Here is a 72089-nt window from a genome sequence, read left to right as displayed (position 1 = left end):
CCCACTACCAGGACATTTGTGTTATCCTGGACAGACACCCCTTCCTGTTACTTTTAGAAACTGTTTTAAAAAAGACTACAGGGGTGACTGTGTCCTCCGGAAAAATCTATGGTGTGGTCGAATCTTATCTATGTGATTTAATAGGCAATACCTATGATACCGAAAAACTGGATTAAATGACCACCGAAGGAGTGTCCGATGAACATCTGCTTCTGATACATGAAGCCATACAAATGTGGCGTCCTACATTGTCATTTGGCAAACCAAAGCCTGGTGGTGGTGGGTGGCGTTTATAATGGGGGTGTTGTTTTCTTATGCCTATGATGCGGATAGCAAGATTGTATCAGATAGACTATCCGTTTTGATGTATGCTGCCATAGAAAATGATACGTATGTCCAACATAATGATTATATCAAATGTACGTATAAGGGTTGGAATGATCTGGTCATGAAATTCTTGTATGATAAACCTACTGATCAAATGTTAGCTGAAGTATTTACCCATTTCCCCGATGGTGACTGTTTTACCGTCGGACATGTCATGTGTATATGTGCTTTTGTATCGGATGTCTTGAAGTTGAATAATGCCTCAAACGCCGAGGGTATTAGAACTGCTAGAATGATGGCTTGTAAAATGGTGCAGAAAAATAAAACTGCATGTAAACTTTATCTGAGAATTGTTTTGAGCGGACAGACATTTTAAATAAAAGGATGGATAACTCTGAGCAGTGTTTCAGTATTCGTTTTTGTTGCAGACATACGACATGGATAAACGGCTGCATAAGACTTATTATGATCCCTCCGGACCAGGGGGTTACGGCGGCATCAATAAACTAAGAACGGCCCTCGAGCAAAGTGAGGGTGCAGTACCTCCACTAAAATATATCAAGAAATGGCTGCTGAAGCAGGATCCCTACACCCTGCATGTACCGGCACCGATACATTTCCGCAGAAATAGAGTATTGGTTAGTGGAATAGATAGACAGTTCCAGGCTGATTTAGTGGATATGGCAGAGTATGCATCCGAAAATGATGGTGTGCATTTTCTGTTGACATGCATCGATGTATTCTCAAAACATGCATGGGTTCGTCCGTTACCATCCAAGAGGGCTATCGACGTCGCTAAAGCTTTTGATGATATTCTCGGTGAAGGGCGTACCCCCGATAAACTGCAGACTGACGCCGGCAAAGAATTTTATAACAAGATCTTTCAGCGTTTGATGGAGCGGTACAACGTCAAACATTTCTCTACATCTAACGAGACCAAGGCCAGTATAATGGAACGCTTCAACAGGACTGAAAACCCGCATGTGGAGATATTTAACAGCTGCCAACTCCAAACGATATGTGGATAAGCTACAGGATATGGTCCATGCTTATAACCATTCATATCATAGATCGATAAAAATGACCCCGGCCAGCGTTGATAAAGATAATGAGAAAACAGTGTTTAATACGCTATACAAAACCACTCAAGAGCCGATGGTGGTGTTTAGATACGATGTTGGTGACACGGTTAGAATTTCAAAAGTCAGAGCTACATTTCGAAAGGGGTATGAGCAGACATTTACGGATGAATATTTTGTAATATCGCAGCGCATAGCAAGGTGTCCTCCAGTCTTTAAGCTGCAAGACTATGCAGGTGCCCCTGTCCATGGAACATTTTATGAGAAAGAGCTACAAAAAGTTATAGTGTCTAAAAACAAGGTGTATAAAATAGAAAAGATTATAGATAGAAAAAGGGAGGGGTCTAAGAATCTGCTATATGTCAAATGGCTGGGCTGGCCGGAGGCATTCAATTCATGGATAGCTGAAAAGACACTAGTCGATGCATAAAGAGACATACAAGAGACATACATTCCATTATAACCAGAGTGTACGATGGATAAGGAGGTGTCTGGAGGGTTCTATGTGACTCTAGCGAGTAATGCATCGGCAGGGATCTACCCACAAAATAAGATATGGAATTTTAGAACTAAATTAGCAAAATCTATACACACCAAGCAGCCCTATGAAGTAGGCCTAATTGAAGCTCAGTACCCATGCAGCTGGCATAGTTTTCCTACCGAGGACGCTACAATGACCATTCACGATGGTAAAACGGGTCATAGGACATCATGTCTATTAGTTGGTGGGCTTTATGAGAGTATCGGATCGTTATTACTACAAATCAACAAGACTTGGGCCAAATATGACCCTAGCGGTAGAGTTATACTACATCATGAAGGTATTAGAAACCGCGTTTATGTAGAAGGAGACGCTCACCTATCTATCGTCTTTAGAGGAAAACTGGCCGCTATGCTGGGTTTCGACGCAGGGGTCAAGCTATCAGCCCATAAATCGTATGCATCATACGCCCCCCATCCCACCGATATTCACGGCGGGTGTTGCAACATGTTCATATATAGCGACATCGTTGACCATCAGCTGGTCGGAGATAGTTATGTCCCCCTGCTAAGGAGTATTAATATAACCGACACCAGCAGGAGACACTGCATTCACATGTTCGACAAGCCGCATTACGTACACGTAGCCCGAGACCCTCTTGGAGATATTGAAATCGATCTAAAGTCTGACCAGAATACAAATATAAAATTCACATACGGCAAAGTGATACTCAAGCTGCATTTTAGACCTGTAAAACAGTAGAATCCGTAGTACCGTCTATAGCAGTCACTCAAGTAGCGGCCCGCGGGCCTTTTGTGGCCCGCGGGGTGTCTATTAATGGCCCTCGAGCTGTTTTGAAAAGTTTTTTTAATTATTAAAAAAAAATAAATAATAATAATCGTGCTGGGCGCTCTTATTTTGAAACCGCGCGCCGCGATCTCAATACGAGGCTGGGGGTTGCAACGATAAACAGATAGCACTCCAGCCCACAGACCGCTCCAGCCCTCCCAAACTCGAGGCAGACAGTCCATCTCAGCAGCAGTCAAGGCCGATTTAGGGTCGTTTTAGACGCAGAGACGTAAGCACGTAATTTACACAAGGACCTTGTTTTAGACAAGTTTTGATTCACGGTTCCTTTAAGGTTCCTTAAGGATTGCGCGTGTTGCAAGGGGATTCTCCGCCAGAACAGTAGGGGGAGCAACGAACGAATCTGTGGGCGTGGAAGTGGAAAACGCTGGCTTGTTTATATTTATAATTATCATAATTCGTTCTTGTGTTTTCTTCTTCTCCTTCTTCAAAATTCTTCATTTGCTTCTGTCACGGCCTTTTAAAAATGGCGCTATTATGCTGTAAAACCGGAAATGTGAGACTCCTGAAAGGATGTGGTTAGCTGGCCAATCACAGTCTTTGCGAGCTGCGTAGGGCCGTAGTGTTTTAGTCGCATAGTCAGGAATTTTGGGCGACGCACTTAAGCACGTAAGGGGGGATATTTTACCGCGCAAGGGGGGGTTATGTATCTTACGTGCTTACGCGTAACGTCTAAAACAGAGCATATAACGGCCTCAGTCACACGTATACCGACCGGCCCCTTGAGTCACTGGTCTATAGGGATGAGGGGGTATAGACCGCCTTACGACGAGAACAAATATGTTCAGTATTATTTAAACCAAGCAGGGAGTGGGCTACCTGGCTATGAGGGTAGCAGCACACAATATGGAGCTGGCATCGGAGGGATGTTCCGTAGCCTCTTTAGAATGGCTATTCCGTTATTTAGGCGAGGGGTTAGCATAGCAAAGCCTCATCTGAAGACTGCTGCTAAACATATTATAGGCGACGTTATGACCAACATAGCCCATGCTGCATCTACGCCCAAACAGCAGGGGGCAGGCATGAGGGTATATGCCCGAAGAGCAACAAAGTATCCTCCTATAGGATGTGGGCGTACCCGTGCACCGGCACGACGTCGTAAACAGAATAAAAGATTGGCATCTATCAAAAAGAGATCCAAACCTAAAAGGAGCAGGAAGGTGGCATCCCGTCGTTTTAGAGGGGCAGCTAACGATATATTCATCTAGTATAGCAGGAGGGTTGAATAACAATGGCGTTGCTACATAACATGTCAGACGAATGCATTAAGAGCGAGCTGGATCTCTTCTCCCTGCCGATGACGCAGACATCGATAGAAAAAAGTACATATATTGAAATACCCCCGCTATCGGCGCTAACAGATGGTGGACCCATAGAGTTCTTTGTATCGGCCAGTAGCGAAGACTATATAGATCTAAACAACACGTATTTACATCTGAGGATCAAGATTACTAATCCTGATGGAACAGACTTGGCTCCGGCGGCACCCTTGGGACTGATTAACTATCCAGGATGCACGTTATTCTCCCAAGTAGATATTACTCTGGGTGATAGGCTTATCACCCAGTCGTCAAACACCTATCCATACAGAGGCATAATAGAATGCCTGCTAAACTATGGAAACGGAACATTAGACACCCAATTTGGCTGTGGTCTATTCCAGAAAGACACACATGGACATATGGACGAGATTCTTCCTGGAGGTCTCAATCTAGGCTTAACGACTAGGAGTGAATATACAGGGCGAAGTCGTATAGTGGAGCTGATATCCCCTATACACGTCGATATGTTTTTTCAGGAGAAACTGTTGATTAACGGAGTTGATCTCCGCAGGAGATTCATTAGAGCAAAAAATGATTTCTGTCTCATGTCCGATGGGGCTGTGGAATACCGGGTCTCTATAGCGTCTGCAAATGTTTTCATTAAAAAGGTATCGGTAGCACCAGGCGTCAAGCTGGCACATGCCCGTGCGCTAAACCAAGCTAACGTTAAATACCCTGTTGATAGGGTATGTCTAAAGAATGTATCCATCGCTGCGGGCAGCCGTATATGCACACAGGATAATCTATTTCTAGGCCAAATACCCAAGATGGTTATTATAGGCTTTGTGAATAACGAAGCATTCACAGGGAGCTATGCCAGGAATCCTTTCAGATTCCAGCATTTCGGCATTGAGTTCTTATCCCTATATTGCGACGGTCAGGCATATCCCTCTAAACCCTTTCAGCCTGACTTTAGAAATGGTCTCTATACACGAGAATATTTCCAGCTCATTCAGGCTACAGGTCGACAGCTCAAAGATAGAGAAATAGCCATTAATCATAAGGAATTCGGGGGCGGGTATGCATTATTTTGTTTCAACCTTGAGGCAGATGAGGGCTGTGGACAACATGTATCGCTAGTCAGAACAGGGAATGTGAGGCTAGAGGCACGGTTCAGAGCAGCATTGGCTACAACGGTCAATTTGATATGTTATGCAGTTTATGATTCTGTTATAGAAATATCAAATAGACGACAGGTGCTGTTGGACTATTACTGAAAAAGGTGGTGCGATATGAATACTATAGAGCTAACAGCCGTGTGTCAGAAAATGGCACATAAGGCATATTTTCTCGGCGCGTTACCGTGTAATCACCTACCCCGGGAAATTCATCAGAGGCCTGCTATGATGGTGGTCAACACCGAACCTTCACATATGGCCGGTGCGCATTGGCTAGCCATCTATATTACTGATGAGAGACAGGGTTACTTTTTCGACTCCTACGGCAACCCGCCCTCATACTGAGTTTCCTGAGACCATACAGCGTTTTCTCGATCAGCACTGTATAGATGTTGATCATTCTACACAACAGGTCCAGGATCCGTCAAGTACAGCATGTGGGCATCATTGTGTTTTTTTCTTGTTTAATATGCAAAAAGGGGTATCCTATCAAAAGTTTTTGAAAATGTATGGGGATAATTTACCCCGTAATGATGAAAAGGTTTATGACTTTGTTAACCGTGTACAACCTAATGTCTGTAATGAGCATGATATGATGTGTGTGCAGTCATGTGTATGCGGATGTAACATGCAGCATGTGTTGTTGTTGTTATGATTGTTTTCTGTATTGATAATAAAAGTACAATAATTTGATTACATTTTAGTAGTACTGTTTTCTTTTATTTTTACGGATAAAACATACATTTAGATACATAATTTAAAATGGCAACCACTCGGCCACATGCATTCCAGGGGAAGTAATAGATGACAAGGGCTGCTTGCGTTTCCTCCTTTTATCGGATGAGCCAGGGGCGGAGGCCATCGCATTGGCGTCCGTAGTGCCGGGGCTATGCTTATACATGTCTACAGTTTGCCTGAGTTGTTTATTAGGGATAGCCGATAGGGGTATATTATTACTGGCTAAAGATTTCAGAAATACATTCCAGCCCTGTGGTCTGACAGATTCGACAACATGGTAAGGGGCGGTAACATTCTTTAACAAATCAAACATATGGGACCCCTTAATAGTTTCGCCATGTTATATGATCTCCCCCTTGTCCGACCATGAAACATTTTTAGATTTCTTTAAAGAGTCCAGGATATGTCGGGTATTGCTCTTGCTTCTGACGGGTATATGTTTCATTATATCCTTATAGATATGATCGCCGGTGCCGTCATCGTCATCAGCACTATGTTGTGCCGCCATAGGCGTATGAACAGGGTCCCCCTCAGCAAGCGACAGAGTTAATTCTCCATGCTCGCGCTGCCCTTGCTTTACCATGGATAGATAACGCTGCAGGACAGCGCCGTACCTGGCCGCTTTTTCATATAGGTCTGTATCGGGAGTGTTCAACACCAGCGCAATGGCTTTATCCAGCTCATTTTCAGCAGTCTGTCTAACAGAATCCCTGGGCGGGGTATGTTTTAAGGCATCGAGTTGATGCTGAGGAACTAGATACATCTTCTTCATCTTCATCTCCTTCATCTCCTCGTATGATCCATTATAATCACCCTCCTCTTGAGAACAGGCTTGTAAACAACGGTATGGCCACAGACAGCAGGGGTAGTAGAAATCCACCAGTCTGATTGATTAGTCTTTTCTTTCTAGATATTAGTACATTTTTATTGGCGAGTATTCTGAGGTCCTTCTTTCGTCTACGCAATTTCGTATGCTGGCGTGGAGTCAGAGGTATTTTGCCTTGTAAAATGTTCAAGGCTATTTCGCACAGCGAGTTGATAAAGTCGGTGTTGGCTGTCCTGAGGATAACTTTACGTTGGACTGGAGGTGCGCTATATAGTTGCTTAAGACGCTCACGATTTCTACTTATACGTGAGGACATGGTCTTTTGGGCTAATCACTTTGGCTCTCTGAGTGTATACAACATGCCGGTCTGACAATATATCTGTTCTAAGTCTCATGTTGTCTGGGGTCATGGCTTTAAAGTCTACAAGTAGATAGCCGTAAGGCATGTCGGTAGCATCGTTAAAGACTTCTAGAAAATATTTTGTCTTGCATGGAAACATCTGTTTGGCTATCAACATAATCTGATATTTGTCACGAGGGTTCTTAAACAAAACCATGTAATTGGTATTTAGACTAATTGTACGGCTGGTTTTACCCTGCATAAATAAATTCTGGACCAGATACATACAACTGAGATTACGATGGTGTACATATTTGGTAAAAACGTACTGAACCTCTATATTATTGCATGCATCGTTCATCAAGTCGTCAATAATGAGCAGATTTCTAGTATGGACTGGTAAGATTGCATCATCACATAGAGATTTGGGGATCCCTTCTACAAAGTGAATGTTCCTTATTTTAAGTAAATCATCATATATGGGCTGCCAGCATGAATAAACATATACTATATTCTCAATCTTTTCTGAGAATAACCGATCCATATTTTCAATGACTGTTTTGACAAAGTAGGTTTTGCCGCTGTTTGAAGGTCCCGATACTACCATGCTGAACGGGTGTTGAAGTCTAGGGTCGAACGTTGTGTGTACAGCAGCCATCTCTGCGGTCTGTGTGCATCCCCTCTGATGGACGGATGTATTGTGACCATAGAACCGTGAAACATTTGACAGTTAACATTCTTTATTAACACCGACATGATTATTAGCACAGTCATTCATCATTAATACATGATGCATAAAAAAATGATTAAAATAAAAAAAAAGATGAAAGAAGAGAACATGGATCATTTGAAAACAATAAAAAACAAAATAATAGCATGATTATAACATAGTATGATTTGATTTTCTTAACACAATATGCATACCCCCCTCAAAAATATAAAATGAATAAAAACATGGATCATTTGAAAACGATATGTAAAAAGAAGAAGAAGAAAAAACATGGATCATGTGAAAAAGAGAAAAACAATAAACAAAATGGTTAATAACCGTAAGGAAGCGTGGTGTAGTCGGGGAAGACCCTGCGTTTGTTGTAAACCACCCTAAGCCGTTTAACTACAGTAGCGTTTTTAAGCAGAAACCTAGTCTTATCTCGCTGGATGGTATCTACAGTGGTGGTGATGTCGAGGGTTTGAGGCCGATGGTTGACAAAATCATCCAATAGACATTTCAGGGTCTGCTGGGTGACCACTTTAGCATTTGCTGCATTTAAAGTCACCCCTTTGCTTTTGACGACAGACTTGTGGTCACGGGTGTGGTATGCATAGCTTTTAGGACCTGTTGAGACATATTCGCTAATGTAATCCTCCTGTTCGGTACCATACAGATCACCATCATTTATCTCGTCGGTCAAGTCGCTCAGATAAGGGCCTAAAGGGGGTACCCAATCACCCTCCTTAGAAACAAAAATGATGCTGTCTGTGTCGCAGTAGAGGACACGTTCCTGTAGTTTGTCTAGAAGATCGTAGAGCATGAGCCTGGCATGGGCGGTAGTCACAGCCCCCACAATCACGTTGACATCCCGCGCCCTCGCGAGACGTGCATCTACATGTTTCAATTGTACAAGGGCTACATCATCAGAGATAAAGCAAAAGTGACTAATGTGATAGCTATCGCTAAACATGAGCTGAGTGAACCTTTCAGGGTCAGAAATTAGCTCACAAGTGGGTAGGTCTGGGCGTAGTGAAAAGCGACCCCACAGACTGTTTAGAATCAACTTGTTGCAATTACGCATGGCCTTGTTCACACACATGTTGTCGTGATCCAACTGTATACCCTCCTTTGCCAGATAGTTTTGCACATACGCTCGCTGTTTCTCCGCAGTGTCCACTGTGCTGGGGTATCCTGAAGCCTCCTGTTTACGCTTGAGAAACGTTTTGACATACCCTTTAAACCAGTGGTTTTCAAACTGTGGGGCGCGCCCCCCCTGGGGGGCGCCAGAGTTCTTCAGGGGGGGGCGCGACGTGAGAAAAAAATAAACCCGAAAAAAACCCTGAAAGACGATGATTCAAATCATCAGTCGTACTTCAACTGTAGAAGTAACATAACTAAATCAATTTTCAACCGTTTATCTTCGTGCAAACCATTTAACAAATCAACACACTTGTATCTTCAATAATATCTAAACAGAATTTCGATATCATTTAAAATGTCTTCAGAATCACACTTTTAGTTTCATACCGCTTCGTTTTCAGCTGTTTTCATTGAAGACGTCAGCCCATTCTGATACACCTACTTCTAGACATCGTAACTCATTCCTTTTTCAACCGTTTACCATCGTTCAAACCATTAAACAAATCTACACACTTGTATCTTCAATACTATCTAAACAGAATTTTGATAGCATTTATACTTTTTTCAGAATCACAGTTTTAGTTTCAAACCGGCGTCGTTTTCAGTTGCTTATAATAATTTAGGTCACCATAGCAACGCCGGTAAACAAACCCCGCCGAATAGTCGAATCTCTTGACTGAAAAGGCAGATCTGATTAGACTCAGAAAATTCAGAGTCGGGGACCCTGAATGAATCTGTAAACTGGCAGTTTACACAGATTAAGATGTTCAAATGTATTTAAAAAAGGTTAAGCTAAAACATGCTTGGATACAGTTGTTAAATTGTGTTGTTTAAAAACGCAAAAAGATGTTATAATGTTTCAGAAATATGTTTAAAAAATATGTTAAAAAATTTGTTTCAAATGTTTCAAAAATATGTTCCAAATGTTTTAAAATTATGATCGGAGATGTTTGAAATGTGTAAAATAATTAAAATAGCTTTCAAAACACAGGTATTTAGAAAAAAAAATTGGGGGGGGGGCTCAGCTGAATTTTTTTCTCTGAGGGGGGCCTCACTCTCTCACACTTTGAAAACCCCTGCTTTAAACAGAGTCTCTGACCGTTTGGGGTAGTGCCACACCTCATGCATTTGGATTAACTCGTAACCCATTTCGACTGCTTTTTGTAGCTCAAAAGTCACCCATGTGCCTGTCAGAGCCCGTTCATCGTTGCAGTGATGACACGCGTCTGTCTGATTGAGCTCAGTGGCACATGTACCACAGAGGGGGAACATCAGCTTCCCATGACACCTGTAGGGGAGCACAGGATGGTAAAGACCTCTGGGGGGCAACACGGTGCATTTGATGATGCCGAAATACCCATCCAAAGGACCAAAATTCCTGAAAATGATCTGGGGGTGCCCTATAGGATAAGGACAGCGAGCCTGTACTGTGGGGTAGAGAGAGGTAAAGTCATAGTAGCGTATTTTCTCACCGGACTCGGCCTTGTGATACATTTTGATGGCATTGGTGCGACCCCCATAGAGAGAGTCGCGAGGATCAATCCTAGGTTGTATCTTCAGAGTAGCCAAGAATGCCTGCACTGCAGCATTGGTCTTTTTCAGACGGTGCCACTCACACTCCCACATGACCACAACTCTTAAACCATGATCTCTTTCGAGAGCCTTGACTTTGAGGTGAAACTGCACCCACAATTCGCCATAGGTCTTCTTGAGGACAGGGTTCTGGTGGCCAGCGTTGTAGCACTGTTCACACCCATGATAAAAGCATCCTGCAAATTCATAGGCTGTGTTTATAGATGGTGCATGTCCGTCTAGGAAGAATGGTCCATATTTAGCCTCTCCATGGTTGAGAGCATGCCGAATCTCCATGTTATTGGAGTGGGATAGATATTCAAGCCACTGGATGGATGCGCATGAGAACGACTTTTGCTTTTTCTGATAGACCCCCTCGTAGGTCAGTGCCAGTACGTTTTTCTTCAAGAACGACTTTTTGAAGGTGGCCATGCACGCCGAAGCCAGAGTGGCATAGGACAAGGGGTCTATAGTGGCACACTCTATGAAATTTTCCCTGTAGATCCCACACGCCGTGTATAGGATCCTCACGTCGTTGACACAGGAGACGCAGCTGTTTCTGAAAGTCAAATTTTTTGTGTCGTACAGATCTGTACCAAATAGCGAAATCTGTCTTTTGATCGCTAGTCATGGAATCATATCCATAATATGAGATCTCAGGGTAGGCACCGACATAAGACTCGTTGGCCCGTGTGTTGAATTTATGCGGAAAATTACCTTTTGCCATATCGTCAAAATCCAACGCCGCCGGTGCATTAGCCAATCGCATGGGCAAGAAGCTAAATTAGTCGACCCATCTCTGATGGTAGGCGTCATCACGCATCAAAATGACTCTGCTACCCTTCATGACTAAAGTGGGTTTAATACCCTGCTTGGTCATGTAATCCAGGACGATATAGTTATCAAAGCCCGACGCGTTGTGTGCAACAAATGTATACAACGAATACTCCCCTCTTCTGTAGCGTTTCACAAACTTGCTAACACAACCTAGACCTGTAGCATACCATTCTATGCCTTCAGACGTTGTAGCAGCCACACAGTTTGCTTCGTGACGACCATCATGCATGCGCGTTTCGAAATCATAGTATATGTATTTATTAGGCGGAGCGTCGTCATCAGAGTCATCCGATGGACCCCAGCGACCACCCCTGCGTTTCTTTTTCTTTTTCTTTTTGTATGGCTGGATATAGCAATCATGTATTCCATCATCGGGCCTCGGCTCCCCACAGTTACGACACTTTGCCTCGCTGCATACGTGACCATTATCGACACCTTCCTCCTCCTCCTCCTCCTCCTCATCCTCCTCCCCCACCCCCTTCTTCTTCTTCTTCGGTATGATATACTGTCTACAACAACGATCGCAGTATTTGAGCTTTTCACAAGGTATCATGTCATGTTTGGCAGAATGCTTCTTGTGTGTGTTGTAGCAGACCTGCGAGCGGCATATACGACTACAGTCCTTGCACTTTATCGTGCGACCTGATAGTCTATCGCACACTGTCAGACACACATTGCAATGGATCGGGCATTTGTGGAATAGAATTCCCTCATGGGCCTTGTAACAATATTCACACACATATCCCGTACCAAAGAATGCCGTTCTGTTCTCTATGCAATGATAATGGTTATCATGGAGGTATAGCCATACTGTTTTTGGATGTTGGCCCGTATGTGTCTGGAACATCTCCAGCTTCCTGAATGCATCATTATGATGAAATATCAGGATTTTAACATCTAGATCTCTCTCAAATTTGGAAACATCCGAGAAACCCACAGAGTGATCTGGGGCAAACCCCAGATCACTGTGTAATTTGCGAGCCGCCTCCAAATTAGTCTCTTCGGCCGCTGTGTCACCCCCGGTTACCCCCTCATGCAGAAAATGTGTCATGCATAGTGAGAAACACAAATTGTCGTGAGTATTACTCGGTGTGTAGAGACTTAGCTTCTTCTTGTGTATGATTTCATCATAGGGAATGTTTTTTAACTTCAAACGTGCCCCACCCCGTTTGTTGTGGACCCCTGTGACCACCAACTCTAGCACATCATCCGTCAGACCTGTGTCGTTGCTCTGTATGACTTGGCTAATATGCTCCATAAACAAATCCGCATTGTAATCGTCACCCGTTACGAGCACAGCCTGTACATCAGAGGCCAATGAAGGGCCTCTCAGCACCACGTTTAAGACACTACCATCGGCTGCACTTTGCGAACAGCTTGTTATGACACCCGACAGCCTCTCCCTGATCAAATCAGGGACCTCCTGTAAATTTGCAAGGGATATACTTCTCAGATCAATGGACTGTCTAACCTCAAATTCACATAGACATAGTCATAATATCATCATAATACACTCATATGAATACTTACAGTCAGTCGGCATAGTAGTGCAGGACGGATCGATGTTTTTTTTTCTTCCAGCTGCTACGACGCGTTTACTATCTTAGAATAGTGTGTCTAACGTCCGGGGTCAGAGGCCGTACTCTTCCGTATCAATGGGGCCCGTATATTTATGCATGATAGCACCCCCCTCTGTAGACATTCGCACCTAGGCCCCCCGACGTCATAGACTCCTGACCAATAGGTACTGATCACACACATACTGGGATACCGCAGGCCTACGCCCACTCATCGCATCATAGACAGACAATCTCCTAATGGTAAAATAAAGTTAAACCAAATACACTATATTAGATGAAAATTACTAAAATATCTTAATAGTATCATGATATCGCCTAATATATTGTCAAGGTGGACCACAGGCCGTATCTTCACTATGTTAGTACTATGCCCCGTTGGTGAACCCTCCTTTTAATCCTAATATACCTATAAATATTTATATATATATATATCTATATCATATCCCATATACGGATATGTTATCGGTACCCCCAGTACTATATATAAAAGCAGCCGTCGCCCCCTTTTTAAACTATGTTTATGACCCATCATAAAACATAAACAGGAAGTGGTACCTGTGAATAGGGATCCCCCTTCACCCCCACCCCCTCCCAAACCGGAAGTGAGTTCAGATAGGAATGGCACCAAACAGTACGTATGATCAACTACTCCCACTGTTCTGACTGAGGGCCATCTTTTCAGCCTATGTGAGAGGTGGTGGTGGTGGACCGCCACCTGTTTGGCGGGCCTCAGCCTTTTTTCTGTTGGCTATAATGGAGGTCAAATTTAAATACATACAGAAAACACAACTTTGGAGACTTGTATGTATAAAAGGCATTTAGGTGTTGCTTTCATAGAGACAATATTAAATACTGGCAGTGTTGGGATTTCTAATTTTTTTGCAGATTTCCCTAATTACTTAAATATATCCATCACATGTTGAATGTAGCCACTAAATGCTGTTTAATGAGGGCAGGCTAAACAACATCACAATTGCTTGTACTTTATTATACCTTACCTGTTTGAACTACATTTTTATATTTCATCTTTAGCTGCTGCCAAGTCCATTTGGTGCCTGTTGGGTTGCACCTGTGCTCACAGACACACATATGGAATATAATTGTTGAATAAGTGGAACATTCAAGACAAAACATTTCTTTTTTTTCTCAAATGAATACTCACGCATTGACTCGGTCAGCAATTTTCTGCCACGCAAGATCCCGCGCTTTTGCTGCGGCCACAGTATTGCTTTTTAAAAATATATGCTCACTTTCTGCATACGCAGTCATTAATATTTCCAACTCCACTGGGGAGAACTAGGAGGATCGAGGCTGTTTACCACTTGTTGCCATGGTGAATCATGTTATCTGTGTTCCATTGATGAAGGCTTTTTATATCCTCATGCACGAGCTTCACTCAGGGTTAACTTGACTCTGAGTTGATTGAACTAAGTGTTATCACCTGTTCTGAAACCGAAAACTTAGAGTTTGACAGCTCAGAGTTGCTCAACCTAGAGTTAAGGTTTTAACTCAGAGTTTGTTGAACCTGCTTTGTGAAACGGGCCCCCGGTTGAACGATCTATTCTTGTCCTTTCCCTCTTGAATAATGATTAAATCCGTCGGGCGATGTGGTCCCAAACGTTTTATCTCCAACTTCTGTTCAAGTGCTAAATCTCACATGAGACAGATACTCAACACGATTCATCATTTAATGAATGAAACGTCCATTTGTTGTTATTTACTGTAACAGTAACTGTAACAGTAACTACGTTAGCCAGCTAGCAAGATCTGATCGGCTCCCGCCGTAAACCCCGCCCTTTCTACAAATCAGCCAATGAGAAGAGCTTTGGGGCACTAAACTTCTGGCCCCACCGCCGAAACAGAAGCGGGCGCTGCGCACGCGCTTGCTCGCGCAACAGCACCAGTTTTCTACACTGCAGCAGACGGGGCCATCTCGGCTGTGCCCCACCGAGCGGAACAGACGAGACGGAGCAACGAACTATTTCACTACAACAATTGCGTTCATCAAATTAAAACTGCGGACATGTAATTAATTATTAACAATTAAAGTATTATTAACTTATGCTCAATGACATTTTTGAAAAAAAAAAGAAAAGTATAATCGTGCCCTGCACGGCAGCATTCTCTGGTGGGGCCGTGCCCCACTGGCCCCTAATGCAAAGACGCCACTGGTGTTTAGTCTAAAACATTATATGGTGGAGGTCTTCACTTCGCCGCCCGAACTGGAGAGAGCCCACCGGTCCCCGACCTTCAAATCCGGACAAGGAAAACCTCTGCGCACATTCCTGGTTTGTTTCTCCCGATTCCAACAGAAGGAGGCTGCGCTGCGCTGGGCAAGGAATCACGAGCTGCGGTACGGAGGAACTGTGATAAGGATGTTTCAAGATCACAGCGCAGCTCTCGCTAAAAAGCGCGCTACATTTAACGGGATAAAGCAAGCCCTTTACCAAAAGAACGTCCGGTTCCACCTGATCTACCCCGCCAGGCTACGCGTGACACACGGGGACGACGTGCTCACCTTCGACTCACCTGATGAAGCTCAGAGGTTCTACGATCAGACGATTGGTAAAGAGTAATAATGCGGCAGTGTTTGCCTTCACTGTTTGGCCTGGAAACGGACGGTAAATAACGCATACTCTACTGTGTACGTGCATAACTGCCTTTGCAACTATTCTGACATACGCCCTGGATTTTAAGGTACTGTGCTTTCACCCACGCTACGTTTGGGATAACATGTTTAGAAGGAGGGAAAAAAAAAAAAAAAAGTGGCCCGGATCTTGTGTTACTGTGTGCTTACGTTCATGTTATGTATGGGCTAATATATACTTAGGGGGAACAAAAGAGAAGGGGACACATAGCTTTCCCATTACATGGATGTGCATATATATATATATATATATATATTTTTTTTTTAAAACGTCTAACTATTATTTTATAATATTTTTGTCCCCTTAGCCCTGCTTTTGCCTTCATGGCCTTTGTGTTAAGGTTGTTAATATAATATACATTACTGGGAGCCTTCTTAGCTAGAAGCAAGAAGATGATGTTCTACCGGAAGTTTTTGGAAATAGTGTTATGCCTGCAGCTTGCCTCGGGGAGAGGAACAAGTATAGGCTTAGTGTTAGTTATGTCTATGTCTGGGGTATGGGACAGGGTTATGGGATGGTGCACCACTAGATTTATTTATTATTTTTATTATTTTTATCCCACTCTTTCTTAGTGAGGTCATTCATGAAGCTGTACACTTTTTTTGTTGCGAACATTTATTTGCTTTAAGGTGCGGCCACACCAGACGCGTATCTCGCGTAATTTTTACGCGAGATACGCGCGTAGAATGTTGCTTGACCATTTTGTGTCAAAAATGGTCACATACGCGCAATACGCGCCATACGCGCATACGTCACTCGCCTAGATGAGTCCATGTCCATGCAAGTGAACGGAGCGTTCCCTCTTTGTCAAAACTATCAAACCAAACATCCTTCACATTCACCGAGCGAACATTACGAAAGTAAAATGCACATTTCTCGCTAAAAATGTTTCCATAAACGCATTTAATGGCGTAACTATGTTACTATTTCCACCCAGAATAAAGAAAGTTGTCGGCCGTGGCTGTGTGTGTGTGCGTGTCTTGCCCCAGGATGAGGCTCCCCACGGTAAAGGCTCCAACACTTGGGTGTGTGTGTGTGTGTGTGTGTGTGTGTGTGTGTGTGTGTGTGTGTGTGTGTTGCCCCAGGATAAGCTGCGCTGGAGTCCGAGGTAGGAAACCCAAAACCCGCCGTGTTTGGGTGATAGAGTTTAGATCGGGTTAGATTAAATAATCTCGGATATAAATAACAATAATCGGGTTAAATAACTTTACATGGTGTGTCTGGTGTGTTTCCAGCATTCGTAGTGTTGATCAGCAGATATATAGTCCGCCAAGACGTTGAGGTTGCTTAGTAACCAGAGACTCTGTCCATGCAAGTGAACGGAGCGTTCCCTCTTCGTCATAACTATCAAACCAAACATCCTTCACATTCACCGAGCGAACATTATGAAAGTAAAATGCACATTTCTCGCTAGAAATGTTTCCATAAAAGCATTTAATGGCGTAACTATGTTACTATTTCAACACAGAATAAAGAAAGATGTCGGCCGTATGCTTCTGTCCAAGCTCACTACTCTCTGCCAGTGACGTCGGGTCAAGCTCAACGCTGATTGGGCAACGCGGCTAATCGTCAGACGCGTATCTCGCGTACTTCGCGTAAAAAGTTCAATTTTTTGAACTCTTGAAATGTACGCGATATACGCGCGTATAGCGTGTATTGCGCGTAAATATACGCGCCACATACGCGCTATACTCGCTTAAAATGTTGCTTATACGCGTAATACGTGTATTAAATCAATGGTTCCCTATGGAAAAAATGGCGATTTTAGGCGCGAAGTACGCGAGATACGCGTCTGGTGTGGCCGCACCTTTACAGTTATTATTGCAATTCTATCCTTTTTCTGATTAACCATGGAACAAAGAACTAATGTAAGAAAGACTGATGTAAGATTTATTAGCTGGAACGTAAAAGGCTTGAATGGACCTGTAAAAAGAGCTAGAATATTCAATCACCTTAAATATTTAAAATGTGAAATTGCATTTCTTCAAGAAACTCATTTGTTGTTAAAAGATCAAATTAGACTCAGAAAAGCTTGGGTGGGACATATGTTCCACTCAAGTTTTAATTCCAAAACACGTGGGACAGCTATATTGATACATAAAAAAATTCAGTTCAGTGCTACCACTGTTATTTCTGACCCACAGGGGCGCTTTGTCATAGTTTCTGGGCTACTTTTCCACAAACATGTCGTTTTGGTTAATATATATGCCCCAAACTGGGATGATGATAAATTCATGGGCAAAGTTTTCTCATTAATACCAGACATAAACTCACAACAATTAATTTTAGGGGGTGATCTGAATTGCACAATTAACCCAATCTTGGACCGCTCTAATCCTAAATCTACAGTCCCTTCAAAAATGTCCAAATCTTTAGCTTTTTTTATGGATCAAATAGGAGGTGTTGACCCCTGGCGCTCTCTTTTTCCACTTGGTCAATCCTTCTCCTTCTTTTCCCCAGTCCACCACTCATACAGCAGAATAGACAATTTTTTTATTGATAGAAACCTTCTTCCCTTTGTCACAAATGCAGATTATTCAACCATAGTTGAATCTGATCACGCCCCAGTTTTACTAGACCTTGTGTTTCCTCTTAACAACTCGGAACGCCCTCCTTGGAAACTAGACAAAACCTTACTGGCTGACAGTTCATTCTGTGATTTGATAAACAAAGAAATTGATAACTTTATAGAATCCAATAAAAAAGATAACATTTCCTCCTCATTGCTGTGGACACTGAAGGCTGTGATCAGAGGTGTGATTATATCATACTCAGCAAGAATCAATAAGATGCGTAGACTTGAATAAAACCAGCTTATTAAATCAATAAGCACAGTAGACTCTCTGTACTCTACGTCTCCATCCCCTGAACTCTATAAAAAAAAGCTTGACCTTCAAACTCAATACAACCTGTTGTCAACCGGTAAAACAGAAAATATGTTGTTAAAATCACGTGGATATGCCTATGAGCATGGAGAAAAAGCTGGCCGTCTTTTAGCACACCAACTTAAGTCCCAATCTGTTTCTCAACAAATCTCACAAATAAGGAAACCAAATGGTGATTTAACTATTGACCCGGGAGAAATTAATGAAACATTCACCTCATTTTATTCTAACCTGTATACATCAGAGGCGACCAGTGATAGAACTGATATGGATCATTTCTTTTGCGATCTCGAGGCTCCTCCCATAAAGGTAACGGATAAGACAAAGACCGAACTCCCATTGCAACTGTCTTATTCATGCAATAATGGCAATGCAAAGTGGTAAGACACCTGGCCCCGACGGCTATCCAATAGAATTTTTTAAGACTTTTTCTAAGAAACTATCCCCAATTCTTCTTGAAATGTTTATGGATTCTATATCCCGTGGGTCATTACCACAAACACTCACTGAGGCATCGATTATTCTCCTGCTTAAGCCAGGTAAAGAGAATACAGAATGCGGTTCATATCGACCCATCTCCCTCCTAAACAGTGACGTGAAGATCCTAGCTAAAACTCTTGCCCTACGCCTAGAAACCACAATGACTGATGTGATCTCTGCTGACCAAACCGGTTTCATTTTGGGTCGACACTCATTTACAAATATCAGACGGCTTTTGAATATTATTCACTCCCCTGCGTCCAATGAGGTACCTGAGGTGGTCATCTCGCTGGACGCAGAGAAAGCTTTTGACAGGGTTGAGTGGGAATATTTATTCACGTGTTTAAGGAAATTTGGGTATGGTCCAAATTTTATCTCATGGATTAAACTTCTTTACAGCTCACCCAAGGCCTCTGTGGTTACAAACGGCAGGCAATCACAGTACTTCACCCTGTCGAGAGCGACCCGTCAGGGATGTCCAATTAGTCCACTGTTATTTGCCTTGGCCATAGAGCCCTTATCCATCTCACTCAAATCATTGCCATCAATAAGTGGAATTTTTAGAGGAGGAGAAGAGCATAGACTAAGCTTATATGCCGATGACTTACTATTATTTGTCTCGGACCCTATTCTTAGTGTACCTCATATCCTCCATGCTCTGTTAAGATTTGGTAAATTCTCCGGGTATAAACTGAACTTTAGTAAAAGTGAATGCTACCCTGTTAACAACTTGGCTCTTCAAATTCAGGAGAATGTTCTACAGTTTAAAACATCTAGAAACGGCTTTAAATATCTGGGCATTAACATAACTAGAGATATGAAAAACCTCTATCGGGAAAATTTTGCTCCTCTACTTGATAAAGTCAAATCAGATCTAAAGAAATGGAGAACACTCCACTTGTCCTTGGCAGGTAAAGTGAATTGCATCAAGATGAGTGTGCTCCCCAAATTCCTCTACCTGTTTCAATGTATCCCACTTTACCTTCCTAGGTCTTTCTTTAAAGGTATTGATAGCGCCTTTATTTATTTTATTTGGAATGGCAAGAACCCTAGGGTACGTTTAGAACTTCTACAGAGGCCTAAATTACAGGGAGGCCTAGCTCTTCCGAATCTGTTCTACTACTACTGGGCTGCAAATGTTCAAAAAATAATGTTTTGGCTTCATACTCCAGATACAGACTGGTGCCACTATGAGGCTACATCATGCATCTCAACATCTCTCACGGCTCTGGTCACTTCCAGTCTCCCCGTTTCTATGTCCCAGTTCACAAACAACCCAATTGTCATCAACACTTTGAAGATCTGGTTTCAATTGAGACGGTACTTTGGTCTCAAACAATTGCATATAGGGCTTAGCTTAAGCCCTATATGCAATAACCACCTCTTCCCCCCAGCTAAAATAGACGCTACATTCTCTTTTTGGCGAAGACAAGGCATTTCTAAATTTAAAGATATGTACATAAATTGTGTATTTGCCAGCTTTAACGACTTATCACAAAAATTTGGCCTTCCTCGATCTAGCCTATTTCGATATTTTCAAGCACGCCACTTCCTTATGAGCCATGACCCCAACTTTCCAATTCTCTCTTCAATGTCTGGCTTAGATGATATGCTAGAATCCCCGTTTAATTCAAAAAGGCTCATTTCTAGAATATATGATTGTATAGCTTCTCTTAAAACCATAACCATCGCAAAGATAAGGGCGGACTGGGCAGATGAATTGGGGGAAGACATGGAAGATGACATGTGGAACTGTGCTTTACAAAGAGTGAATGACAGCACTTCTTGTGCAAAATTAAATATAATACAATTTAAAGTTCTACACCGGACTCACTTTTCCAAAGCAAGATTAGCTCAAATATATCCTAATTCAGATGCTAGTTGTAACAGATGCCATCACACCCCTGCCAACTTAACCCATATGTTTTGGTCATGCCCTGCTCTGGTCACTTACTGGTCTATGATCTTTAAAACAATATCTGAGGCGCTCAATACTGATTTCCAACCGAATGCAGCAGTAGCTATATTTGGTATCACAGACCGAAGACACTCTATAGTAAGGAAAAGTTATAAAAACATTTTGGCCTTTGTGACTCTGCTTGCACGCAGAAGAATATTATTGCATTGGAAATCAAAAAACCCTCCCAAAGCGTCTTTGTGGATGTGTGACCTGATGCACTTTATACAATTAGAGAAAATTAAATACTCACTTAGGGGGTCAAGGGACAAATTCTACTCCACCTGGGATCCGGTTTTGAAATACATAGGGAAACTCAAAAATATACCTGATACCCCATAGCAATATTTCTTGCACTAGGACCCTATAACAAGTAGCGTACAGCTTTTTTTATTATTATTATTATTTTTTTTTTTTTTCTACCTATCTTCTTTTTTTTTTTTTTTTCTACCTACTATCTACTTTTTTTTTTTTTTTTTTTGCTATTCTAGGTGTGTGTACTACATGTTCAAGTGGGTGGGGTGGGTGGGATGTTGTTTGTATGTGTATGTAAAAAAAAAAAACTATGGATATGTCTGTTAAAATGTATGCTCAGTGTATTCTGTGTTCATATACATTTCCAAATAAAAAAATTATCAAAAAAAATAAAACATTATATGATAATAATGCGATGTCTCTTTTTTCTTGGGATTTATCTTTGACAACCTACCTACACTGTGCTATATGCACTTCACTTCTAAATAAAGAGAATTTGAGTTGTCCCTTGTGTCATTCCAAGCATTTGATCAAGCAGTTTTTCAAGTTTGGGCAAGAGCTGAGAAAACCAAAACCTAACATAACTTGACAGTGGCGCTATAACGAGGCCTGGAAGTTCAGCATTTCAACAGTCTGCCATTACCACTAGGAAGGTGCAATATGCATGAAACTTGTTATCCATGCACCATTTGTCAAGATGAACAACTTTCAAATCAAAACCCATACGGTCAGACCATTTGGACTTCATTCATCAACTTCAACTTGACCAAACATTTGGTCAAGGCCAAACAAGTTGAAGTTAATGAATGAAGTCCAAATGGTGCAGTTTGGTGTGGGTGTTTGAAACACCCACACATAAACTGCTTTGATGCCGAAAGTGGTAAAAGCTGCGAACTCGTCACGCATGACCGTTGGACTATATTGTGTTAAATTCATATTGTGGCAGACACCAGGGAGGAGTGAGGGGAGTGGTAGGTCTGGCAACCTGCTGTCTCAGAGAGAGAGAGAGAGAGAGAGAGAGAGAGAGAGAGAGAGAGAGAATTTGAACTGCTCTGTGTGGTGTCATTTTATCTAGTTAACTTGGTGGCGTGGAAACCCCACACCCACAGGCCCGCTGCAATATGAATAAAGTGAAACATATGAATACCGCCGATGTTGGAACACCTCTAACATTGAGTCAAAAACACATAGGCTCAGCTGTGAATATGGATATAAAGAGGTGATTCCATAGTATACCCATGCCAAATTTCAAGTCTATATCTGAAATAGAAATTTCATGCATTTGTCAGAAAGTTGCCTTTCTGAACTGGGGGAGGGAGGCCTCTCTCTAATGCAGGCTAGATCTTACAGCGTTACACATGTATCCACTGTCAAACTGTCTGTTTGACTCGTTATGCTTTAGAAACATTGTTGGTGATTGTTTTGATATGTTAACTTCCGGTAAACCCGTTTTTCTGGCACACCAAGGACATATTTCCATACCGACCAGGCTCACCAGACCTCCACGTACGGATGACTTTACTTTCTCAAAATAAACTCTAATCTGCCCTCGGCAGTCAGTAGTAGTGTTATTCTGCCTGACTCATGAGTTCTATGGTTAAAATCCAAACTCATCGAAGTTTTCTATGAGACATGGCATGATATCAAATAATGTTTACCATGTATTTATTAGGCCCCCACCGTACTCATACCATCATATATTTATTAGCCCCCCACCATACTCATACCATCATGTATTTATTAGGCCCCCACCATACTCATACCATCATGTATTTATTAGCCCCCCACCATACTCATACCATCTTGTATTTATGAGCCCCCCACCGTACTCATACGGGCATGCAGTACGACCCTGTCATGGTTGCTTGCAACTATATTTATTATTGAAATAATAATAATGCATTTATTTCCTTTCTAGAGACAAAGAAAAATAAATATTATCGTAATAATCAGACAAAAAAATTGGAAGGTGAGTTTAATGTTTTGAGTGTGATTTGTTCCGATGGCTACGCTCTGTTCGGTCCCAATGCATTACCCAAAGTGCTGTGGGTACGCATGCACAGTTCAATAACGCTACAGTTGGCTCAGAGTCTAAAGCGTGTATATGTTGACCGGAATATCTAACAACTTCAACCTTATCGTTGCTGTTCTGTTTCCTGGGTGATCCGTGGTCTTTCTGAAATAGTTTTAAAGGTTAGACTGTGTGTGTGTCTGTGTGTGTGTGTGTACTATGTGCAAGGGGTGAATTGGGACCGAGTCTCCTGACCTCAGAGGTTCAGAGGACCTCCTAGCATCGTAGTGCCAGAGTCTGGGGTCATGGGTTCAAGCTCCCTCTGTCATGGTGGCGGTTGTCATTCGGTTCACCGGTGTTCCTTGTTTGTTGTAGGTTTGTTTCTGATTGCCTGTTTAAATGAAGTAAAAATTCTTTGCACTGACTGTTCTGAGTCTGATCTCTGCGTTTGGCTTCACCTCCCTGCACAAGCTGTGACACACTCACTGTTTGAAGACGCCCTCCCCCAAATATATACATAAATATTATGGCGCGTTACCCCCAGCGGGTGCGGGTTGGTTCGATGTGCAAAGGTGTGAAAATAACTAAAGTGGGCGGGGTCCAGACTGAGCCATGATGAGCCGTCCTCATCTCGCAGTACTCCTCCGTTGGGGTACAGAGACGTCCGAAAGGGTGCCAACGCCTTCGAGATACACGCGCCGTTCGTTGATTGGTCGACAGAATCGTCACTTCCGTGCGACGGGGATAAAAACAAACACAGTACCCGCAAGGAATTTGTGGACAACGGCGAAGACTTTTATCTACGTTCCATTCATATGCAAAAGAAAGACAAACCAGCACATTCACTACTGGTTAAAGCGTTAACATTATTAAAACACATCACATCAGTCAAGCCAGACAGAGATAAAATCCAACAGATACTTCATCTAGTCTTTTGATACCATCTTGAACTCACATTCTCCACATTTCTTAACAAAGGAATGATGCACCTACATCTGCTAATAAATAAGTTTATTGATTATATACCAAAGTAAATATATCCTTTATGCTATGCTGGGAATAAATGTGGCCTTTCATGAAGCCCATAATGACAAAATGCAGAACCAGCTAGCAGACAAAACAGACACTCTGAGCTACTTCATTTAGAACCTTCACTCCTCAGGACGTCTTCAGAATCTGCCGCTTTATTCCCCAGGGAGGCCAAGTTGGGTGCAGCGAGCTTGATTCTCTCTTGTGGAACTATAGAAGTGCAACTTGTTCACTCCTTCTGTCTGACCTGCGGAAATAGAAATATACAGTATATAAGAAGGTTAATTAAAGTGGCGTAAAATATCTACAGCTGATTTCACTCATTCACAGTGAGTGTGAATTTTATTTTCCCAAACGGGAGCTGAAAACTCTTAATGTTTCAAGTCGTTTTTAAATGGTAAAAAGTTAAATGAAAAAGGCGATTACTAATGAAGATTTTATAAATACAAATGTATATATATGGCTTGATAAGGAGCTGATTATAGGCTGGACACTGACCTGTGAAACAGATGAAGTTAAGATGTTCTTCACAGGAGCACTGCCTCCATGTGGAAGGTTCCACGCTGGACACGCCCCCACAGGGGGAGGAATGGTATGAGCCTTCGTCTCATTGGCTGAAGTCCATCGGGTCACCGGACATCCAAAACCAGGTGCTTCCTGAAAGGGACCTAACAACATTTAAGATTGACCAGGGTGAAAGGAAGAATAATGTGGCTGAATATTCAGCTTTTGGTAGTTTCATGGTGTTTCATCAGACAAAGTGATGGACAGACAGATGATCATAATAACTTGATTGCTTGATAGACACTAGGGGGCTGACTATGGTACCACGTCGACTCAACGCAAGGACCATGCAGTCGCTTCGATGCAGTTGTGAACCGGTTTTGGTTCTGCATCGGGTTTTAGTGAGCGGACAAATCGCAGCAATTGCTGCTGCGTCTTCTCGACGCAAGGTTCAAATCTTTGGGAGGGGAATGTCAGGCTCATTGTGGTTGATAGACAGAGGGTCCACAAGGACATACTGGGTCAGTACCCAGTATGTCCTTGTGGACCAGCAACCGCCTTGCGTTGCATCAACTTGGAACCATAATCAGCCCTTAAGGCCTGGCCAGTACCTGCGCAGGCCCACCCAGAGGTGGCTGGTTAGTGGGAAGGGGGCGCGAGCCACCAGCTCATCAACCATCTCATCAACCATCTCCTGGTCTTCTGGGCCCCTGAGGCTCAGCAGGTCCCAGTGAGAGTCTCTGCAGTAGAGCAGGGCGTCTGACCAGCACAGCCGCGTCCCCACCAGAGTGATGTTCCTCCCAGTCTCCTGAATGCTCACGGAAGGTGCAGCAGGCTCTGGGGAAACAAATGAGTGTGTTGCTCAAAAGCATCTGAGCAACGCAATTCATCCCTACCCATTATTTTCCTGTTGAGACACTTTTCAATTTCAGAAAAGCATCATTAGTGGCACTTAATAAATCGCAATTCAATGTTTTTAAACACTGTCTTGTTCTTGAAGAAAGTAGTTCAAAACGGTTCGCTTTTAACTCACTTTATTTGTTGAAGTATTTCGGTATGGTAACTATGAAGCAAAAGGGAGGGAATTGTATCTAACACGCGTGGAGAAAAATACCGTAGAGCTACTTCAAGCCCCGGGGCTGGGCCCCGAGACTCTCCACGGGTCTGCCTCTGTTTCTGACCTGATCCTGGCTCTGCGTTAGTATCGAGTAGGCGTGGCCTATGTGAAGTAGGCGTGGCCTATGTGACGTCTTAGCTGCGGCTTCCCTGTCCGTCTTAAAGATGCTGCCTTCTGTGGCTGGGGTAGATATTACAGCTTGTATGTTTGATCCTGCTCCCTTGTGGCTGTGTGTATGTAGTAATTACAACTTATGTGCTTAATTTACGTAACTACACATTCATTTTAAGAGTAAAGAGACATCTTCAGAAACTTCACCTTGATGGGAACCCTCACATTCTGTTCTCAGCAAGCTTGAACTCAACTGATTTGAAGGATTTTAAGGTGTCTTGAACCATACAGAAACAACGTACCTTGATATCTCATACCAGTCAATCTAGTGAGGTTATTAACAAGTATACTGTATTAAAGCATTCAGAGCACTGAATATTAATTTTAACAACTGCAGTCAACCAATCATGTGAGGTAAATTGTACTGCATCAAAACATTCAAAGAATTGAACATGAATATTTAAATACTGGAGTCAAACAATCCTGTTATAAGTAATCATGCGCAGCAAAGAGAGAAATCATGTGTACTGCGATAACACTGTAATCAAACTATCATGAGTAAGAACAAGTGTATCATAGAAAAACAACGTATTCAGTATTAAAAAATACTGCAGTAAGTGCCATAAGGTCAGAATATAAACTATGTTTAGGTTTGAAGGAGAATGTACTCAGGCACACATTGAAAATTAGGCCTATCATGCTTAGTGGGAGGGGTGTGATGTCTGGGTCGATTGAGGTTAGCTTTAGCCTCAGACTTGGTTCAGTATCCAACCTGCTTCCAGCACACAAGTTGAGGGGGGATGGCATCCCCCTTTGGAATTAAAATGATCAAAATCATCCAATTCAATTTTATTTGTATAGCCCTTAATCACCATTACAGTCTCAAAGGGCTTAACAGGCCAAATATTTGTGACACCCCCCTTTACCCATGCCCCCACACGGGCAAGAAAAAACTCCCTTGAATCAGCAAGGAAGAAATCTTGAGAAGAAATGCAGTGTAGGGGATCCCTTCTTCCAGGGATGGTCAGGAGTGCAATGGGTGCCACAATTGGCATACAGGTAAATACATGTACATCATATTAAAATGGTGATAGGGTTTTGGCCGGTTATCCATGAGGAGAGTCCAGGCATCCAGTCCAGCACCCGCAGCACGCTACAACAGACAGAATAGTGAATTAGAACGGAAAAGTACATAGTGGGAATGTATAATGTAATAAGAAAAGCACAAGCAAACAGAGTAGTCTTCACTACGCATCTGTTGTTTTCACACTCCAAATGTAAGATTGTAGAGGTGCGTTTTGAGCTTCCCTTTGAATAGCTCCACAGAGTCAGCTTCCCTGATCGCTGATGGCAGCCTATTCCATAAAAAGGGGGCTCGATAGGCAAACGCTCTCTGTCCAGCCGATTTCTTTTTAACCTTCGGCAATGAAAGAAGGCCGGCTCCCGAAGACCGGAGAGACCGAGAAGGACTATAAGGAATAATCAGGTCCTTCAGGTACAATGGAGATAGTCCATGCAAGGCTTTATAGGTTAGCAATAGCACCTTAAAGTCTGATCTGAAAGTTATTGGTAGCCAATGTAAAGAGGCGAGAATAGGTGTAATATGATCAAACTTTCTCGTTCTGGTCAGCAATCTAGCTGCCGCATTGTGTACCAGCTGTAGACTCTTTGTAGTAGAGTTCGGTAATCCCGAGAACAGTGCGTTGCAATAGTCCAGTCTTGACGAGACAAACGCATGAATCAGTGTCTCTGCATCCACTACAGATAACATTGATCTGATTCTTGCAATGTTTCTCAAATGGAAAAAGGCAATTCTAGTTATACTTCTTATATGCTGATCAAAGCATAGTTGAGGGTCAAACAAGACACCAAGATTTCTGACGGATGCACTCTGTGGGATGGCGAAGCCATCCAACCACAGAGAGACATCCTCAAACTTTTCCCGGTCCCGCTTCGAGCCGATAATCATCAGCTCTGTCTTCCCAGTATTAAGCTGTAGGAAGTTTTGTGACATCCAGCCCTTCACAGCAGCTAAACAGGACTCAACCTTTTGAATCTGGACAGAATCCCCGGAATCTACAGGAATGTAGAGCTGGGTGTCATCCGCATAGCAATGGAAACTAATTCCGAAGCCGCGGATAACGTCACAGAGGGGAAGCATATAAATTGCAAAAAGCAATGGACCAAGAACCGACCCTTGTGGTACGCCAAAGCGCAATTTACAATGCTTCGATTCTGCACCCTCATGAAGCACAAATTGGGTTCTATCTGTGAGGTACGATTCAAGCCAACCAAGAGCCGTTCCCCCTTCTGAAACAGCCATCCCCCCTTCCCATCCCCTGTTATTTTATCAATTAATGTGGAAATATTACCGCTATTTCATTATAGCGGTTTCCTTTTTCAATTCGGCGCAAGCAACGTTACTTTTCCCAGGGACGGATTTGACAGCGATACTGCATTCTCGGGCAGTATGCTATTGCGCAAGCACGCAATCGTACTTGCGCAATAGTGCCTTCCCGAGCTCTCATTCCACACCGTACGAAACTGACACTGGTAGCGTGAAGCAGTCTCTGCATCTCAGACATCGCTTCCGCAGGCAACTCTGTCCCCGTTTCTCCCTTTCATTCCAACCCGTGAGCAACGCTAGTCTCCCTTCTCTTCCGAATGCATTTTTTAAAAAAAATAATAAGAATCAGTTTTTAAAATCCTTAAATGTGATGCATGCCTCCGAATCGTGTGATGCGTCCGATCAGCTGCGTTTTTGGGGATAAATTAAGAGCGATGACATGACAGTAGTCATCGCTCTTATTTGCGACCAAGAGAAGCCTGGTCGCAAATGGAATGAGAAAGCGCACAGCCTTGTCTGAAAGCGCAGGATATTCGCTGCGTCGCTGCATCCAAAAGTCCAGAAATGTCTGGCCTCTGAAAGCAGACTTTCAACGTCTCGTCACAGGACGATTTTGCAAAAATGTTGCTTCCCCTACTCGTCGTCACAGCAGTTAGTCAATGCAGGTTTAAGATGATTGCATATGATGGGTACATGGCCTAGGGATGGGCACGAGTAAACTCGAGTGATCGAAGGAAATCCTCGAGGATCAATCGAGATCGAGTACTCGTTTAATCAAATCTATTTTTAGAATGCAACGCATCTGCAGCAGGAATAGGCCTGATGATGAACGGCAATATTACCAACCAAACATGTAATGCTTATTCTCCATCAAAACAGTCAGCGTTATCAGAGTATTCATTATTTATTTTTGCAAACGTTCAAAACACATTTTCCTTACAAAAATAAATAGGCCTATGCGTCTCACAATTTAAATCACGTCGAACCAAGGCCTGTAACAGTTTAAAAAAAACTAAAACGAAACAAGTAGCCTAACCATTGCAAATAATTTAAAGCTGCAAATAAAACGGCAGCAAATGGACTATGGATTACGCGTTGTGATCTTCTCTACACGGCCGGGATTACGGCTGCGTCTTGCGGCGGTTAAAATAGCCGACACACTTGGTTGCTGCGGGTCTGCTTTCCCGAACTCACCGTTGTGTTTCAGGAGCATATGTTGCCGCCTAGTAGTTGTAGGCCTAGTAGCTACTCTGGTAGCTCGATTTCGCTTGGCATTTTTTACATTTCACCTTATGATCTCCTATTTCTTTAAAGTAGGCCTATTTCAATTCTTCGCTGCGCTTTGCTTTAACCGCCATCTCTTAACTTTTTGAATTCTGGCGTGCCTGCACACGGCACGGAACGCGCCACACAGAAATGGATACATTTAATTTGCTTTGTGCCCACGGCATGCGTTAGTGGCGCCGCACAGAAAATTGATACATTTGCTTCAGAAAACTTTGTTTTTTTATGTGTATGCAAACTCGAGTTTGCCTGTCCACCAACCGAGTTCATTTGTAACGAGTAGTACTCGAGTTATCGATTCCCCACGCCCATCCCTGATTTTTTTTTTAACGGTTGCTTCAACTTCAAAAAACGCTTCAAAAAATCGTTCATACTCGGCGTACCACTAGAGGGCGCTCGCGTACCGTACCACAGATTGAGAACGGCTGATGTAGATCATTCGGGCCCAACCATTGACTTTAGGTCGACCAATAAATGGTCATCAAGAGCTTGCGCTGAGCACCCCAGATGCAAACAATAGAAAATAGATAAATACAAATGCAGTGCTTGAGCAAAGAGTGCAAGCAAACCCTTTATCCTCAAGTAGTCCTGCAAGAAGGCCATGGCCAGTGGGATCAGTGGAAAGAAGAAGTCAGCAACACTGCTTTGCTCCCTTTGTGTTTATTCAGCAAACACAAAGCAACTCAAAATATGAATTTTAAACCATTCAGTGCAAAAATTTGACTGCATTTCAGGAATAAATCCCACGTACTACCAGCTGTACCCTTATGTTCCACCAGTGGAATGCGTTCCACAGGTTGAAAACAATGTATGCAGATTGTGCTTTGGTGGATGCTTTTACTCAAAGTGACTTACAATGCTGTTTGTGCCTACATTTTCATACTAGGTAGTCAGACACAAACCCCTAACCCTGGCAGTGTTAATGCCATGCTCTACCAGTGGAGCTGCACAGGACCAGCATTTGACCATTGACCAAAGATGTTTTACCAACAGTGGTTCTAGTACACCCATCCCCCTTTGATGAAATGTAATGATAGACTGGGTTCCTACCTCCGTACACTTTGACTTCACACAACTGCAAATAGCCTGAGGAGGACTTGTAGAAGTTGATGAACCTGCCTTCCATTCCCCAACACTTGACAGTCTGAGTCAAGCAGCCTGGGTCATCGTTGATTATGGCACACCTGAGGGAAAGAGATAGAAGAAGCAGTAGTCTGGTGACGGTAGGCATCAGAGACTATACTTGAGCAGAGCACTGGTTTTGTTCCCTGATTTACAGGGAATATAATATTCTATGCTATTCAGGAATTGTACATCTTATCGAAAGACATTTAAAAGCATGTCAAGGTCATTATTGATCTACCCAGGACGTTGTGGCTGGGTCAAACTGTATTGAGTGATAGTAGGGTAGGTGACACCAATTATTCACCTTGGATTGTCGTTGCCGTTGTTTGCCCGTGAATTCCCGATGAGTATTTCAATGCCGTTCAGCCACTCCCTGAATTCATTCCTATTAGTGACATGGATCTCTGAAACCCGGTACACACCAGGCAGCCCCAGCCTCCACCATTGTTTGGCCAGTGAGTGAGTATGGCTGCAGCTGCCGTGGTCCCACTGAGGGCTGCTGTTCCCATCGATGGCGCGTTCAGCCACTGCGCCATGGAAGGTTGTAGACTGAATAGCCGTGCTGCTCAATGCCACGTTAATGCGGGATGCAGCTAAATGGAGAGTTAAACCACAGAGTCGTTTGTCAAGGACCATTCCGGCAAAATTGAAATACTTGCCTGTTTGGATACCTTGTCACCGGCCTCTTAATAGGGTACATAGAAATACCTGAAGATCCAGGTGACTTCCACAGGAGGACCACAAAACCTGGTGATGAAAGAAAACGATACACTTATCAAATAAATACTAAAGATATTGTCAGCTAATATTGGCAAGCTTATATCCTGCTGCTATTGTATTAATGAAATTCGTGGTAAGATTCTCACACATGGCAACGATCACAAAGACATAGGAGGAGGTCAATTCTCAGAAGTTATGGCAGACAGATTTCTATTAATTCAATATAATGAACAGGATAATGATAAATGTGTTGAAGTGCCTGCCGATGAAACTGCAGATGAGATGACTTGACCCCATGGTTCTGGATACATTACTTCATATTAACATTCTATTAAAAGTTCAAACAAATAGATTGTTTGAGATGGATCCATAAGTAAGTGACGTATAACATTATTCTTACGAGTCCAAAAGTGAATAATCTACCATTACAGAGCAAAACAATAAAACCCTAAAATAGTTATCGCCCTTTGATTTGAAGATGTAACTCACCAGCAGAGTTGGTAGCTCAATTTAAAGGTACAACAAAAAATAGAGTGGAGACACTTGTGTGTCCTTCATCACACCACAATGTAACACACAGGGATCACCTATTCTCCTTTGTGTGATGTGTTGACGTGTCTCACACAAATAATTTGGCTAATGGCTCGCTGGGAATGCGTCAGATGGGGTCATACATTAAAATGAGCAATGCCACGGTCCGGTCGTCAGTATATGCATACCTAATAGTATATACAAATGATGTTTGCAAATATCCAATCACCTTCCAATTTCGCTCTTAAATGTATGGATGTCTGAAAGGACTGCTTGAGTGGATGTCAGTTACAGTATGCCACAATTATCCTTAAAGGGAAACTTCACCAATTTCCATTAAGCTTTGTATCGTTAGAAATCGGTGGTGCATCATTCCCTTATTTTCTGGAGAGACTGGAGAGATCCGTATCGATCTCCAACACTTCCTGTTTAAGATGACGCAATATGAGGATTTTTGCGTGTAAGTAAATAGGAAGTGTAAGAGGGGAGGATTCTCGTAAGACTACAACCACTAATCCCACCCCTCTATAGGGGGTGGGACCCACTGACGCTACAGACCTATTAGAACAGTGCCAGTAGGTGGGACTTCACCAGCAGAAACACATCCACAGCGTCTGAAGCTAAGCTAACAGAGGCTGTTGATAAAACTGAAGTACAATGGCGGAGGGTACTGGATCTGACCTAGAAGATGGCACCATGCAAAAGTTCACCATTTTGCAAGAAATACAAACGAGGACTACCGTATTTTCCGCACTATAAGGCGCACCGGATTATAAGGCGCACCTTCAATGAATGGCCTATTTTAGAACTGTTTTCATATATAGGGCGCACTGGATTATAAGGCGCATAGAAGATACTGCAGTCAAACGTTTGACTGGGGTTACGTTATGCATCGACTAGATGGAGCTGTGCTAAAGGGAATGTCAACAAAACAGTCAGATAAAGTCAAACTTTATTAAGCGTTCTGACAACTCCGTTCACTCCCATGATAACGATGTTCAAACGTTAATGTGCATATTAACAATATCTCCCAGCCTTGTTCAGTTGTAAACACGTAAAAGAAACACAGTCTGATACCGCTAATTCAAACGTTAGTGCATAACTCAACATTGTTCAGTTACGTATAACACGTAAAGCTCACTTTTTCAGTTCATTCCCCGTACACGAATCCCTCGAATTCTTCTTCTTCAGTGTCCGAATTGAGCAGTTGGGCGAGTACGGCATCCAACATGACCGGCTCCCTAAAGTCACAAATGTTACAACAACTAAACATTTGTTCAAAGATTGTTGGACAACCACTTCAGGAGCTGTATACTTCCACGTATGACAACAGCATGCTGAGGTTGGCAAAAAACATCACCTCAAACACTAGTCATGTTTTGTATAGTGAATACAGGTTATTGCCCTCAGGAAGGAGATACGAGGTACCACTTTTTAAGAAGGTTAGACTAAAAAAGTCTTTTGTCCATCAATCGACTTTGATGCTAAACCGGAGATAGGCGAAGTGGTGGACAATGTGCTCTCGACTATCTGTACCCATGTATGTAAATTTGTTGTGTTCAATGCGTCATGTCAATGTGTGTAATTCATGTTTTCTGTTTTTACTTGCAACGGCTGCTGGGTCGCAAGACAAATTTCAGCACTGCTGACGAATAAAGTTCATATCATATATCATACAGCTCGATGGGGTTTCGAAATGACTCCGTCTTTACGGAGACATCCCTGAACAGCATAAAACGAAATCAGATTGTTTTCGCCCGTTTCGGCTCTGTGTGGACTGGGCCTAAGTGTTCGTGTGTTTGCCATATATAAGGCGCTCCGGATCAGTAGCGTGCGGTGCCCCTTCATTTCGGTGGGGCAGAAACTACTGGCGTATGACCACACCCACAATTTATATATATTTTTAACATGTATATTTTGAGCTACATTAAAACATGCTAACTAAACTAATTGTGAGTAAGAATTAAAAATAAACGAATAGCCTAATGTTACTGCACGCTTTTGAAGTGCCATCCGCAACACTCGTCATATGATGTCGAGTCGGGCTTATTAGAATAGCCCATGTGCAATGGAAACACCAACTCCACAAAGTCAAACATTTCAAAGGACAAATTCGACATTATAGGCAAGTTATTTCTTCCATATTTTATTACAACAATTTAACAACAGGCTTAGCGAGTGCATTGCAAATACATGAAAAGTAGAAATACAAGTCATTAATCAAGCAGACTTCGATTTGGAACTTGGCCCGACGATCAGGTATTTCTCAATAACAGCTGTTTAAATCAGGTATGAAATCAGGTAAAATTTTAATACCTGCTGAAATAAATAGGCTTCAATGTCGAAAGATACAGGCGGAGTAATTCGACAACAGTGCCGAAAGATACAGGTCGAGTAATTCAACAACAATAGTCCTAGAATATGACCATGGGGCAGACTACTTTACGACCATATGGGCGTCTTATAGCGCGGATTGCAATTCTTATTGCAGCCTGCAGGGTTATGCGAGAAACATACGGAAGGAGGCGGTCGTTGAGCTCCACCGCCCCACATTGCATGACACGTTAAACAGAACTCAACTATAATCGCCACCATCAATTTGATATCAACAGACCGAAAATAGTCGGAAAGCCTACAGAAACTATAGATAGTTAATGTAACAATCACATTATTAAAAATAAACTTTTTAGGGAGCATGCTTTTGGAGGGAATTCGCCGCCCCACCTGCCCATATGGACAGCACGCGCCTGCTCCGGATTATAAGGCGCACTGTCGTTTTTTGAGAAAATTAAAAGCTTTTAAGTGCGCCTTATAGTGCGGAAAATACGGTAATTCACTGAGTTCACCAACTAATGCTCTACACTAGAAATGTTGTGTGAAATGATTTTCAAGCAGTCTTGCGGTATCAGCTTGGTTGATGGAACAGCGATGTGTCCGATAGGCGGAGATCTAGATCAGCGGGTGTGGCCAGCGAAGCTGTGCATCGTGGTGCATGGTGGGAGTTGTTGTCTTCAATACACAAACATGCCTTTTCTCGGTCAGGACGGCACCAAATTAGAATTTTATTTTATTATTCGACTACATAGAGCCTCCGTTCTCAAAGTGGGGTCCCCGGACCCCCGGGGGTCCGCGGCGCGTTGCCAGGGGGTCCGTCAAGAGCTTGTTGTTGCAACATAAACATACCGGTATTTACGGAAAAAATGTTGGGCCGGTCGTCATTACTCCCGTCGGCGTAACGTTAAACCAATGAACACTCGGCTTTTACATTAGCCTACGTCAAACTCCCTCAGGCTTTACCATCACATCTCGCACCTAAATAACTAAATAAAAGCCAATTAAACAGGCGCATTGTGTTCAGCCCTCCCCCTGCTTTAATTTTCGGCCAATAGTAACTCTGTTAACATTGAGTCAACCTGTCAACGCATGCTCGAGCGCGGCAAGATTTGATTTGCAGCGCAGCACGCCCGTGCCCGCGCTGCAGGCGCGTTCACGTATTTTGCGGCGCGTCAAATGCTGCTCGAGTTGAAATATTTCAACTTTTCGGCAGCAAACGCGTGATGACGGCCAAGCAGCGTTCAACAGCGTTGCCAAAGCTGTGTTTTGCGTCCCCTTCAAAGCTTCATCCATATATGCATGGCATGCCGAGCAGGCGATTTGTTATGATGGACCATTGGTAACAGTAGGTAACGTGTTTACGTGGGTGAATAATTTAACTGTTTTGCACCACTTTACTATCGCTCTTGTAAACCAATCCTTGCAGACATTTGGAAATAAACATGTCCTCTGCCATTGTCCCATGTCCATTGTGACAACATTGGGCAATGTTGCCGTGTCATGTTTTTGCTGGTTTTGTTTGGGTTGGGTATTTATAAACATTTATAAAAAAGTAAAATCTATTTACATATTGTAAAGTTATGCCAAAATACAATAAAATGCTTATTTAACACTATTGTGGTATTAGCACTGAATGATTGAAGCATAAGAGTTCAAAAGCATCTAACAGAAAAAATAGACATGAGCCATTACATTTGTGTTGCGGTTATGAGGGGGTCCTTGAAATAATTTCTTCCCTATGGGGGGGGTCCCCGGCCCCATATAGTTTGAGAACCCCTGACATAGAGGACCTGATGAAGAGAAAGTTCTCTCACGGACACGTCGGACAGCGAAATATTTGATTTAATCTTAAAGCATGATCATGGGAAAAGTACTGGCAGCAAAGTTTACCAAGAACACATTCCCCGAGACAATAGATTCACAAGATTCTTATAGGGAACATTAACATTGTGGGAAGGAAGTGGGAGTGACCTTAAGCCAAGTAAATTTGTAATACAATGGGTGGGTATTGGACATGTCTACAGGTTTGGCTGTAAACGAGTTTACACAACAAAGAAGTCAGTCGATTGGCCTGGTCACAAAACCAGACTTCCTGGCTCCAGTGGGAACTTGAATACGAATTAACTTAAGTTACAGGGAGAATGTATACAGTTCCTTCGAATGTAATAATTATATAAACAAGGTTAATATAATTTGTATGTGATTGTATATTTATAGTTATGATTGATATTTCCACGACAGTTACACTGTCGTTTTTTTCTGCCCGTTTTTGAAAAAAACATAAGGGGTAACACTGTCGTTTTTTTCTGGCCTTTTTTGAAAAAAACACAAGGGGTAACACTGTCGTTTTTTTCTTCTGCCCGTTTTGAAAAAAACATAAGGGGTAACACTGTCGTTTTTTTCTTCTGCCCGTTTTTGAAAAAAACAAGGGGTATCACTGTCATTTTTTTCTTCTGCCCGTTTTTGAAAAAAACATAAGGGGTAACACTGTCGTTTTTTTCTTCTGCCCGTTTTGAAAAAAACATAAGGGGTAACACTGTCGTTTTTTTCTTCTGCCCGTTTTTGAAAAAAACAAGGGGTATCACTGTCATTTTTTTCTTCTGCCCGTTTTTGAAAAAAACATAAGGGGTAACACTGTCGTTTTTTTTTTTTGCCCGTTTTTGAAAAAAACATAAGGGGTAACACTGTCGTTTTTTTCTTCTGCCCGTTTTTGAAAAAAACAAGGGGTAACACTGTCGTTTTTTTCTTCTGCCCGTTTTTGAAAAAAACATAAGGGGTAACACTGTTGTTTTTTTCTGGCCGTTTTTGAAAAAAACAAGGGGTAACACTGTCGTTTTTTTCTGCCCGTTTTTGAAAAAAACAAGGCGTAACACAGTCGTTTTTTTCTGCCCGTTTTTGAAAAAAACAAGGGGTAACACTGTCGTTTTTTTCTGGCCGTTTTTGAAAAAAACATAAGGGGTAACACTGTCTTTTTTTTCTGGCCGTTTTTGAAAAAAACATAAGGGGTAACACTGTCGTTTTTGTCTGGCCGTTTTTGAAAAAAACATAAGGGGTAACACTGTCGTTTTCTTTTGGCCGTTTTTGAAAAAAACAAGGGGTAACCCTGTCGTTTTTTTCTGCCCGTTTTTGAAAAAAACATAAGTGGTAACACTGTCGTTTTTTTCTTCTGCCCGTTTTTGAAAAAAACATAAGGGGTAACACTGTCGTTTTTTTCTGCCCGTTTTTGAAAAAAACATAAGGGGTAACACTGTCGTTTTTTTCTGCCCGTTTTTTAAAAAAACATAAGGGGTAACACTGTCGTTTTTTTTTTTTGCCCGTTTTTGAAAAAAACATAAGGGGTAACACTCGTTTTTTCTGCCCGTTTTTGAAAAAAACATAAGGGGGAAAAAAAACATAAGGGGTAAAAAACGGGCTGAAAAAAACGACAGTGTCTTTGAAAAAAACAAGGGGTAACACTGTCGTTTTTTTCTGGCCGTTTTTGAAAAAAACATAAGGGGTAACACTGTCGTTTTTTTCTTCTGCCCGTTTTTGAAAAAAACATAAGTGGTAACACTGTCGTTTTTTTCTTCTGCCCGTTTTTGAAAAAAACATAAGGGGTAACACTGTCGTTTTTTTCTTCTGCCCGTTTTTGAAAAAAACATAAGGGGAAACACTGTCGTTTTTTTCGAACCGTTTTTGAAAAAAACAAGGGGTAACACTGTCATTTTTTTCTTCTGCCCGTTTTTGAAAAAAACATAAGGGGTAACACTGTTGTTTTTTTCTGGCCGTTTTTGAAAAAAACAAGGGGTAACACTGTCGTTTTTTTCTGCCCGTTTTTGAAAAAAACAAGGCGTAACACAGTCGTTTTTTTCTGCCCGTTTTTGAAAAAAACAAGGCGTAACACAGTCGTTTTTTTCTGCCCGTTTTTGAAAAATACAAGGGGTAACACTGTCGTTTTTTTCTGGCCGTTTTTGAAAAAAACATAAGGGGTAACACTGTCTTTTTTTTCTGGCCGTTTTTGAAAAAAACATAAGGGGTAACACTGTCGTTTTTGTCTGGCCGTTTTTGAAAAAAACATAAGGGGTAACACTGTCGTTTTCTTTTGGCCGTTTTTGAAAAAAACAAGGGGTAACCCTGTCGTTTTTTTCTGCCCGTTTTTGAAAAAAACATAAGTGGTAACACTGTCGTTTTTTTATTCTGCCCGTTTTTGAAAAAAACATAAGGGGTAACACTGTCGTTTTTTTCTGCCCGTTTTTGAAAAAAACATAAGGGGTAACACTGTCGTTTTTTTCTGCCCGTTTTTGAAAAAAACATAAGGGGTAACACTGTCGTTTTTTTCTGGCCGTTTTTGAAAAAAACATAAGGGGTAACACTGTCGTTTTTTTTTTTTTGCCCGTTTTTGAAAAAAACATAAGGGGTAACACTGTCGTTTTTTCTGCCCGTTTTTGAAAAAAACATAAGGGGGAAAAAAAACATAAGGGGTAAAAAACGGGCTGAAAAAAACGACAGTGTCTTTGAAAAAAACAAGGGGTAACACTGTCGTTTTTTTCTGGCCGTTTTTGAAAAAAACATAAGGGGTAACACTGTCGTTTTTTTCTTCTGCCCGTTTTTGAAAAAAACTTAAGTGGTAACACTGTCGTTTTTTTCTTCTGCCCGTTTTTGAAAAAAACATAAGGGGTAACACTGTCGTTTTTTTCTTCTGCCCGTTTTTGAAAAACACATAAGGGGTAACACTGTCGTTTTTTTCTAACCGTTTTTGAAAAAAACAAAGGGTAACACTGTCATTTTTTTCTTCTGCCCGTTTTTGAAAAAAACATAAGGGGTAACACTGTCGTTTTTTTCTGGCCGTTTTTGAAAAAAACATAAGTGGTAACACTGTCGTTTTTTTCTTCTGCCCGTTTTTGAAAAAAACATAAGTGGTAACACTGTCGTTTTTTTCTTCTGCCCGTTTTTGAAAAAAACATAAGGGGTAACACTGTCGTTTTTTTCTTCTGCCCGTTTTTGAAAAAAACAAGGGGTAACACTGTCGTCTTTTTCTTCTGCCCGTTTTTGAAAAAAACATAAGGGGTAACACTGTCGTTTTTTTCTGGCCGTTTTTGAAAAAAACATAAGGGGTAACACTGTTGTTTTTGTCTGGCCGTTTTTGAAAAAAACATAAGGGGTAACACTGTCGTTTTCTTTTGGTCGTTTTTGAAAAAAACAAGGGGTAACCCTGTCGTTTTTTTCTGCCCGTTTTTGAAAAAAACATAAGTGGTAACACTGTCGTTTTTTTCTTCTGCCCGTTTTTGAAAAAAACATAAGGGGTAACACTGTCGTTTTTTTCTGCCCGTTTTTGAAAAAAACATAAGGGGTAACACTGTCGTTTTTTTCTGCCCGTTTTTGAAAAAAACATAAGGGGTAACACTGTCGTTTTTTTTTTTTGCCCGTTTTTGAAAAAAACATAAGGGGTAACACTGTCGTTTTTTCTGCCCGTTTTTGAAAAAAACATAAGGGGGAAAAAAAACATAAGGGGTAAAAAACGGGCTGAAAAAAACGACAGTGTCTTTGAAAAAAACAAGGGGTAACACTGTCGTTTTTTTCTGGCCGTTTTTGAAAAAAACATAAGGGGTAACACTGTCGTTTTTTTCTTCTGCCCGTTTTTGAAAAAAACATAAGTGGTAACACTGTCGTTTTTTTCTTCTGCCCGTTTTTGAAAAAAACATAAGGGGTAACACTGTCGTTTTTTTCTTCTGCCCGTTTTTGAAAAAAACATAAGGGGAAACACTGTCGTTTTTTTCGAACCGTTTTTGAAAAAAACAAGGGGTAACACTGTCATTTTTTTCTTCTGCCCGTTTTTGAAAAAAACATAAGGGGTAACACTGTTGTTTTTTTCTGGCCGTTTTTGAAAAAAACAAGGGGTAACACTGTCGTTTTTTTCTGCCCGTTTTTGAAAAAAACAAGGCGTAACACTGTCGTTTTTTTCTGCCCGTTTTTGAAAAAAACATAAGGGGTAACACTGTCTTTTTTTTCTGGCCGTTTTTGAAAAAAACATAAGGGGTAACACTGTCGTTTTTGTCTGGCCGTTTTTGAAAAAAACATAAGGGGTAACACTGTCGTTTTCTTTTGGCCGTTTTTGAAAAAAACAAGGGGTAACCCTGTCGTTTTTTTCTGCCCGTTTTTGAAAAAAACATAAGTGGTAACACTGTCGTTTTTTTCTTCTGCCCGTTTTTGAAAAAAACATAAGGGGTAACACTGTCGTTTTTTTCTGCCCGTTTGTGAAAAAAACATAAGGGGTAACACTGTCGTTTTTTTCTGCCCGTTTTTGAAAAAAACATAAGGGGTAACACTGTCGTTTTTTTCTGGCCGTTTTTGAAAAAAACATAAGGGGTAACACTGTCGTTTTTTTTTTTTGCCCGTTTTTGAAAAAAACATAAGGGGTAACACTGTCGTTTTTTCTGCCCGTTTTTGAAAAAAACATAAGGGGGAAAAAAAACATAAGGGGTAAAAAACGGGCTGAAAAAAACGACAGTGTCTTTGAAAAAAACAAGGGGTAACACTGTCGTTTTTTTCTGGCCGTTTTTGAAAAAAACATAAGGGGTAACACTGTCGTTTTTTTCTTCTGCCCGTTTTTGAAAAAAACATAAGTGGTAACACTGTCGTTTTTTTCTTCTGCCCGTTTTTGAAAAAAACATAAGGGGTAACACTGTCGTTTTTTTCTTCTGCCCGTTTTTGAAAAACACATAAGGGGTAACACTGTCGTTTTTTTCTAACCGTTTTTGAAAAAAACAAAGGGTAACACTGTCATTTTTTTCTTCTGCCCGTTTTTGAAAAAAACATAAGGGGTAACACTGTCGTTTTTTTCTGGCCGTTTTTGAAAAAAACATAAGTGGTAACACTGTCGTTTTTTTCTTCTGCCCGTTTTTGAAAAAAACATGAGGGGTAACACTGTCGTTTTTTTCTTCTGCCCGTTTTTGAAAAAAACAAGGGGTAACACTGTCGTTTTTTTCTTCTGCCCGTTTTTGAAAAAAACATAAGGGGTAACACTGTCGTTTTTTTCTGGCCGTTTTTGAAAAAAACAAGGGGTAACACTGTCGTTTTTTTCTGCCCGTTTTTGAAAAAAACAAGGCGTAACACAGTCGTTTTTTTCTGCCCGTTTTTGAAAAAAACATAAGGGGTAACACTGTCTTTTTTTTCTGGCCGTTTTTGAAAAAAACATAAGGGGTAACACTGTCGTTTTTTTCTTCTGCCCGTTTTTGAAAAAAACATAAGTGGTAACACTGTCGTTTTTTTCTTCTGCCCGTTTTTGAAAAAAACATAAGGGGTAACACTGTCGTTTTTTTCTTCTGCCCGTTTTTGAAAAAAACAAGGGGTAACACTGTCGTTTTTTTCTTCTGCCCGTTTTTGAAAAAAACAAGGGGTAACACTGTCGTTTTTTTCTTCTGCCCGTTTTTGAAAAAAACATAAGGGGTAACACTGTCGTTTTTTTCTGGCCGTTTTTGAAAAAAACATAAAGGGTAACACTGTCGTTTTCTTCTGCCCGTTTTTGAAAAAAACAAGGGGTAACACTGTCATTTTTTTCTTCTGCCCGTTTTTGAAAAAAACATAAGGGGTAACACTGTCGTTTTTTTCTGGCCGTTTTTGAAAAAAACATAAGGGGTAAGGGCCTGTGTCCACCAAAAGCGTTTTTAAAAGACGGAGCGCCGGTCTGCAATGCATTCTCTATGGCAGGACGCGCAAGCAGCGCGCCTTTTAAAAAGCCGGCCGGAGCGTTTAAACGCTCCACGCGCCTCGCGCTTTTAGACGCGCGCCCCCGTTGAAAAAAGTTGAACTTTTGAAGAAAAGCGCTTCACGTCATCGGCGCTTTTTTTGAACGACCAATCAAAATCGAGGATGAGGCAAGGCTAAAAGTATAAACCGAACTCAAACTGAAACAAACTGAAACATGTCGGACGAAAGCTTGATAACAGCTGTGAGCGAGTGTCCGGTCCTGTACGACCTCACGTTGAAGGCCTACCACGACCTAACAAAACGCAACCAGGCCTGGCGAGACATTTCATCTATGCTGGGCGTTACAGGTGAGAATTATTTATTAATTATTTATATTATTATCATGTTTAATAATGATATTATCGCATTTAACTATTAGCCGTTAGGTACAAACTGCCACCCGTACTTGGCAGTTAGTATTAACGTTTACTTGGCAGTTAGTATTAACGTTAACTTGGCAGTTCGTATTAACGTTACTGATAGGTAGGCTTGATATTAACCTTGTAGGTTGTGTGAATTGCTAATTGTAGAGACATAATCTTGTATCAACAGCTGAAGTGTCCCGCAAGAAATGGAAGTACTTGCGGGATAAATATTTGAGGGAGAGGAAGGCAGAGAGGGACAGGAAGAAAAGTGGGGCCGGTGCCACCTCTTTCAAGAGGTGGAAGTATATGGCGATCATGGGCTTCCTGGAGCTCCATGTGAAGGAGAGGGTATCTTCTAGTAATATGGAGCAGGGAGATTATAGCCGGCAGGAAATAGCACCGGAGATCTTGGCCCTGCTAGCGCCCAGTATGTCTCCCCAACGAGAGGTAGGCCTATAACAAAAGCTATAGTAGCCTAAAACATATGCTAAAAACATACCCTAACATACTAGTGTTCTTAAGGTTTTTGTTGGGTGAAGCCAGATGCAGAGATATTTATAAGTATTCACCATTTTAATTTGCACATTTTAAACAAACAAATGTATGCTTTCTTTCACAGGTGGTGGCTCAAAGTGAAGAGGAGATATCTCCTCCCTCTCCCAGCCTATCAGAGTCCGCTGTGGACACCTCTCCTCCATCTCCTCCCACTACCTCTACGGTGACTCTGGTCACACCGCTGCGTCCTGTACCTCCACCACCACGCAGGAGACAGCTGGAGCAGCCGCTGTCTGCGTTCCAGAAATCAATCCTGTCCTCCATCCAGAAAGAAAAGGAGAATACAATGGCTGTGGACAAGGATGAGCATTTTATGCTCAGCCTCGTCCCATCATTGAGGAGGCTGTCCAACCAGAAAAAGGCCCAGGCGCGCATGAGGATGCAGCAGGTCCTTTATGATGTGGAGTTTGGAGAGTAATTAATTTGTAATCATTTTCTATTTAGATTTAGTTTTAAGATTTAACATTTTTTTAAATGTGTAAATAAAATTTGTAATCAGTTTCTAGTTAGATTTAGTACAAGCTATAAGAAATGTTTCAAATGTGTACATAATATCTTGGAATCATTTTCTATTTAGATTTAGTACAAGCTATAAGAAATGTTTCAAATGTGTACATAATATCTTGGAATAATTTTCTATTTAGATTTAGTACAAGCTATAAGAAATGTTTCAAATGTGTACATAATATCTTGGAATAATTTTCCAATGAATCAGTTAATTAAACATTTAAATGCTAAGACAATGTTGTTTTGTTTTCATTACATTGGGTAGTAGTAGGATAATGAATGCTCTGATGATGATGAAGGTGTTAAAGGTGTGTTTTTGTCTTCAGAAGTAATCCAGCATGCAACATGAATGTTGGATTGATTTAAGAAATTGTATTATTAGTTTTGGTTTTTCGCCTTTTTTGATTTAAATATAGACAAAAATTATAAACTAAATTCCATCCTGCCAAGTCACTCGACCAGGCAGAGATGAAAAATAGCGGTTGAAGGTCTCCCTCATTGCGACCGCTTCCCTGGAAGCGTTGTTGCTGCCGACCCTCAGACAAATCACCTCAGACAAATGCAAAGCCGTTGGGTTGCTCTCCCTATAATTGGTGTTCTTCTTGGCGATGGTCGGCCCAATAAATGTTAACACTCCTTCAAACTGCTGCCGGTTGAGTCTGAAATAGACCTTGAAGCGATCCTCGTCCAGGCGGAGCTCTTGACACAGCCAGTGGTATTCCCCGTACTGCCCCCTACCACGATTAATACTGTGGACCCACACTCTCCTCCGGGCAACCACGACAGGCGCAGGGGGATCGTCCGCAACCTCCGCTGCCACGGCAAGAAGCGCTATTAATCTTCGATTCATTTCGCAAATTGTAGGAGTAACCAGAGAGGACGTTCAGGTGTCAGATGCCATATGATGGAGCCAACAGATAGAAGCTGTGAATCTATGGATACAAGCGATGACGCGTATTTAATGACGTAAACGAAAAACGCTTCGTGCGTCTTTTTTTGAGCGGCGCGCACAAACGCGTTGAAAGCAGTTCACGGAGCGCTCCGTCTTTTAAAAAGGCTTTTGGTGGACACGGGCCCTAACACTGTCGTTTTTTTCTGGCCGTTTTTGAAAAAAACATAAGGGGTAACACAGTCGTTTTTTTTTTTGCCCGTTTTTGAAAAAAACATAAGGGGTAACACTGTCGTTTTTTTCTTCTGCCCGTTTTTGAAAAAAACTTAAGGGGTAACACTGTCGTTTTTTTCTGCCCGTTTTTGAAAAAAACAAGGGGTAACACTGTCGTTTTTTTCCGCCGGTTTTTGAAAAAAACATAAGTGGTAACACTGTCGTTTTTTTCTTCTGCCCGTTTTTGAAAAAAACAAGGGGTAACACTGTCGTTTTTTTCTTCTGCCCGTTTTTGAAAAAAACATAAGGGGTAACACTGTCGTTTTTTTCTGCCCGTTTTTGAAAAAAACATAAGGGGTAACACTGTCGTTTTTTTCTGGCCGTTTTTGGAAAAAACATAAGGGGTAACACTGTCGTTTTTTTCTGCCCGTTTTTGAAAAAAACATAAGGGGTAAAAAAAACATAAGGGGTAAAAAACGGGCTGTAAAAAACGACAGTGTCTTTGAAAAAAACAAGGGGTAACACTGTCGTTTTTTTCTGGCCGTTTTTGAAAAAAACATAAGGGGTAACACTGTCGTTTTTTTCTTCTGCCCGTTTTTGAAAAAAACATAAGTGGTAACACTGTCGTTTTTTTCTTCTGCCCGTTTTTGAAAAAAACAAGGGGTAACACTGTCGTTTTTTTCTTCTGCCCGTTTTTGAAAAAAACATAAGGGGTAACACTGTCGTTTTATTCTGGCCGTTTCTGAAAAAAACATAAGGGGTAACACTGTCGTTTTTTTCTGGCCGTTTTTGAAAAAAACATAAGGGGTAAGGGCCTGTGTCCACCAAAAGCGTTTTTAAAAGACGGAGCGCTCCGTGCACTGCTTTCAACGCGTTTGTGCGCGCCGCTCAAAAAAGACGCACGAAGCGTTTTTCGTTTACGTCATTAAATACGCGTCATCGCTTGTATCCATAGATACACAGCTTTTATCTGTTGGCTCCATCATATGGCATCTGACACCTGAACGTCCGGTTACTCCTACAATTTGCGAAATGAATCCGAGAGTGATAGCGCTTCTTGCCGTGGCAGCGGAGGTTGCGGACGATCCCCCTGCGCCTGTCGTGGTTGCCCGGAGGAGAGTATGGGTCCACAATATTAATCGTGGCAGGGGGCAGTACGGGGAATATCACCGGCTGTGCCAAGAGCTCCGCCTGGACGAGGATCGCTTCAAGGTCTATTTTAGACTCAACCGGCAGCAGTTTGAAGGAGTGTTAACGTTTATTGGGCCGACCATTGCAAAGATGAAGACCAATTATAGGGAGAGCATCAGTCCCGCCCAACGGCTTTGCATTTGTCTGAGGTGAGTAGCATAAACTGAAATGTGTCTTTGTAAATGAACACAACAGTTGGTATTTAACGTTAGGTCTATAGACCTAACGTTAAATACCAACTGACGTTAGGTCTATAGACCTAACGTTAATTACCAACTGTACCAATTTAGTTTTAATTTTTATTTAGTTGACTCAACTCCTGTTTATGTCTAAACAATATATAGCCTATATTGTTTAGACATAAACAGGAGTTGAGTCAACTAAATAGCGAGTCTGTCTGAGGTGAGTAGCATAAACTGAAATGTGTCTTTGTTAATGAACACAACAGTTGGTATTTAACGTTAGGTCTATAGACCTAACGTTAAATACCAACTGACGTTAGGTCGATAGGAGTTAACAGGAGTTAACGGTTTGGCTTCTTATTAATTCAATAAATTAAATTAATTAAAAGTTTTCATATTTAATTAATAAGAAGGCAAACCTTTATTAGCAGCTGTGCAGTTCTTTTTTGTTTTCTAATTAACTGAAGATAATGTAGGCTATCTTTGTTTATGTTGCAGGTACCTGTCAACTGGAGACTCCTACAGGTCCATAGCCTTCAGCTACAGGGTGGGGTTCTGCACTGTGGCGAGGATCGTGAAGAGTGTGTGTGAGGCCATATGGCAGTGTATGGTCTCCACATACATGCCTGTGCCAGGGGCAGAGGACTGGAGGAAGATAGCTGGGGACTACGAGAAGCTGGCAGACTTCCCCAACTGCCTCGGCGCCATAGACGGCAAACATGTGGTTATACAGGCCCCACCGTCTACTGGCAGCCAGTATTTTAATTATAAGGGGGCATTCTCCATCGTCCTTCTGGCGGTGGTGGATGCCCGCTATCGCTTTAGGGTCGTGGATGTGGGGGCCTACGGCAGGAGCAGTGATGGAGGCACGCTCTCGTCTTCGGCCTTTGGCACTGCTCTGCGGCTGGGGAACCTGGACCTTCCACCTGATCGACCCCTACCTGGAGCAGACCATCTGGGACCCCAGCCGCATGTATTCATTGGGGATGAGGCTTTTCCTCTGCGGAGGAACCTCCTGCGGCCCTACCCTGGCCAAAACCTGGGGGGAGAGCGGAGGATTTTCAATTTTCGGCTGTCCCACGCCCGGAGGATTGTGGAGTGCGCCTTTGGCATCCTCGCCAACCAGTGGAGGCTCTACAGGAGGGTTCTCGGCGTGTCTCCAGAGGTGGCAGAGAGCGCCGTGAAAGCCACCTGTATCCTCCACAACTACATGCGTTGGGATGGTGAGGGAGAGGATGGCCCCCGCACTCCAACTGTGCCATTACAGGGTGCAGTTCAGAGCATCCCCAGGGTCGGCAGCAACAACGCCTCCAGGGAAGCGATCGCAGTGAGGGAGACCTTCAACTGCTATTTTTCATCTCTGCCTGGTCGAGTGACATGGCAGGATGGAATTTAGTTTATCATTTTGTATATAATGATATGTTTTTTTATCATTTTGTATATATTTAAATCAAAAAAGGCGAAAAACCAAAACTAATAATACAATTTCTTAAATCAATCTAACATTCATGTTGTATGCTGGATTACTTCTGAAGACAAAAACACACCTTTAACACCTTCATCATCATCAGAGCATTCATTATGTATCTACTACCTAATTTAATGAAAACAAAACAACATTGTCTTAGCATTAAAATGTTTAATTAACTGATTCATTAGAAAATGATTCCAAGATAGTATGTACACATTTGAAACATTTCTTATAGCTTGTACTAAATCTAAATAGAAAATGATTCCAAGATAGTATGTACACATTTGAAACATTTCTTATAGCTTGTACTAAATCTAAATAGAAAATGATTCCAAGATATTATGTACACATTTGAAACATTTCTTATAGCTTGTACTAAATCTAAATAGAAAATGATTCCAAGATAGTATGTACACATTTGAAACATTTCTTATAGCTTGTACTAAATCTAAATAGAAACTGATTACAAATTTTATTGACACATTTAAAAAAATCTTAAAGCTTAAACTAAATCTAAATAGAAACTGATTGCAAATTTTATTTACACATTTAAAAAAATGTTAAATCTTAAAACTAAATCTAAATAGAAAATGATTACAAATTAATTACTCTCCAAACTCCACATCATAAAGGACCTGCTGCATCCTCATGCGCGCCTGGGCCTTTTTCTGGTTGGACAGCCTCCTCAATGATGGGACGAGGCTGAGCATAAAATGCTCATCCTCCTCCAGAGCCGGTGTATTCTCCTTTTCTTTTTCGAGGGAGGACAGGATTGATTGCTGGAACACAGACAGCGGCTGCTCCAGCTGTCTCCTGCGTGGTGGTGGAGGTACAGGACGCAGCGGTGTGACCAGAGTCACCGTAGAGGTAGTGGGAGGAGATGGAGGAGAGGTGTCCACAGCGGACTCTGATAGGCTGGGAGAGGGAGGAGATATCTCCTCTTCACTTTGAGCCACCACCTGTGAAAGAAAGCATACATTTGTTTGTTTAAAATGTGCAAATTAAAATGGTGAATACTTATAAATATCTCTGCATCTGGCTTCACCCAACAAAAACCTTAAGAACACTAGTATGTTAGGGTATGTTTTTAGCATATGTTTTAGGCTACTATAGCTTTTGTTATAGGCCTACCTCTCGTTGGGGAGACATACTGGGCGCTAGCAGGGCCAAGATCTCCGGTGCTATTTCCTGCCGGCTATAATCTCCCTGCTCCATATTACTAGAAGATACCCTCTCCTTCACATGGAGCTCCAGGAAGCCCATGATCGCCATATACTTCCACCTCTTGAAAGAGGTGGCACCGGCCCCACTTTTCTTCCTGTCCCTCTCTGCCTTCCTCTCCCTCAAATATTTATCCCGCAAGTACTTCCATTTCTTGCGGGACACTTCAGCTGTTGATACAAGATTATGTCTCTAAAATTAGCAATTCACACAACCTACAAGGTTAATATCAAGCCTACCTATCAGTAACGTTAATACGAACTGCCAAGTTAACGTTAATACTAACTGCCAAGTAAACGTTAATACTAACTGCCAAGTAAACGTTAATACTAACTGCCAAGTTTGGGTGGCAGTTTGTACCTAACGGCTAATAGTTAAATGCGATAATATCATTATTAAACATGATAATAATATAAATAATTAATAAATAATTCTCACCTGTAACGCCCAGCATAGATGAAATGTCTCGCCAGGCCTGGTTGCGTTTTGTTAGGTCGTGGTAGGCCTTCAACGTGAGGTCGTACAGGACCGGACACTCACAGCTGTTATCAAGCTTTCGTCCGACATGTTTCAGTTTGTTTCAGTTTGAGTTCGGTTTATACTTTTAGCCTTGCCTCATCCTCGATTTTGATTGGTCGTTCAAAAAAAGCGCCGATGACGTGAAGCGCTTTTCTTCAAAAGTTCAACTTTTTTCAACGGGGGCGCGCGTCTAAAAGCGCGAGGCGCGTGGAGCGTTTAAACGCTCCGGCCGGCTTTTTAAAAGGCGCGCTGCTTGCGCGTCCTGCCATAGAGAATGCATTGCAGACCGGCGCTCCGTCTTTTAAAAACGCTTTTGGTGGACACAGGCCCTAACACTGTCTTTTTTTTCTGGCCTTTTTTGAAAAAAACATAAGGGGTAACACTGTCGTTTTTTTCTTCTGCCCGTTTTTGAAAAAAACAAGGGGTAACACTGTCGTTTTTTTCTGGCCGTTTTTGAAAAAAACATAAGGGGTAACACTGTCGTTTTTTTCTGGCCGTTTTTGAAAAAAACATAAGGGGTAACACTGTCGTTTTCTTTTGGCCGTTTTTGAAAAAAACAAGGGGTAACCCTGTCGTTTTCTTCTGCCCGTTTTTGAAAAAAACAAGGCGTAACACTGTCGTTTTTTTCTGCCCGTTTTTGAAAAAAACAAGGGGTAACACTGTCGTTTTTTTCTGCCTGTTTTTGAAAAAAACATAAGGGGTAACACTGTCGTTTTTTTCTGGCCGTTTTTGAAAAAAACATAAGGGGTAACACTGTCGTTTTTTTCTTCTGCCCGTTTTTGAAAAAAACATAAGTGGTAACACTGTCGTTTTTTTCTTCTGCCCGTTTTTGAAAAAAACAAGGCGTAACACTGTCGTTTTTTTCTTCTGCCCGTTTTTGTTCGACAAAGGCTACCAACGTTTTGGAAATTTGGTCATGGTATTGATCGTTTACCTTTCCCTCTAGAACGATTATGCTTGACCTGCGGCTAGGCTCACTACTAGGCTAACCGCTAGGCAAAATACCATGCTAATGACCAGATTTGTCAAGAGAGTGATCTCTGCTTCAGGCAAACACCCAACACGATGGGTTTGAGGACAGGAACACGGTTTGAACATAGAAACAATGAAACTGACTACGGTCTAGTGATCAGGTCCCCTGAGGTGGCCAACGTTTCCAACTCTCAACAGTGCAGTTCTTTGTTTTTGTTCATATTAGAGATAAAAACATTGTTTGTTGATTTCCAGGAGACGAGGAGGCTCCATGTGATACTGAGGAGCTGCTAAGCTTGTGAACTGTGCGACAGCTGATTAGATTCGATTCAACTTTATTGTCATTGCACAAGTAAGGACAACCAGTACAACGAAATGCAGTTTAGCCTCTAACCAGTAGTGCAATCAATAAAACGTTTTTGTTAAAGCAGCGCTATAAGAATAATAATAATACATAGAACACAGATAGCAGATAGCAGCTGAATATAAAGTGCAGTAATACATAAATGGTTAATACAGTTAATACAGTTGATCTTCATTAATAGTAAAGTGCATAGGTAAAGTGCATAGGTGGTTTGAGGTAGTCAGACTGACCATAGTCCATGTTCAAGAACAGGGGGGGGGGGCTAGTGTAGGGTCTTTGTGTTGAGCAGTGTTGTAGTGTTGTGGAAAAAGCTGTTTCTGAGCCTGCTGGTGCGACTCCTGAGGCTCCTGTAACGTCTCCCGGACGGGAGGAGAGAGAACAGGGCATGACTGGGGTGTGTGTGGTCCTTGATGATTTTGTTTGCACGTTGCAGACACCGTGAATGATGAAGATCAGTGAGGGCAGGGAGTGATGCGCCAATTATTTTCTGAGCAGTTTTAACGACTCGCTGTAGGGCTTTCCTATCAGCCATAGTGCAGTTACCATACCACACCGTGAAGCAGTTGGTGAGGATGCTCTCAACGGTGCAGCGGTAGATGTTCCGGAGGATCTGAGGGGAGAATCCAGCTTTTTTCAGTTTTCTGAGGAAGAAGAGGCGTTGTTGAGCTTTCTTGATCAGAGTGGAGGTGTTGAGTGACCAGGAGAGGTCTTGTGAAATATGGACACCCAGAAACTTGAAGTTGGTGACCCGTTCCACTTCAGCCCCGTTGATGTGAATGGGTGAGTGTATGCTTGCCTTTGATTTCCGAAAGTCAACAATGAGTTCTTTGGTTTTGGTGGTGTTGAGCACAAGATTGTTACTAGCGCACCAAGCTGCCAAGTGCAGGACTTCCTCCCTGTAGGCTGATTCATCATTATTCCTGATCAGGCCGAGCACTGTTGCGTCGTCTGCGAATTTGATGATGGAGTTGGAGTTGTGAATGGGGGAGCAGTCATAGGTGAAGAGGGTGTACAGTAAGGGGCTGAGCATGCACCCTTGTGGCACACCAGTATGTAGAGGCAGTGTAGTGGAGGAGAGGTTGTTTAACCTCACCGTCTGTGGTCTGTTGATCAGAAAGTCCAGTATCCAGTTGCAGGTGGATATGCTGATGCCAAGCTTGTGTAATTTCATGATCAGATCAGATGGTATGATTGTGTTGAAAGCTGAGCTGAAGTCGATGAATAGCAACCTAGCATAGCAATTGCTATTGTCCAGGTGGGTGAGGGCAGAGTGAAGGGCTGTGAATATGGCATCCTCAGTCGATCTGTTGGCACGGTATGCATACTGGTGGGGGTCTAATGCAGGAGGAAGGCTGGGCTTGAGGTGAGCTAAGATTAGCTTCTCAAGACACTTGGTGATGATGGGGGTCAATGCTACTGGTCGATAGTCATTCAGACACGCTGGGTTAGATTGCTTGGGCACGGGGACGATGGTGGTGGTCTTGAGGCACACGGGAACAACAGCCTGGGCCAGTGACAGGTTAAATATGTTGGTGAAGACTCCAGATAGTTGCTCAGCGCACGTTCTCCACACGCGCCCAGGGATGCCATCCGGGCCAGCTGCCTTCCTTACATTCACCCTGATCAGCACTGACTGCACGTCAGAGGCAGTGAATCTGAGGGGTTGTTCGCCAGGTGGTGGGGTAGTTTTGACAGGCGTAGTGCTGTTGTCACGGTCAAAGCGGGCATAAAAGTGATTAAGCTTGTTAGCAAAGTCAGTAGTGGTGGTAAGGGGGGTTGAGTTTGCTCTTCTGTAGTCTGTGATGGCCTGTATTCCTTGCCACATACGTCGGGGGTCTGAGTTATTGAAGTGTTCTTCAATCCGTAGTTTGTGGCTGTGTTGGGCGGTCCGTATTCCCCTTTTCAGGTTAGCCCTGGATGTGCTGTAGGCTTCTTCGTTGCCGGATCGAAAAGCAATGTCGCGGGCCTTTAACAGTAGACGGACGTCCTTGTTCATCCAAGGCTTCTGATTGGGGTATATCTTGATCTGCTTATGAGTTGTGACATCATTTACGCCTTTATTAATATATTCCAGAACAGAGGAGGTATATGTCTCAATGTCCAGCTGAGAGTCAGAGGTGGCATTGGTGGCGAACAGACTCCAGTCTGTGCGCTGAAACCCAAGCTGTAGAGCGGCCTCTGCACCCTCGGGCCAGATCTTGACAGGAAGTCAATGAGGGGGTGGGTTCACCAGGGCCCTGACCTGCACACAGAGGCTGGTCCATGCATCACTAACGCAAGCACATCCCCGGAGACACTCATTGAGATTATTGTCTTTTTATTCACTTGGACCCCGCCGACTTAGAGCCTTCTCTCAACTCAAGTGTTGGCTTCTCTATAGCATGTCCAAGGTTTTAGTAAACAAACAAACCAACACACACACACACACACACACACGCACACACACACACACACACACACACACACACACACACACACACACACACACACACACACACACACACACACACACACACACACACACACACTCTCACTCACTCACTCTCTCTTTATCTCTTTCTTTCTCTCCTCTCTCTCTCTCTCTCTCTCCTCTCTCTCTCTCTCTCTCTCTCTCTCTCTCTCTCTCTCTCCATAAAGGTAAATGAAACACATTGTGTGTCTTTAATCTTCTTATATGATGAGGAGTTCAGTTGTAGTTCAAACACGACCAGCCTCATCTCCAAATGCAACCGACTGCAAATATGAAAAGAAAGGAAGAGCTAAGTTGCTAGGATGGGTTTGACATCAGGGGCCGTATTCACAAAGGATCTTAGGGCTAAAAGTAGGTCCTAACTGGCGAATTTAGGAGTAACTCCTAAAAATAATGGGCGTGTCACTCTTAAATTTAGGACTCCTAACTTTTTTCACTAAGAGCAATTCACAAAGTATTTTAGGACTAAAAGTAGCACCTAAGTCTAGGAGAGCTTAAAAGTCCTCAAGAGGACTCCTAACTCAGTAAGACCTATTCACAAAGAATCTTAAAATGCCTGCAAGACGAAATGTTAGGGTATTCAATTTATTGTGGAGTTAATGCGCGATGCAATAACATCCCCGACTAACAGGAATAATCCGAGTAGTCCCGAAATAAAATGTTATAAAAATTATAAATTATAAAAAAATATATATAACTTATAAAAAATAAAAATAATTGCGCCATCAAAAGACGAGGACGTGTTCGTCAATAGGAAGAAAGTGCATTCCATCAACACGCAGGTTGTTTTTGATGCAAATTTTAACATAGCCTACTGGATGTTGTTGCAAAGTGGCCTGGATCTTCAGCTACCCATGATTCGCGTATTTTAATGGTGAGCCGTCTGAGGCAGCTTTTTGAGATGTACCAGTTGGGTGTCACTTGCTGGGTGACAGTGACTATCCATGCAAGACGTGGCTCTAGACACCCTACCTCAATCCACAACCGGGAGCACAGTTAAAGTGTAACATGTAAGTGATTACGCAGATTACGTATAGTCCTATGCGTAAAACACATCGTATTGGCTCTTTGCGAGCACACACACATACACGAAATGTTGTGGAGAGAGGAATTGGGCAGATGAAACGTCGGTTTCATGTCCTCCACGGCGAAATACGCCTCACCCCAGAGAGGGCAAGCACAGTAGGCTAATCACTGGATGTGCCATTCTACACAACCTCTGCAAGCGGAGGAACATTCCACAGCCAGACGATGATGATGATGATGATGATGATGATGATGGCGATCAACATTACAAGGAATTTGGCCGTGTGGAACCGAGTGGACAGGCATTTAGGGATCACTTTGAAAACACATTTTAGGTAAACACCTTGGCACAAATCAGTCAACACTTGGGTAGTTCGTAACATTTATTTTATTTTAGATTTTACGTATTTGTATTGTTTGCTTTCTCTCTCTCTTGAACGTGCAGGCTACAACGTCATTATCGTGGTCTGCACAAAATTGTCATCATGCGTGTATTCTGCTAACTGCACTATAACTACTTAATAGGAATTCATTTCTAGCCTAGGCTATTTCCTTGTTTTTCGGTGATTCAGTGGGCTCGTCTGAACAACCAATCACCGAACTGACCGCTTCTAAACTCGTGCACGAGAATTGACGTAATCCATAGCAACGGCGCGTCACTCTTAGTTCACTCTTTGTGATTTATCCTTAGTAAGAGTAGGTCTCAGCGGCTTTGTGAATAACTTTTAAGAAAAAACTCCTACGTAAAATGTTTTAGCGCGAGTTAGGAGCACTCCTAGCGGTAAGATAAAATGCTTTGTGAATACGGCCCCAGGTGGAGTAGATATAATGATTTATGGATATAATGACTTCAGATGGTGTCTGACTGCAGTCTGGGATTCTGTGTTGACCCGGTCAATGGGGCAGGGAGATATTGACTAATGATGATTATCCCCCAGCTCATGATATGTTTAAGCACAGCTATGTAAAAACAGTTGAAGAGGGTTGTCTGTTTTTATCAGAGCTCTTTTAGTGCCTCACAATAATTTATCGTGTCTGTCTACCTGCTAGTCTGTCTGTCTGTCTACATGTCAGTCTGTCTGTCTGGATAGAAGGTCAGTCAGACAGAGAGACAGTGGGAGCGGGGGAGAGAGACATCAAGGAGAGCAGAGATCAGAGTGAGATGTACATGGAGATATTGACAGGGAGAGAGAGACTCTACTCCATGTTTAGGATGCTAGGAGTTGTTGAAACCATCCTCTGATTTGAAAGCACTGTGAGCCAGAAGCCCAGGTTGTGATGACTTTATTCTATTTACACAATGGCTGGTCTTCCAAGAATAAAAATGCATAATCCTAGCGTTTACTGTAAACAACACTACCATGTTTCACCACAGACGGAATCAATGATTAACTACTTCACATCTCTATGCAGTTGGTAAATTGTTGTCATCCTGTTTATCTTATGTAAAGAAATCTATAATAGATGTGAGATATGGATATGGGACAGAATAGACAGTTCGACTGACAAACATACTGAGGAATAAAGCAGATAGATTGGATAGATAGATAGATAGATAGATAGATAGATAGATAGATAGATAGATAGATAGATAGATAGATAGATAGATAGATAGATAGATAGATAGATAGATAGATAGATAGATAGATAGATAGATAGATATAGACAGACAGACGAAGAGGGAGGGAAAGAGCCAGATAGACCGATATATAGACAGACAGACCGACATATAGACAGACAGACAGACAAGCAGACAGACAGACAGACAAAGAGAGAGAGAGAAAGACAGACATACAGAGAGATATAGACATATAGGAATAGATAGATGAATAGATAGATTGGTAGATATATAGATGGATAGACATACTGACAGACATAGATAGATAGATAGATAGATAGATAGATAGATAGATAGACAGACTGAAAGACATATAGAGATAGAAGTCAGGGGCCGTATTCACAAAGGATCTTAGGGCTAAAAGTAGGTCCTAACTGGCGAATTTAGGAGTAACTCCTAAAAATAATGGGCGTGTCACTCTTAAATTTAGGACTCCTAACTTTTTTCACTAAGAGCAATTCACAAAGTATTTTAGGACTAAAAGTAGCACCTAAGTCTAGGAGAGCTTAAAAGTCCTCAAGAGGACTCCTAACTCAGTAAGACCTATTCACAAAGAATCTTAAAATGCCTGCGAGACGAAATGTTAGGGTATTCAACTTATTGTGGAGTTAATGAGCGATGCAATAACATCCCCGACTAACAGGAATAATCCGATTAGTCCCGAAATAAAATGTTATAAAAATTATAAATTATAAAAAAATATATATAACTTATAAAAAATAAAAATAATTGCGCCATCAAAAGACGAGGACGTGTTCGTCAATAGGAAGAAAGTGCATTCCATCAACACGCAGGTTGTTTTTGATGCAAATTTTAACATAGCCTACTGGATGTTGTTGCAAAGTGGCCTGGATCTTCAGCTACCCATGATTCGCGCATTTTAATGGTGAGCGGTCTGAGGCAGCTTTTTGAGATGTAGGAGTTGGGTGTCACTTGCTGGGTGACAGTGACTATCCATGCAAGACGTGGCTCTAGACACCCTACCTCAATCCACAACCGGGAGCACAGTTAAAGTGTAACATGTAAGTGATTACGCAGATTACGCTTAGTCCTATGCGTAAAACACATCGTATTGGCTCTTTGCGAGCACACAAACATACACGAAATGTTGTGGAGAGAGGAATTGGGCAGATGAAACGTCGGTTTCATGTCCTCCACGGCGAAATACGCCTCACCCCAGAGAGGGCAAGCACAGTAATCACTGTATGTGCCATTCTACACAACCTTTGCAAGCGGAGGAACATTCCACAGCCAGACGATGATGATGATGATGATGATGATGGCGATCAACATTACAAGGAATTTGGCCGTGTGGAACCGAGTGGACTGGCATTTAGGGATCACTTTGAAAACACATTTTAGGCAAACACCTTGGCACAAATCAGTCAACACTTGGGTAGTTCGTAACATTTATTTTCTTTTAGATTTTACGTATTTTTATTGTTTGCTTTCTCTCTCTCTTGAACGTGCAGGCTACAACGTCATTATCGTGGTCTGCACAAAATTGTCATCATGCGTGTATTCTGCTAACTGCACTATAACTACTTAATAGGAATTCATTTCTAGCTTAGGCTATTTCCTTGTTTTTCGGTGATTCAGTGGGCTCGTCTGAACAACCAATCACCGAACTGACTGCTTCTAAACTCGTGCACGAGAATTGACGTAATCCATAGCAACGGCGCGTCACTCTTAGTTCACTCTTTGTGATTTATCCTTAGTAAGAGTAGGTCTCAGCGGCTTTGTGAATAACTTTTAAGAAAAAACTCCTACGTAAAATGTTTTAGCGCGAGTTAGGAGCACTCCTAGCGGTAAGATAAAATGCTTTGTGAATACGGCCCCAGATATATAAGACATATTGAGGGATAGAAAGAGAGCAGAGATTTATATGGATAAAGATATAAACATATACGACCATAGAAATAGTGCATGTGTGCGTGTGTGTGTGTGTGTGTGTGTGTGTGTGTGTGTGTGTGTGGTGTGTGTGTGTGTCTGCTGGTTCAAGAGAGCTTGGGCCAAAATGTGTGCCTGTCAAGTGAGCATAAATCTAGCTTATATTTGTGCTGACACAGCATTTCAACTTAGACACACACACACAAACATACATACACACACACACACACAAAGACACACACACACACACAAACAATCACATGTTTTCCCACTTATGACACTCACATACACTCACACAGACCCTCCTCATCACACACACACACACACACATAAACACACACACACACACACACACACACACACACACACACACACACACACACACACACACACTAGAGATCCATTCTGTATGGTTGGTATGGAACCTTTTAAGGTAATTGGTGGTCCAGGTGACAGGTAGGCATTACTGTGAGACATACCTCTGCTCTAACTCACCTCAGAAATACAGTTAAGCATCTTGGTCCAATAAGTTTTACTGGCAATTTTCATAAGGTCTTATTGGAAGACCAGCACAAGATGGATGTTCACAGAGCGCCAGGGAAAGGATTCACCCCGGGAGGGATGAACACACTCGCACATCTCTTGTTATATTGTCATCTCATTTCTTTGCTTTCCCATTGTTTATTCAACCCGGTATCACGCGATTTCGTGCTCATGTGCACAAACGTTATTAATCTATTGAATCGTGTCCCAGATTACGATTGTCCGACTTTTTTAGTGCTACACAGAACGAAATGTAAACCAATGCATTCTGAATGGCAGCTGAAGGGAAAAACGGTCTGTCTAGTTACTGGACCAGATAAAATGAGACGGAGAGGTAATAAAGTCTATCGGCACGAGGACCTTGGATTTATTAAGTAAAGTGGCAACGGTTATACAGAGTCATAAAGCGTGAGAAATCGAATATGTCTAAGTCCCTAATCAGCGCTGATGGTTCGTCCAGAGCTTCGCCTCCGTGGAAGGTCTGCTTCAGAAGAAGGGGAAGAGTCCCTGTGTGACACACTCTTATGCTGTATCTTCCTCTTGGTGAGGTGTGTGCGTTTGAGACGTATGTGGTTCTGTGTGTCTTTGCGTGACCTTGGCTCTCAGGCCCTAGTGTATCTTCTCGTGTTCTTCCTGATGGGGGAGCGCCTCAAAGAGTCTCCTGATTGTGGCCCTCCCGTTCTGAGGATGAAACAGTGCTTTGCGTGACCTTGGCTCTCAGGCCCTAGTGTATCTCCTCGTGTTCTTCCTGATGGGGGAGCGCCTCAAAGAGTCTCCTGTTTGTGGCCCTCCCGTTCTGAGGATGAAACAGTGCATTGTCTGAGTGTTTACCATTTGCCTGGCGGAGAAATGGGGCCTTAGCTCTGGCCTCGACCTGACTATGTTATCATGTGTGTGTTATGTGTTTAAAAGTTGAATGTGACTGCCATGTGTTGTGCTCATCAGGCGTTAAGAGTTGACTATTGTAAGGTGACTGCCATGTGATGTGCTGATCAGGCTGGGGTAGGAGTTAGCTATATTTATAATGTACATGTGATGTGCTCAGCAGGTTATTTTGCCCAACATATCCCCCTCAAGTCGTCGCAAGACGACTTTTACTCATTAGGGATACGAGGGATAGGACTCCAGCGCGGGACTATCATTATAACACTTTTAGAAGTAACAGAAAGAAGGCAAAACAATCATAAAAACAAACAACCATGAGTATGGGACTAAAATAAGTCGCTGGACCGGGTGTATGGGGAAACCACGTGGGAGAAACGCCACCCATGCTTCAGACATGGGTATGCCATACACACCCCACCTAGGGGGTGGCATCCACCCCGGCCTTACATCGCGAACAGACGATACCAAGTAAAGTGGCAGCAGGTAATACACAAAAAACAAACATACCACAAGCATACAATAATACAAAAAACAAATAACAACAACCAACAACAAAACTAACACCAAACCCTAATAATAACAACGAAATGCAACAATAAAACAAACAGTAAACAATAAACAAAAATGCAACAATCACACAAATACTAAACAATAACAATCACAGGAAAGAAATGCAACCTATAAAACGTGTCCCTAAATAATAGTAATAATAATAGAAAGATATGAGGTAGATAACGAATGGCAATCCCCCTCAAGCCATCCCTAGGTGACCACACGCTAAGGATGTGAGGAGGAGTTAGCTGGTCGTGTAACAATAAGCAATCACACGCATGGGGTATCCAGGGTAGGCACGGGGCACGGGAACAACTGAAACCACGGAATAGTCCCTGAGCGTCATCACGGGCAGGTGGTACGCAAGGCGCCACCTGAGCATTAGACCCTTTTATTCAACTGCGCTCAGGACCTCATCTGATAAACGGGCAATCAAGGCCCCTGGAATCTCGCCCGTGTGTATCCCCGAGCTCCATCTAGTGGGACAGCGATATAAACAACAACATTTACGTTCCCGGCGTCGGTTGCGTAGACGCGGGCATAGATATGGGAGCGGCTGAAAACAGTGAAGCGTACAGAAGCGAATACAGCCAGGGGCGCCCTCAAGCCTTAAGGGAACGGGCCGCAGCCCCTGGTGCCGGAACGCAGATCCCTGGTCCGGGCGACGTGGGTGCATCAGGTGGGAGGGGGGTGGTGCCGTTGGCGGGGACGGGAATGCGGGAATGGGGCAGCCCACCTGGAGAGGTTACTAGCACGTCACAGGCGGGGGGGGGGAAAAAGGGGGTGTCGTGGTGGGGTTTCAGCATACGGTGGTGGAAACAGGACGCCGGGGCCGTGCACCTGGAGAGGCCACTAGCACTCACGGGTAGATGTCCGGCTCGGCGAAGACACAGTCGAGCTCGTACTCAAAGTCAGGGGTTGCAGGGCGAGGGAGGCCATACTCACAGTCAAATTTTTCAGGCACCATCTGGTCGTCCAGGGGAAGCTCGTCCAGGCAATCCAGAAGGGGCATGAGGGGGGCTGCTTCGGAGTAGGGAGGGGGCTGTTGTTTCTCCTTTTCGAGGGCCGTGGTGATGAGGCGTGAGCAGAGGGTGCGGGCACAGGGGATGCAGCAACACCCGCAGCAGACCACAATCCCGACGAAGCAGGCCAGGGATGTCAGGACGGCCATGAGAAGGCCCTTCCACTTGCCGAACATGTCGGTCATCCATTTCTCCATGGGGTTGTCGATCCCAGAGTCCTCTGCCATCTGGACGGAAAGAGCTCGAAGGCCGGCCAGGGCCCTTGTCACTGACCCGTCAGGGGCCGTGTTGTTGGGAATGAAGGTGCAGCACTGAGCCCCAAACATCGAACAGACCCCCCCTTTCTCGGCTAACAACATGTCTAGGGCTAGACGGTTTTGATACGCCATTAGAGAGGTGGCGGCCAGTTGTGAGGCCAAGCCTTCTACCGCGTCGCGAGTCAGGTTGGATAGGCGCTGGACGTTGTAGTGAATGTAATTAATGCGATCTACGTTTTTGTTGGGGGTGATTGGAAATATGGCAGAGATAAGGGGTATGTTCTCGAAACCCGCGGCGATCTGATCTGCTAACTTAAACTGGTTCGGAACGCCCCGGGGAATGCCTATGCTATCCATGTACGTGGGGGTGTTCTTGGTTAGGTCAAAGTGGTCGGTCAGAGCGGTAGTCGCGGCGGTGTCGAGAGGTAGTTTGGTTATTGGGCCCGGGCGAAACCCCGGGTAAAGAGCGTGACGGGCATAAGTAGGCGCACTATAATGCAGGTTCCGGACCATTGTGCCGGGAGTGTAAGTCTAAGGGTGAATTTGTCACAGGACCAGAATAGGTCTTGGCGTCCTAGGCCCGGTTCGGTCATGTTGGGCCAAAGCGTAACGTTCGTGATGGAGTGGCACCACGACTGGCTGGTACCACCCCAACATTCACCGCTCCGACCCTGGTGATGCAAGAGTGGGTGTACTCCCCAGGGGAGTACACCGGGGGAATCGAGTCGTTAAGGCCGGGTGGAAACAGAGAGCTAAGGAGGCCGCAGCCGGCCGGTTCGGGGGTAACAAACAGAGCTAACATGCAGTGAGAGCCGATGGGGTCGCTGGTAAAATCGAACAGTACTGGGGTCGAGATTAGATGGGGGCGAGCTGACGCACAGGCTACGCAGTCGGACAGCCCCTGGAATCGGATCGTAGCAGCAATCCAGCTAAGCCATGCATTATCGTCTGCGTAGCCGGTCGCGAGCGCGATGGAATCGTGGGTGGGGAGTCGCCCCACGGAATTTAAATCAAAAATCGTGACCGGGCCGTCGCGAGTCATTATGGGTCGGACGGGGGGTTTAGGAGTTGTCGTGTTGGCCCTGGAGGCTGGTGCGGTGGGTGTGGTGGGGGCCTTTCTGAAATTTATTTTCAACAAAGCCGCCGTGTCCGTGCCGGACTGGGACATCCCCGAACACGAAATAGGCAGAGTCAGTATTTACACCGCACGCCCGAGTCGACCCAAATGCGGGGTTGCCCCATCCTTGGTACGGGTTGCTGGTAATGTTCCTGAGGGTAAGGGTGATTCTGCCGTTGCCTCCCGAGAGGAAGCCCTTCGCCTGTAGTGCGGCCGTCGCGTCAGGCCTGTGGAGAGTCTGAGAGCGGTTAGTCACATAGTACCCCTGGTGCCTCCCTGTCATCCATAGTACATTTCGCCATCCTCGACACCAGCTCTGGCTGTTGTCCGGGGACATCATTACCCCGTTGCCCTGGACTCCCGCGAAGGAACCCTTGGGAGCATCGCAGATGTATGCATCGTACTTCTCCCAGGCTGCGGGTCCGCCTACGCACGGAACGACGTCGCATAGGAGGAAGGTATAGGCGGCGCTGGAACCATAAGTATAGGTTAGGGATAGCCCACCGTATTTGTTGAGGCAGGGGTCGCTGGGGGATTTGGCGGCTTGCAGGGGTGTCTGTCTCCTGCGGCGGTGTGGACTCTGGGTTGGGGGTCCCGATGAGGGTTGTGTCGTCGTAGACGGGGGCTTGATGGTGGGGGACCTCCCCGGGATGGCCGTATGGAAGTCCACTCCCCACAGGATGAAGAAACCCATCATGGCCCCGGTTATTCCTACCATGCCGATGATGCAACGTCTATTGGTCCGGGCCTCCTGCGGCGTCAGTGGTGGCCTCATGGTGCAGCCGGGCGAGGTCGCGTTGAACGGTAGCCAAGGTGCGGTCATGCGGGTTGTCGGCCTTGCGGGTGGTAGACAGGTGGTGCCAGCGGGCGCCGCTCCTTCCTGAAAGGGAGACAGAGAAGGGGGTGGCCAGAAGTACCTTATAGGGGCCTTCCCACCGTGGCTGAAGGCATTGTCTCTTGTGGACCCTGACCCAGACCCAATCCCCGGGATTAACGAGGACGGGGTCGGGATCTGCGGGGGTCGGGAGGGAGGTGACCTGTGTGTACAAGGCTCGGGAGGCAAGAGTCAGGGCCTGTACATATTCTAAGAGGGCTTCATCATAATGGTCTAGTACCGGGCCCTGGGGGGAGAATGTGGGCTGGGCGTGGGTTGTGTATTTGGCAGGCGTGACAGTCTTTGATCACTTCCTGGATGCTGGCTTTCATTTCGGGGTGCCACCAGTCTCGCCGGATTGTCTCCATTGTCGCGGTGGTGCCCTGGTGGGTGCGGGAGTGGTGTGACCGAGCCATGAGAGAGAGAGCTCGGGAGCTGAGTGCCGGTTTGCCATCTGAGTAGCGGTAGATTTCGGATTCGTCCTGAGTGCATCCTTGTGCGATCCAGCAGCTCTTCTCATAAGGACCGGCGTGTTCTTGCATCTCGCCAAGGTATATCAGGAAGTCGCTCATGCTCCTCGGGTATGGCTCCCCGTCTATCAGGGACGATAGGTTGACCCGGAAGGAGGCCAGGTCCAATGCGCTGGCGCCAGGGGCGCCGATTCGCGTCCGTATCCTTTCTGCTTTCGGCTGGGCTCGCTCTGGTGGTGGTAACCTGGTTTCGGGGGCCTGGGCTTGGCTGTAGCTTGAGGAGGAGGGTGTCCAGTTCTCGGCGCTGGGTGGTTGCTGGTATTGTAACAGGGGTGGTGCGGGCGCCGGCACCGGGGCGGCCATTGTGTACCCAGGGTAATTGGTGGGTTGGTATCCCGGCTGCAGCCATCCAGGTGGCGGGGGCCCTTGACACGCCGGTATCTGATACATTGCGCATGATAGGGGCATTGGTGCTGGTGTTATTGGTGGGGTAGGCGTCGGGGCTGGGGGCGTTGGGGGTGTCGGCAGTGGGGCCGCTACAGGCATCATACTCATGGGTCCCCATGTCGTCCTTGGTCTTTTGTGCAGCTGGGATTTCTCGGCTAGCTCCTTGATCTGCATCCTCACGAGTTGCTTCTTCAATTCCTCGTAATCATCATCCTTTTCAAGTCGTTTGTCTTCCTCGAGTCGGTGGTGGTGATTAAGGTGAGCCACCCATTCCGTCCGGGGCTTGGAGTGCAGTGCCACCACTGTCTTCAGTCTCCTCTGGACCGTGGGTGGCAGTCCCTGTATTATTGCCCGCTGGAATGTCTGTGTCGCCAGTTTGCTACTGTGTGGGGGACAGTCATTATTATCCGTCCACAATCCTTCAGCCCTTTCTATGTACTGAAAGATAGATTCTTCAGGTTTGATGGTCAGGCCGGAGATTCCCACTCTGCCTGCGTCGGCTGGGAAGAGCGCCCTGAGACTCTCCCAGAAGAGGTTTCGGTAAGCTTCGAAGGGGGTGTTGTCAGGTAGGGCCTCAGTCTTGGTCAGTGTCTCCAGTTCAATGATTCGTCCGGCACCATGTGCCCTGCCGATGATGGCTCGTATGTCTCCCAGGGTCAGGAGATCGCCAGACGTCTCAGTTTCAAATCTTCTGATCCAGGCCGAGGCTCCTGCCGTGAGCGTTGGCAAGCGGGCGACCAGGTTGGCCATGTCCCGGTGGCTCCATGGTGTGTATGCTGCTCTTCCCTCCGCATCTATCAATAGAGGTGCCATAAAAGCCTCTTGTATACCTGGCCGGGGGCGGCGGGGCTCGCTCTTATTGGTACGGGGGTCCCTTAAGTGATCTGGGTCAGGGCTGAACTGGGAGGGGGTCATTAATGGGGAAGGTGGGGTGTATGAGGCGGGGGCTTTTGGCTGGGACTGAACTGGTGTTGTCGATTCTAGGGGACAGAACAATCTCGGCATGGGTAGGTGAGCCCTCTCCGGGGAGGGTGGGGGTGAGTGGCTGTCAGCTGGCCGGGAGGCTGAGAATCGCTCTCTGTCTTCGCTTCTCTGGGGTTCGTCTTGCCAATCCTCTCCGGGGGCTCTTCGTCGCTCGTCCGACATGGTGGGCGTGTTCGCCGCTTCTTCTTACAGCAGCCTGGTATGGGGGTGGTCGGGGTTGTGGACGCCTTTGCACTGAAGGCCGGATGCGGGGAGGTTTGTCTTTTTTAGCTTTATTAGTAACTGGGATAATTCTTCTAACAGGGGGTGATCGAGAGTCGGGGTTGGATTGGTATTGATGCTGTCTATTTGGAGGCGATGTAGTTGGGGAAGGGCAGGGTTGTTGTTGTCCAGCAGTGGGCGCTGTAGTTGGGGAAGGGTAGGGCTGGAGTGGTCCAGTAGGGGGCGGTGTAGTTGAGGAAGGGTAGGGCTGGAGTGGTCCAGTAGGGGGCGGTGTAGTTGAGGAAGGGTAGGGCTGGAGTGGTCCAGTAGGGGGCGGTGTAGTTGAGGAGGGGTAGGGCTGGAGTGGTCCAGCAGGGGGCGGTGTAGTTGAGGAAGGGTAGGGCTGGAGTGGTCCAGTAGGGGGCGGTGTAGTTGAGGAAGGGTAGGGCTGGAGTGGTCCAGTAGGGAGCGGTGTAGTTGGGGAAGGGCAGAGTTGGAGTGGTCCAGCAGGGGGCGGTGTAGTTGAGGAAGGGTAGGGCTGGAGTGGTCCAGTAGGGGGCGGTGTAGTTGAGGAAGGGTAGGGCTGGAGTGGTCCAGTAGGGGGCGGTGTAGTTGAGGAAGGGTAGGGCTGGAGTGGTCCAGCAGGGGGCGGTGTAGTTGAGGAAGGGTAGGGCTGGAGTGGTCCAGTAGGGGGCGGTGTAGTTGAGGAAGGGTAGGGCTGGAGTGGTCCAGTAGGGGGCGGTGTAGTTGAGGAAGGGTAGGGCTGGAGTGGTCCAGTAGGGGGCGGTGTAGTTGAGGAAGGGTAGGGCTGGCGTGGTCCAGCAGGGGGCGCTGTAGTTGAGGAAGGGCAGAGTCGGAGTGGTCCAGTAGGGGGCGGTGTAGTTGAGGAAGGGTAGGGCTGGAGTGGTCCAGTAGGGGGCGGTGTAGTTGAGGAAGGGTAGGGCTGGAGTGGTCTAGATTTGGCGGAGGGGGAGGTGTGGCTTGGGACTGAGTGAGAGAACTCAAAAAATGGCGGCCGTGGTGCTATAACTCTGTGTGGCCTGTCTAACACACGAGGGCGGATGAGAGACTAGGGGGTAACCCTTGTCACTCTTGGAGGAGGAGAACGAGAAAAAGGAGGAAAAAACAGGGGGGGGGAAGCAAAAAACAACAACAAGGCCTAGAGACGTTATTCAATACATCCAGATATTCCTTATAGCCAATAATCGTTATCTATCCTTATTGATTCATCTGCTTCAACAGACTAAACAGTCAACCAACGTGGCAAAGAGATGTGGTTTAGTATCGTAGTTTATCTATGCGACAGGTCCAGCAGTAATTCAAAGAAACACAGTAAAAGAGATATCATTTATCCTTGTCAACTTATCACGGGTCAAACAGTAACTTGAAGCAACACAGTAAAAGGTTATCTATCATTGTCAATTTATCTATTTCCGCAGGTTAAGCCATAGACCGAAGCAATACGTCAGAGAGACATTATTCATTATCATCAATCTATCTATTCTTTCCTTTACCCGTTTTAACGGGCGAAGATAGAGCGGACCACGCATACACTCACTGATTCACTCACAGATTCTCTCTTTCGCGCAGACGTACACAGACACATATCAACAGACTTCTCATTCTGTGTCCCGCACCCACAATCATCAGACACGGCAAAATAGCGTTGGGCATAACAAAGCAGGCAAGCGTTGCACACATAGCCGGGTTATCATTAATTGATTTATTTCTATATTTAACCGGCCCACACATACGCTCGTTCTCTTTCTTTCTCTCTCTCTGGGCCTCTTACACACACACACACAGCCACTTCGTCGCTTTCTCTCTGGGCCTCTTACACACACACACACACACAGCCACTTCGTCACTCTCTCTCTGGGCCTCTTACACACACACAGCCACTTCGTCACTCTCTCTCTGGGCCTCTTACACACACACACAGAAACATATCAACTCTTGTACACGCGCACAGAGACGCACACAGTCTTTCTCACTCTGTCTCCCTTTCACCCATGCTCTCCTATTCTTCCACCCACGCTGACTCTCGTTCTCGACTCCATACACACGCACTTGCTCTCTGGTCGTGAAGGTGGGGGTGAGAGGTCTCTGCTATCCCTAGTCTGCGTCAGTTCAGGTGTCTGTCCGTCAGTCCCCGCATATGCTATGAATATATGGTCAAGAAATGTGCGTTGTGCTTCTTCAGGCACCTCAGATTCACTTATCAAGGGCGGCGAGCCTTAGGCCTCGAGGGTGTTCTTTCACCACGCAACAAGCCTAGTTTATCTCTAACCTTCTTACCACATAGAATTATTTAATACACAAACAAAGAGGGGGACTCTAACCCTCTTGATACACAGGTGGGGCCTCTAACCCTCTTGATACACTGGTGGGGCCTCGAACCCTCTTGATACACTGGTGGGGCCTCTAACCCTCTTGATACACAGGTGGGGCCTCTAACCCTCTTGATACACTGGTGGGGCCTCTAACCCTCTTGATACACTGGTGGGGCCTCTAACCCTCTTGATACACTGGTGGGGCCTCTAACCCTCTTGATACACAGGTGGGGCCTTTAACCCTCTTGATACACTGGTGGGGCCTCTAACCCTCTTGATACACAGGTGGGGCCTTTAACCCTCTTGATACACTGGTGGGGCCTCTAACCCTCTTGATACACAGGTGGGGCCTCTAACCCTCTTGATACACTGGTGGGGCCTCTAACCCTCTTGATACACAGGTGGGGCCTCTAACCCTCTTGATACACTGGTGGGGCCTCTAACCCTCTTGATACACAGGTGGGGCCTCTAACCCTCTTGATACACTGGTGGGGCCTCTAACCCTCTTGATACACAGGTGGGGCCTCTAACCCTCTTGATACACTGGTGGGGCCTCTAACCCTCTTGATACACAGGTGGGGCCTCTAACCCTCTTGATACACTGGTGTATTTATTACACATCCATTACTTGGCCATCGGTAGTCTCGTATCACTATGACCGATTCTTATAGGCCCTATGGTCTCGTCGGTATTCTTTCACCATGCAACGAGCCGATATTCGATGTGTCACGCGTTCAGGGTTAATCGGGTTTATGGGGAAATGCTGGAATGCAACTCTATTCGTCCCCACGAGATATCCCGTAGCGAACCGCTCTCACAGTCTCACCTCCTAATGTGATTCCTATATAACTATGCAGAGTTTGGATTTTATCAACAGGTTCTGCCTACCTTTTGTTGGGCCCGAGGTGAGACTGCAGGAACCGGTCCGGTGCTCCGGGGTCCCGAGGTCGTGCCGCTCTCCGTCTCTCGTTTCCCAGTTGCGTGTTCAATTCAGAAAAAATCACGTCGGGGTCACCAAATTGAAGGGAAAAACGGTCTGTCTAGTTACTGGACCAGATGAAATGAGACGGAGAGGTAATAAAGTCTATCGGCACGAGGACCTTGGATTTATTAAGTAAAGTGGCAACGGTTATACAGAGTCATAAAGCGTGAGAAATCGAATATGTCTAAGTCCCTAATCAGCGCTGACGGTTCGTCCAGAGCTTCGCCTCCGTGGAAGGTCTGCTTCAGAAGAAGGGGAAGAGTCCCTGTGTGACACACTCTTATGCTGTATCTTCCTCTTGGTGAGGTGTGTGCGTTTGAGACGTATGTGGTTCTGTGTGTCTTTGCGTGACCTTGGCTCTCAGGCCCTAGTGTATCTTCTCGTGTTCTTCCTGATGGGGGAGCGCCTCAAAGAGTCTCCTGTTTGTGGCCCTCCCGTTCTGAGGATGAAACAGTGCATTGTCTGAGTGTTTACCATTTGCCTGGCGGAGAAATGGGGCCTTAGCTCTGGCCTCGACCTGACTATGTTATCATGTGTGTGTTATGTGTTTAAAAGTTGAATGTGACTGCCATGTGTTGTGCTCATCAGGCGTTAAGAGTTGACTATTGTAAGGTGACTGCCATGTGATGTGCTGATCAGGCTGGGGTAGGAGTTAGCTATATTTATAATGTACATGTGATGTGCTCAGCAGGTTATTTTGCCCAACACAGCGTTCTCCGACAATTGACGTGCTCCACAAAACGAAACGAGAGAGAGAAAGGGAGGGACAGAGAGAGAGAGCGAGAGAGAGAGAAGCTTCAGAAGGGGTGAGCGCAGATAGTACAGTGCACCCTCTAGTTAAATATCTGTATATATTATTATCTAGTTATATAATTTAATAAATAATAATAATAATAAATAAATAAATCTAGTTCAATAATTTCCCTCTGGGATTATTAAAGTATTTATCTATCTATCTATCTATCTATCTATCTATCTATCTATCTATCTATCTATCTATCTATCTATCTATCTATCTATCTATCTATCTATCTATCTATCTATCTATATATGTCAACATTTCTGATTTGTAAGCAGACCTCCTCAAAAACGACGTTAATTGTCGGAGAACGCTTCCATTCAGAATGCATTGGTTTACATTTCGTTCTGTGCAGCACTAAAAAAATCGGACAATCGTGATCTGGGACGCGATGCGCACAGATTAACGTTTGTGCGCATGAGCACGAAATCGTGTGATACCGGGATGGTTTATTATATGATGGCATTTGTCTGTGAAATAGCCCTACAAGAATGAAAGCTGATGTTGGATTTTTTGGAAATAGTATTTTGAAAATACGCAAGTTTTGCCTTCACCACCTGTGGGGCTGCTATGGTGATGCCATATGGTGATTAACCAGATGGATGGCCTGAGCAAATCAGTGAAGGGAGGCCCATTATCAAGAAATAAGCCGGGAGCGGCATAAGATTTCAACTGTTTTGTACAGATGTAGTTGGTCAATTGAACTGATGTATTAATTATGTTAGTATCAATATTAATGTTGATAGTATTATACTTCTTGTTAGTCTGTGACATGGCACTAAATGTATGTACCTGCCCAATGATAACCAGGTGATCTGCTATGTGCATGCAGAGTGTTCACTGAGCTTCTGTTAAACATGCTAGGCTAAACTAGATCTCAGGGATGCTACACGCTAGGCTGAACCGGACCTCAGGAGGGATGCTACATGTTAAGCTGAGACAGACCTCAGGGGGAAGCAACATGATAGGCTGGACCATAACTCAGGAGGGATGCTACATGCTAGGCCAGGCAAGACCTCAGGAGGGATGCTACTTAGGCTAGGGCAGAACTAGGAGGGATGGTACATGCCCAACCCGGTATTACGCGATTGCGTGCTCATGCGCACCAACGTTAATCTATTAAAGCGTGTTCCAGAGCACGATAGTCCGACTTTTTGCGTGCTACACAGAACGAAATGTATACCAATGCATTCTGAATGGGAGTGTTCTCAGACAATTAACGTGCTCCACAAAACGGTAGGAGAGAGAGAGAAAGGGAGAGGGAGGGACAGAGAGAGAGAGAGAGCGAGAGAGAGGCTTCAGAAAGGGTGTGCGCAGATAGTACAGTGCACCCTAGTTATGTTTATGCCAAAACCACAAATGCTATATATATATATATATATTGCCTAATTATATATATTGCCTATATATATATATAGGCTATATATATAATTAGGCTATAATTACATTATTTAGCGTGTAATGAGACAATCTAGTATAGCCAAATTGTCGAAGATGCCCGAGAATCTCCGGGGATATCAGCATGGGAAATCGGCGCATCAGACCCATGAACCTATAAAGAAAGTCGTCATCTCAAGCGGGAGAGAACGTTTGCGGTGCAGGTTTGTGTCACGTAAGTACAGGGCTCTAATGTCTCATGCATTCGGCGTGAGACACACGCAATTCAACCCATGCACACGCTCGAACCTGGTCTCACGAAAATACGTGACACTGTCACGTTATTTAATCTATTGAAACGTGATCAGGGAAACGTAGGCCTATTTTCTAAATTTTGTATTTCAATTGGAAGTAGGCTATTTGTCGTGTCACTAAGCACGACTTCCAAACTAAGGTTCTGTCCGGGAGCGTTCTCCCTAATGTCCCTTATGGAGATCCGTAGAGATCATTCATTGTTGAAAATTGTCTGTGATAACTAACAAATGACAGCTTTTGGCCACCCGTTTCTACTTAAAATTGTCTGTGATAACTAACAATACCACAGCTTTTGGCCACCCGTTTCTGCTTTCACCTTTGATACTGAGAAATTGTGACAATACACGGATATATTAAATGCAGGTGCGCTGCTCTGTAGGCAAACCGCGAAGGAAAAAAGGGTAGCTCCTTCATCTGAACGTCCGCGTCGATGCCTCGCAAGTCCAGTGTCGCAAGCGGAAGTTGCCATCTAGAAATCATACCGTATTTAATGGGTTATCATTAATATTGATGTGTAGGGGTTGATTATAACTCGTGAATAATATTGTTTAGACCACGGTCTGGGGGAAAACTCGTATTCTGATTGGCTGCAGTGCGTGCATTAACTCCTGATATAGCCCTACAGACAACTGCTAAGTAGTTCCAGTCAGTGTTTAGATTCTCTGCCCGAGCCCGAGCCCGACGCGGGCCGGGTCGGGCCGATATTTCCCACCACTATATATACACACATATATACACTAAAAACCACGCGGCAAAGGAGCTGCCGTCAATTGTGTTGTATTTGTCATAAACTAGGGTCCGATGGTTAGAAAATAGACAGATATTCCAAGGTATCCTTAAAAGGCAGCTTGGATGTTTTTATTTTCTGCAGTTTAGACTTCTTCTCTAACCTATTTTTGAAAGCAAAACACCAAGCTCATTGATTTAACGAGGCAGGGTTATTTGAAAGAATTTATTAAATAAATATTTATGAGGTCATTCCTTCTCCTGAGTTTGCTTCCTATTTATGTCTAGTGTACAACCCTACTGTCCACAAGCATCCCCCCCCTCCCCATATGGATTTGGAGAATTGTTGCCACGTCCCAGTGGTGGAGGTATCATATATATGAAAGATGGCATTAAATGATACTACAATGATCAATTAGGAGGCCGAAGCCCTAAAGGAAGTGATGCAATAGGTGACTGGGTCGACAACATTTAAGTAAGCTGTACCTTGGGGTCTCTTATATATCATAGGGGGTCTCAAAGGACGCATATACGCTTCAACCTGTGGCTCCAGCCATACAGAAAATGTCTCAGCAAGTGCTCCATCTCGTTGCACCTCACCCAGCGGCTCGCTTGCAAGATTTTGGCCTGAAGTTCTTCCCAGACCTACACCGTAGCCATCCAACCTGCATATCTGAGAATCAGGCCTCTCTTTAATAATGACAAAAAAGTTATGAGAGAAATACACATTAACTTTTGTTGTCTCATAAG

General features: G+C 43.9%; 2 protein-coding genes across 2 annotated transcripts; both read left to right on the top strand.

Moving 5' to 3' along the window:
• Positions 1 to 41914: 41914 nt before the first annotated feature.
• On the top strand, positions 41915 to 44267 carry LOC130401494 (transcription factor Adf-1-like). The gene is made up of 4 exons (XM_056605302.1): positions 41915 to 42310; positions 42555 to 42814; positions 42987 to 43336; positions 44216 to 44267. Exons 1-4 carry the CDS (start codon positions 42178 to 42180, stop codon positions 44265 to 44267), a joined length of 795 nt encoding a protein of 264 aa, XP_056461277.1. The 5' UTR covers positions 41915 to 42177.
• A 1296-nt stretch (positions 44268 to 45563) lies between these two features.
• LOC130401493 (uncharacterized) lies at positions 45564 to 47300 on the top strand. The gene is made up of 2 exons (XM_056605301.1): positions 45564 to 45871; positions 46403 to 47300. The coding sequence occupies exons 1-2, from the start codon at positions 45564 to 45566 to the stop codon at positions 47298 to 47300; spliced, it is 1206 nt and encodes a 401-aa protein (XP_056461276.1).
• The last annotated feature ends 24789 nt before the right edge of the window (positions 47301 to 72089 follow it).

Source organism: Gadus chalcogrammus, chromosome 13 (genome assembly GCF_026213295.1).
Source record: "Gadus chalcogrammus isolate NIFS_2021 chromosome 13, NIFS_Gcha_1.0, whole genome shotgun sequence".
Taxonomy (NCBI): Eukaryota; Metazoa; Chordata; class Actinopteri; order Gadiformes; family Gadidae; genus Gadus; species Gadus chalcogrammus.
The sequence above is the reverse complement of the archived record's forward strand: the minus strand, read 5'-3'. Positions and strand labels throughout refer to the sequence as shown.

Bases quoted from the DNA above. Each gene is read 5' to 3' on its own strand.
- LOC130401494 (XM_056605302.1), top strand. From the start codon at position 42,178: ATGTCGGACGAAAGCTTGATAACAGCTGTGAGCGAGTGTCCGGTCCTG. The intron at 42,311-42,554 runs GTGAGAATTATT...TTGTATCAACAG, and splicing joins ATCTATGCTGGGCGTTACAG to CTGAAGTGTCCCGCAAGAAA. The intron at 42,815-42,986 runs GTAGGCCTATAA...TTTCTTTCACAG, and splicing joins GTATGTCTCCCCAACGAGAG to GTGGTGGCTCAAAGTGAAGA.
- LOC130401493 (XM_056605301.1), top strand. From the start codon at position 45,564: ATGAATCCGAGAGTGATAGCGCTTCTTGCCGTGGCAGCGGAGGTTGCG. The intron at 45,872-46,402 runs GTGAGTAGCATA...TTTATGTTGCAG, and splicing joins CGGCTTTGCATTTGTCTGAG to GTACCTGTCAACTGGAGACT.